This window comes from Protopterus annectens, chromosome 1.part0 (genome assembly GCF_019279795.1).
Source record: "Protopterus annectens isolate FY-2018-M chromosome 1.part0, PAN1.0, whole genome shotgun sequence".
In the NCBI taxonomy this organism is placed as follows: domain Eukaryota; kingdom Metazoa; phylum Chordata; order Ceratodontiformes; family Protopteridae; genus Protopterus; species Protopterus annectens.
In genome coordinates, this window is record NC_056725.1 from 1,188,619,241 (window position 1) to 1,188,691,329 (window position 72,089).

Below are 72,089 nucleotides of genomic sequence, written 5' to 3' on the forward strand. Positions count from 1 at the left end.
CGAAAAAGAGAAAAGGGGCAGGTGAAAAGGAAGAAATCAAAACTGAACGTGGAAGGATTGAAGAACATTACTGTAAGGAAAAAGAGAAACAGATGTTGACTACATGGCTCAAGCTGTGGATTTACAATGCCAGATAGATGAGAATTTAATATACAATGAAAACAGTGGAATTAATAAGACTAATAGTGATGAAGATCTATCCTTCGTAACAATTGATGGAGCAGAAATGACTGTATTAGAAGCTGAAGATTCTTCAGAGATGGTCAGCAAAGATATTCTTGTAACTGGATATTCAGTTATTAGGGGAATTGACACGTATATTTGCAGAGATGATAATGAACCTTGAGTAGTGTTATGCTTGCCAGGAGCAAAAATAGAAAATGTGAAGCAAGCCTTGGAACACCTTAATGTAAGGAAGTATGGATCTGTTTTTATTCATGTTGGTACAAATGATGTCACCAACAAAGATTCTCTGACTGTTAGTCTGGAACTGACACCCCTTCTAGATAGCATAGCTTGTACTGGTGTTAGGACATATTTTTCATAAATCACCTATCGAAAGAATAGTCAGGTCACTGTGAATGAAAGGATTTTTTTGGATAAACACCTACATGGAAAAAATGTTCTGTTTTAAAAAATGGAAATGTGTAGAGCATCCAAGCCTTCGTTTGGACACACGTGTTCAGACAGGATGGAAGAGAATTTTTGCAACAGATATTTTGCAATATTTGACAAACACTAGCTAGGATTTTTGCCAGGTCAAAAATGTAACAGTTCACAGATGGCAACATTTGATGCATCTCTGATGGCTGTTAATGCTAGGAGCATTAATAATAACGTTTTTTTATTATAAAATTTGCTACGTTCCCAAAAGATTGATGTTGTCATAGTTTGTGAAACATGGTTAAAGAACAATGACTGGAAACCATTTTTGTCAGGGTATAAATGTTTTTACTGTAACAGGCATTCTAAGAAAAAAATCAGGTGGAGCTGTTATGATAGCGATTAAAGATAGCTATAAGACTTGTGATTATTACATGTTCAATGATAACACCAATACTATAGACTGTGTAACTGTGACAATAAAGACAACCCTGAAACATATAACAATTGTTAGAGTGTACAGACCACCAAAGTCAAGTGCAGATGACCTAGAGGAATTCATACATTTCTTACATGAAACACTGGATGGAAGAATAATATTAGCTGGGGAATTAAATTTACCAGAAACAGACTGGAATAATATTGATTCAGCAATGTTAGTAAAGAAATTATTCACAGAGTATATTCAGGAACAACAAATGCTTCAGATTGTAAAAAAACCTACCAGGGTACGAAATATACTAGATATTGTTTGTGTTCCCAAAGAAATTACTGTAACTTCAAGTCAAGTTTTACCGCCATTGATGTGCAATGATCATGGGATCATAAAGGTTAATTTGTTGCTGGATAATTCTGCCAAACTGAAATCTAAGCCAGTGCACAGAAGGTTAATTACAGATTATAGGGAAGCAAAACAGTTACTATATAAAACTAACTGGAGTGAGGTGTTCAGTGAAAATACTGCAGATGGAATGTGGAAGGTTTTGAAAGAGAAATTGAGTGCAAAATGTCAAAAAAGTGTTTAACATCAAGATCTAGGCACGCAACATCAGGGGAGTATATTTCCATAAGAACAAGATACCTGATTAAGGTGAGAGACAAAAAAATGTAAGAAATGGGAGAGAGGTCGAACTACAACTTTGAAAACTGAAATAAATGAGTTGGACAAACAGATTAAGCATAGTGGTAGACAAGATCAAGAAATTTTTGAAGAAGATTTATATAAAGATATTGAGCATAATAGGAACCCTTTTTATAGATACATAAGATGTGGAAGGAGTAAAGATACACAAATTGATAAACTGTGTGCAGTTTCTAAACTTTATTCTCAGACAAAACAGATTATAGATATATTTACAAAATCTTATGCAAAACAGTTTGGCTCCACAAAAGGGGTGGTAAGTTGTCCTATTGACATCCAGGTAACCCCAGATAATGGAATCAAATTAAATTATATTGAAAATGAACTGTACAAACTGGATCCAAACAAAGTGAAGAGAGGAGACAGAATAAGTAACAATGACCTGAGAACACTTAAGCAAGAACTTACATTGCCATTACATTTATTATTCACTAGGTCTCCCATTCGATTCTCAGCTGCAGCGCCTTCTGTGTGGAATCTGCATGTCCCCCCTATGGTCGAGTGGCATTAGAAAGACATGCGTGAATGGGCGTGCCTTCGTTGATGGTTGGGCATCGAGCTGGCACCTCGGCACCATAAAAAATATACTGCCAATCATTAGCGGACAGGAGTTCCACTGTGGCGACCCCTAACCGGGAAAAGTCAAAAGAAGAACAGCAACATTCACTAGGTCATATAAATATGAGGAGATTCCTCAAGATTGGAGACATGCACTTATTAAACCTGTCTTCAAGGGAAAAGGGAGTAGGACAAATCTAGAATCATATAGACCCTTAAGTCTACTTTCATGTTGTGGAAAAATAATGGAGAAGGTAATACTGGATAAGTTATTGTCAGAACTGTATAGGTTGGGACTTGAAACCATATATCAACATGCATATGTTGAAAATAGGGGTAACACTGAAGTCTTACAACATTGAATGTTATAATATCGAACCCAGTAGAGCGAAACACCAGAAAACCGAACAGTCAGCATAGCGAATTTTTTCCCAGGGAAAAAATACGCTGTTCCGACAAACATACACACAACACAAGCGCACCAAAATAAATAATCCATGCACACTTCACAAAACCCTACACTAAACCATACATACACCACAAGCTATCCACTTACCTTAACCCAGCCCTAAGGTCCGTCACTATCTCACACTCACCTTACACGCCCCCTAACCCTAACTCACCTACCCCACCCTAACCCTCACGTCCACACAATCGCACACTTACCTGACCCACGCCCTAACCCTAACTCACCTAACCTGGGCCCAATTGCATACTCACCTTCATTCGCACACTTACGTTAACCCAGTCCGTAACCTTCGCTCCACAGTCGAGGAAATAGCGAAGCTGCAGAAATGGCCCACCGAATAATTTCCCTAGGAAAGTATTCTGTGTCCTGCAGCTTCGCTATTTCCAAGGTTCGCACTACTGGGTTCGATATTATAACATTCAAAGTTGTAAGACTTTGATGTTATAATATAGACCCGAAAATAGATCTATTACCACCTGTAACATGATTTCTATAACAATATAATAACAGTTATGAATGAAAAATTGTGCTGTGATGTGATTTATATAGATTTAACTTCAGCATTTGACAGGGTCATGCACAAAACACTGATCAATAAATTAGCACAACTAGATATTGATGTACTGTTGATAAGATGGATAGCTGCATGGCTTAGAATGTGACATGGCAAGTATCGCACACCAACTGGACAGGTGAAATCCTTGGTTACAGTCAAGGTGTCCCACAGGGCTCTGTACTAGGCCCTTACTTGTTTAGATTGTATCTTTCAGACCTTACTTTTTCATCTGAGGTGTTCTACAGTCTTTATGCTGACGACCTGAAATTGGGTAAACTGATTACAAGTCTTACAGATAAGGCATGTCTGCAAAATAATTTGACTAAATTGACCATTTGGGCACAGGAGAATAATATGTTGATAAATGCATCAAAAACTAAGCATATGAGATTTGGGAGGCATAAAGTGAAAGGTGAATATTTAATACAGCACACAGTGTTTGAAATTGTAGACTCATTCAAGGACCTGGGTATATGGGTAGATTCAGCTATGAGTTTTTCTAATCATATCAATCAATTGGCTAATGATAGTTATTGAACTATAGGTTGTATAAAAAGATTTATAAAGTCTAAGAACTCAGACATAATGAAGTTATTGTTTGTTAGTTACATTAGACCCAAACTTGAGTATGGAATAACAATATGGAAACCCTATAGGAAAACAAGCATGAATAAACTGGAAAGAGTACAGCAGAAATATACTAAGGGCATCCATGGATGTGAAAATCTAAGTTATTATGAAAGACTAAAATATCTGAACTTGTACAGTGTCTCTTACAGATATTTAAGAGGAGATCTTATTCAGGTATATAGGGCATTTAGGGACAGCTACCTCTGGGGATGTCTGGGGTTATCAAAAAGTACTAGAGAATCATCAGATAACCTAGGTAGAAGATTCTATAGGAATGAAAAGTGTACTAATTGGTTCTCTGACAGAGTAGCTGATGCTTGGAACAGACTACCAGATTACATTAAAGCAAGTACTAGTTTAGATATTTTTAAGAACAACCTGGACATTTATTATGAGAACACATGTTTTGGCATATTGGCAAGCTAGAAGGGCTTTAATGCCCATGCTTGAAACATTTGTATGTATGTATGTATGTATGTATGTATGTCCTGAAAAAATTTCCCTATCATGTGCCTTATCTGTGTCAAAACACATTGGTCAAAACCTCCAAGATCTCTTCATGATAATCTTCTGTTTGTTATTCCTGGTATTGTCTCCTCCAGGGTGCAGTAAGCATGATTGCTTGTGCAGATGCAGGTCCAGCTTCTTCATCATCATTGTCATCATTATCTGAGGACTCCACCAGTGGCCTGGCATGCTGTCATTGCCTACATCTTATTGGTGATCACCCACGGGTCCCATGCTCTGTCAACATAACTTGCAAAACACAACAGAAATTAAGATTGCATACCTAATGCTATCTGTCTGCATAACATACCCACTGTGACACAATGAACAGGCAGAAAAAAGTCCTAATTAAATATTAAAATATGTTATGACCGTAGTCCACTGTACCACTGTTTCAGTGAAAAGCAAATGTTTATTATGACACAGATTCCCATGAAGATCATACCTGACCTTAAAGTGAAACGGATGTGCTCATGTGAAAGGTAACATACATTAATTAACATCCCATCTGTGACACCTGTGCACTGGTCCAGCAATCAAGGAGCCTCAATTCTCACCACTAACACCAGTGAGGGACACCCACATTGGGAAGGATAACAAATGCACACAGAGTAAAGTACAATTTTCCTTAAGAGCACACAGATATCACAGTCAGTCTGGGGCTGGTTTCTCCCTTTCTCTCCAGATCCCCAATAAGATTCACCACTGGCACAGCTATAGGGTTCAGGTCTCAGCCTACTGGTCAAGCTAAAACCTCCAGCACCCTCTCTGTCCAACCAGTGCTTCATGTCCCTGCCCAAGTAGCTGACACACACACACTTTGGGATGAGTTATATGCAAACACACAAACACTCACACACTCCTGGGGAAGGCTGCAACAGGTTCTCCAGCTATGCTCCTTCTGCCCAGACTATACAGTAGTACCACTTGCCACCAAAGACTAATATCAGTTATTAATAAGGCCCTTATCAAAGGATGTCCAATTATTACTGTGCAATATTATTATCCAACTGGGAAGTGTGACTGAACAGCAAGACTATTGGAGTGGCTTTGTACAGTATCACTATATACATGCAAAGTACTCTAGAGCTTAAATTATCTCTACACAAAACAGCCACAGTTGAAAGGTTTAAAAATATTTAATAATAAATAAAAACACAAGACAATACTTCTTACTACACAGCGCTAGTCAAGAGTTCAGATATCACAGGAAAATGCTTAAAATACAGTAGAATAGTTCTGACATCAATACAGAAAAACAGCTAGACTACACCTCCTATTTCCTATCTATATCAAAAAGCAAACACAGTTCTAAAATAAAATTACATATAGGGCAAAGCAGTGCTGGTGATGTCAGTTCTGAAAACAAATGCAAAATACTCTGTGTCTCTCTGTCCTTAAATTGATAACACAGTACTACTGACTCATTTCAGATTACAGATTTTTTTCTCTGGTTCCCAGGCTAACAGAAACTCATAGTTTAGCAGCCCTTTTGATCTTGCACCTGGCCAGGAAGCTACAGCAATAAAAAAACATTATAAATACAAATTCTAGCAATTAACTCTGGTCTCAAAACAAAAGAAAGAATCTGCTGGTTCAGACACCATGGCGCTGAGCCCTGAGATCATGCTTGACTTTTCAGCTTTCTTACAGCAGAGTGCACTATTGTTATATTTTTGCAGTTCAACATCCAATACAGTCTTTTCACATTTAAGAGAACAAGCCTGTAGCTTATATTAATATTTACAAATGACAGAATTATCTACAAAATTCTGTCTGGCTAGGCTGGCAGCCTTCACATATCTTCACACCATCCAGTTGTGAGATCTGCAAATACAAATATAAGACTGAAGGTGTAGTACCATACATCACATTTCTTACTTAAAACACAATTCAGTTTGAAATAGTGCAAACTTTAGCAAGTAGCATAATTATACTCAATACAATTGCTGCAAGTGAATGACTCCTAATGCACACACCTTCCCTATGTGACTTTATCTATAATTATGGATGTGTCCAATAATGGAGCATGTTAGGGAGAATGTATCAATCACAAATGTAAGCTGTTTAATCAAGGCCATGCAATGGCATGTATGACACAGCTTACCAGTAAAAATCATGACATTACCTAAACATTTTCTTATTGGCCAGAATGAAGCATGGCAAGCATATGAAAAGCAGGCACATGTAACGTGTCCTGACATTTGAATGGAATCATGCCTGACATTGCCTCTTGCCACATTAACATAACTGAAAGTTTACAAAATAAAAGCCTGTAAATGTTAAGATAATCCCCTGGATTCACTAACTAGTCTAGTCCTGCACAGAAGTGGCCATTTAGGAGGAGGACGGCACTGCGCCATGCATATTAATGAAGACGCACTGCCTGAACATCTAATCCTACACTGAGCATGGTTGAATGCAGGGGGCATGTCTGAGACCAGAATTCTCAGAATAAACATGCCTCTGCAAAGAAGAACAGCAGAAAGTGTAAATAAATGAGTGAGACCGCTCATAGGTGTCTGCATATCCCCACCAACTGTCCCCCATGTGTACAACAGCAACAGGACATAAAAATAAAAAGAAGCCCCTGTATTTTTTTAAAACTCCAAATACAGCTAACCGTAGGTGTACGGGTATACCCATCACTTAGCTACGGTTAAAGCAGCGTAAAAGGTTGAAGAGGATAACAAGGAAGATATATGTAAATGAAGCAACACAGCAATAGTGTACTGGTCAGAGCATCCGCCTAACGAGCAAGCATTCCCAGTTTGAGTCCCACTTCAGCACATACAATTTTCCATGTAAAATCTGTATATGAACATTTTCTTACATTTTATTGCTGTATAACCTACTAAATAACATTTAAATGTGAACTGGAGTACTGCATTAAATGCACATGTGAAGTGTCAGTGTCATAATGAATAAGGCACTAGTAAGCAGGTTTAAGCACAAATAAGCAGTAGTAAGCATATATAAGCACTCGTAAGTGTGTTTAACTGCATTTGCACTGGGGTAAGCATTGCCTACACAGATCAAGCAAAGTAGAAGCTAACTGAGTGTAAGAAACTGTAACCAGAGGTTACCATTGCTAAGCTCCATGCAATTCAATCTGCCTAGTGGTATACTTATTTATGCACTGCCAACCCTAGGTAAGCAGGTGTGCCCGTAGCTTAGCCTTTTCAAAACCGGCCGATCACAGAAAAGTGCAGGTAATTGGCCGTATTTAAACCCCACAGGCAGGAATACTTCCCATAACTGGTTGCAGCTTCCTACTGCAGGCAGAATGGCTGGTGTGGGTGAAGGCACTCGATTTAAAGTGCAACGCTGGGGCATCCAGGAGTCAAAATTCATGGTATGGTTCCTGGTAAAACACCATGAGCAGAGACTACTGCTGAGCCAGTACCAGGGCTCACAGTATAAAATGGAGGCCTGGGACAATCTCGCCCGTGACCTCACCAGTGCCACAGGTATCCCCTGGACTGGTGAGCAGATCAGGCACCACCATGCTGACTTGAAGCGGCAGAGGGGGGATGTACTGGAACAGTGGCTCCAGGAGTCTCGGCAGATGCCTAATGCCCCATTACTAAGTACTCATTCTACTAAGTAGTTAATAATTGCCTAGCTTGTGTATACTATGGATAGGTATGGCTAAATATCACTGTATTTCTCTGACAGCTGCAGATGAGCGGGCTGAGAACCAACCAGCTAGGTTGCAAAGGCTGTGTCGCGATGCAGGTTAGTAATCACTCAGCATGTACTGTCATAACAAATAAATATAAGAGCCTTAGAAAGTGTCGTACCAGTAGAAATAAATGTGTAATATTATGTGAATAAAGGTATAACCCCTGGAGTTCTTCTGTTTACTCTTCTGTCATATGTTGTTGAACTGTTGTATGCTATAAATAGTACTGTTGTATTAAGCAGTGTTACTCACACTGTGGTATGCAGATAAAATGTGTATGAAATTCAGTATAACAATGTTGGAATGCCAAAAGGTCAAGCATATTGTACAAGTGAGGAAGACTTACACAGAAAACAGTAGAAAACTTTATATAAATTCCCTGATAGCACAGTGTACTGTGATGTTAACTGTAATTTTTTTTGTCACACACAGCAGGGGTTTGAATCCTGGGAGCGCTAGTAAATTGTATACATAATCATACCCCACAACTGTACGGATTTTGTTACAATGTTCAGATAGAAAGCTGTATGCATAATTACACCCAACAACTGTACAGAATTTGCTAGAAAGTTCAAATAGAAAATTGTACGAATATTCATACCCCACAACTGTTCCGATCTGTCCAGCATGTCCAGATAAATGGCCCACATCACCAGCCTGGTACCCCGTTCCCCTGAAAAATCAGTGTGATGATCCAAGAAATGTAGGCAGCTGTTAATGACATATAACTGATAGTCAGATGTGTACATACTCAGAGAATGTATATGAAAACAAACCTGTCATTCTAGCACCTCACCCAAAGTGTATGACAGCAATTCACAACATATGTTGCATTAACACCTGCATCTTGTCACACCTGTATGTAAGACACAGGTCACGTATATAATAATCTATAAACATACTAGTGTGCAATATAAGGCCATTGGGTAGTGTAATAATACGTGTAAGGGACAGATCACTGCAGTGACTAAGAATGTTGTAAAAACTACAAGTCTATATTAGTTGTTAGTTGAATTTCTCTCTCTCACCCCTACCATATGTGCAAAAATAACACAATGACACACCCCAATCAGTATGTCTACACTCCAGACTTATGTTGGGACATATGTTATAATGGTTTATAAATATTCACATTTATTTCTATGCATGTGCCATGTTAAAATACACCCATATTGGTGGCTTGTTGCCATCAATGAAACCGACATGCTGTTGTAATGGCCACTGTTGTTCCATATATGCATGTGTTCTGCTTGCTCTGCAACTCTGTTACATCTGGTGTTTTGGGTTAATGGGAATATCTATGCATGCTGTTATAACAAATCCTGAATGCTGTTGAATATTACTAACCCATATCTGTCATAAACCTGCTAAAACATAGCTAATACGGGAAGGCCGGTCCCAGTGGATCCACCTGTCCCACCTCAGCTGGCCATGGCAACGGGCACCAGCACGTCTGTGGCCCAGCCTTCTCCATTGGCCCTGCATCACCTTCTGGTGGAATCGCTGCAGGGGATGGAGCTTAACCCCCCCGGGAGTGGGCACGAAGAGGAACATGTCACCCATCATCAGGTCCGGGCTTTGGTGAGTAGGGAGGTTGATATGGAATTTCAAGACCGGCGATGCCAGCTTGAGAGCTGAGTGGCACAATTAGAGGGTGAGCCTGCCCCTCCTACACAGCCCCCAGCTCAGCCACCTTTGGGGCCGTGAAGGTGCAGTGGTGAGTGCCCATGGGTGGGGACCTCAGTCCCACTGTTTCCATTTGGGGGCTCATGGGCTTGCAACTTCCAAACACCCCTCCGCATCCAAGGTGTTTCCCCCTCACATGTGTCATATACCACCCCTGTAGGCTGCCTTGTCTGTCTTGTCTGTCATCCTACCCAACTTATCCTCCCCGAGCATACCTACTCTCCTTCCCCAACATCCCGTTCTCACCTTAAAAAAAAAAAGGCAATCTGTTTTCAAAAAAAAAATCACGCTGTTTTCAAAAAAAAAATCACGCCCCATACATAGCTGTCCATTTTGCACACATGGCCACTGGACACATGTAATCTGGTCTAATTGGCATCACAACATATTACTGTTGTCCTCACCCCTCTCCCAGGGGTTGGAGTGTTCAAATGTACCTCCAAATTCATTGCATATGCACAGCTGTTGCTGTAGAAGAAATGGGAAGCTATGGACCTTCCCTACACCCTTCCTACACAACCCTAGCTATCTTGCCTACTGTCTTTCCCTCTTTGTACCCCTTTATCACCACTTTCCTATCACCCCTTTTTCTTTTCTTTTAAAGAAATTAGCACGGGGGTGAGTGGGAGTAGGCACTTTTAAGCAACAGTAAGCGGGTTTCAGCTTGTTTGCACGGCGGTAAGCACTGCCTACACAGGTTAAGCAATATAGAAGCTAACTGACTGTAAGAAACTGTAACCAGCAGTTGGCAGTGCTTAGCTCTGTGCAAAGCCACTTACAACTGCTTTAAAGTGCCTTAATCACTCTGTATCCAACGGCCCATGTTCTGCCCAGCAACAAAATAAACTGCCTCTGCAAGGTTCAAACCCAGGACCCTGCGCTCCATACACAAAGTGATTTACCAATAAACCATAGCAGAGTTACATAATCCTCATGTTTTCACAAACATATCATTCAGCACAATCAGTCAACAATACAGGAAATGTTGTAATATCAAACCACGCAACCTGTTAATGCAAGAAGTCTGGACAAAGTGTGCCACAATGTGGGTACAAATAGGGATATATGTCAACTACTGTTCTAATACACTTAAAATGTTGCTAGTTGCACAGTTATATGTATCAGAACACATATGTTGAAGGAGATGAAGTCTGAAACAAAAGTGTCGGCACTAGTTACTGACTTCAATGCCGCAATCATCCATGTCAATTGCCAAGAGAATGAGGTATAAGCCAAAATATGAGCCGAACATGCATTGACATATGGACAGATATATATATCTGTAAATGTAGGCAGATAGACAGCTATAAGTAGATGATATATATATATATATATATGACTCACAAATAATCGTATAACATCAAATTGTATATAGATAGATAAATATGTTCACATGTATGTATATATATATATACATATATATATATATATATATATATATATATATATATATATATATATATATGTATATGAGATATATATGTATATATATGAGATATATATATGAGATATATATATGTATATATATGAGATATATATATAGTTACATACACATATACACAGACAAAAGCTATTAGTAGCCATACATATGTAGAAGTAGTGTGGAAGTACTGGGTGCAAAGTATATTCCTCAGCCACAAGCCCTGTAACTGGCACCTGTGAAATGTCTAGTGTGGCAACCATTCCCTCAAATGAGAATACTTACATTAAACATATACCCACCCACAGTTCAAAGGACATGACACAACACACAGGTATGCATACACAGAAAACCTTTATTTGTGTACTATACAATAATGTATGCCAGTACTGACACCACATAAACTTTGAAATATGTAATCAGTGATGAATGCAAGGCCCAAACATAACAGTAGATGCAAGCAATGTGGATATATACCATACTATGCTGTCCAGGCATTTTTAAGATTTCCCCGCTTGTATACACCGGTGGTGTAGAGTGTGGGAAAAACCAGAGGGGAAGGTGTTTGCTTTTATAGTAGTGTTCTGGGCTGGGCTGGTCTGCTACCTGTGTAATTGGCTGATTCTGATACATTTCACTTGCCAGTTAAGCTAGTTCTCCTTGATTACCTTCCTACTGCTGTTTTCCCTTCCCATTGCCTTCCTGTTTAAGGCCAGGGGCACACTGCGCAAACAGAGTGTTCAAATGTGCACAGAGCTGCTATTTCCTGGTTTACTTTTTTTTTATAACCTGGTGCGTGGCATGCACACATGCTTAGGCTTTGTGAAGAGTGCTAGGCAGGTTTAGACACCCCCCTAGCTTAGCTATGCTAAGCTAGGAGCAATAGAACCAAAAAACCACAACGCTGAAACACCAAAAATGAGTAAACCACTTTCTCCTGCAGAGGCAATAATTCCAATAGCGAAATGTAAAAAGTTATTTTTATTCCACACGATACAAGAAGTTAAACAAGAAGATGACAAGCACTTTCGCCTGGTTCATTCCAGGCTTTATCAAGTCAAACAACCATACTGGTTGTGAGAAGCTGTTTATATACTGTTGGTAATTAATCACATGATGTAATTAACACACTTGATTGTTTAAACCAACTGTTGGCTAAGCTGAGTGCATTGCAAAGTGAATGAAATTGCTAAACATTCATTACAACTGTCATAAACTGTAAATCTTAACCAACTGTAATTAATAATATAATAAAATAAAATACTAAAATACTATACACCACTTAAATGTTCAATAGTAAAAATAGAAATGTGCAGAGTAAATAATGAACTAAAAATAGTTGTGCAATGACCTTCAAGTAACATTACACAAACCAAGTAAACAATGAATACGTACATCTTAAAAACGAATAGCTCAACATTTAAAAACAGTGAATAGTGTAGGCAAACAGACCAATGGATAAATGGTTATGCAGGTAAAAACTAATGTGTAAAGCGATAAAGTAAACATTGTATAAACCCTATGTGTTGGTTTGTGTAATGTTACTTGAAGGTCATTGCACAACTATTTTTAGTTCATTATTTACTCTGCACATTTCTATTTTTACTATTGAACATTTAAGTGGTGTATAGTATTTTAGTATTTTATTTTATTATATTATTAATTACAGTTGGTTAAGATTTACAGTTTATGACAGTTGTAATGAATGTTTAGCAATTTCATTCACTTTGCAATGCACTCAGCTTAGCCAACAGTTGGTTTAAACAATCAAGTGTGTTAATTACATCATGTGATTAATTACCAACAGTATATAAACAGCTTCTCACAACCAGTATGGTTGTTTGACTTGATAAAGCCTGGAATGAACCAGGCGAAAGCGCTTGTCATCTTCTTGTTAAGCTAGGAGCAATCCCGAGCCACAGGGCTCCAATCCGCTTACAGTATGCCTGAAACTCCCCCATGATGTCACCTATATCTTAGTCTTGCACCCAGCTATTCATACTCTTACACTGTTGGGACCTGCCTCACATGCTAGGGAAAACTGGGATTCACTATCCTTCCCCTCATTTGCATAGGATTGCCTGCTAATGCATAGTTACATGTGTCACACTGAGCCTCCCCTCTTGGCAACCATTATTCACTGGCCAGGTTGTCTTCTGCCTGCCATTGACTTGCATGGTAGAATATTGATTTTTAGTTAGAATGCTTATTTTAGGTTTATTTTATTATCCCCCCCGATCCCATTTGAGCGCCGCTGCCCTATGCTTAAACAGCCAAGATTGGTGAAAAAAAAATAAAAGTTGTTTTTTTTATTTTTTTTTTATTGTTTGCAATGCCAGTGGCCTTATACTTGGCCATTGGCATGATTCCGCAATGATATGCAGCCTTTATTTGGAGCTGTCATAGCTCAGTTTCGGATTTTGCAGAAATGTACTCAGTTACTGACCGAATACATTTCTGAAGATAGCACTTGTCTTGCATGGACTATTGCAAGCTTCCTGGATTGCAAAATCACCTCATTTGCATGAATTTCTTCTGCAAATGAAGTGATTTGCATACCAGGGCTCAGTCCATGCATGATTAGTGCAGGAGCTCTCGTGCATGCCCCCTGCAGGCTGTTCCTGGAACGCATGGCAGACATATTGCCTGCTAGGGCTCCTGCACTAATCATGCACACTATGCAGGGCATCGAGAATCCGTAGGAACATTATTATTGGGTCCTGCACTGTTTAATAATGTTGTCTGCTGCACTAAACTGTCCAGATAGGTGTCTAACAGCATGTAATTATTTCCATTCTTTTTCCTGCATGTGTTCCCTGAGCAGTTATGTCTGTGTGTGAGTTGAAATTATAGTCTCTGCATGTAATGAGTCATATGAACAGCCACCAAGTGACATTGTTAAAATGACAACAGAGTAAGATGACAATATTGGGGAAACAGGCAAGCTATATGAAAAAAAAAACATCGGAGCAAGGCAGTATGGTAATTGTCTAACTCCACATCAATACAAGTAATACAACAGTAACAAAAAGTTATAATGTTCAACCATAAACACAGCCATAGCCTATGACACATGAACTATATGTATGATCTACCTACAATTAGTAGCAATCAGTAGCCTGCAAAATGCACACATCCTGAAAATGCCAGCTGATTATGAAATGTTGCAAAGAAATATCTGCCTGTACAAGTAATTACAAATACAGAATATAAATACATTGCAACAAAAACACCCAAAGTGTTGCAAGCAAATGCAATATCAATGTTAAACTGAAGGGCATACCATACAGTCTTCAATTGACAGTGCAAAAACTGACACAGCAGACATCCATTCATCCCACAAATAGGCAGGTAGTACACAACAGATCAATCACTGCAAAATACATATAATAAAACAAACAGTCAATGTACTACAAACTCACATACAAAACAGCTACCTCCCCCTTTGCGTGACAGATATACAAATCCAACTACCATTTAGGTTGTGGCCTACATTTCAAAAATTTCTTCAGAAAACATGGCTTGATGCTAAATGATATTTCAACAAATTTGTATTTCAATCAGACTTTTAAGCACAGGTATAGTGCAGTTATTGCACTTATCTTACTGATGCATGATGGGTATTTGGGCATTCAAAGCAATATATATGGTAATGTAAAAATACAGGCCTGTAACAAGGATCGGATGCATATTAGTTATCAAAATAGAAAAATTAAGCAGCATATTTCTCTCCCTCTGCTGCTGCTCAAGCCTGTGCATCCGCTCAATACATAGGGCATGATTTTGAGTCCTATTCTCATTGTCTGAAAAGAGAAAAGATCTACTATGAATAATGTAGTCCTCAAACAACAGGGATATGCGTTGCTCAGATAAGGTTCTAAAAAATTTACTTCTGAAGAACATCAGATATCTGTCATAGACATTTTGCAATATTGCACACAGGCTTTGATATCTTTGAACACAGTTTGGAGGATATGAGATTCAAATCTGCAACTCTGATGTACGTCCAAGTTCAAACTTTAATACCTATCAGCCTAACTAATCCAGCTTGACTCTGAGTGTTTACTGTGAATGCAGTGAAAATAATTGTGATTATGACATAACCTGGATGGGGGTGGGCTATTAATATGGATCATGCCTTAGGATTTCAAAAAGCAACATGTACATGTACTAAATGCTTAGCAATAATGAATTCATGTCAGTACTGTAGTCACAACTATTAACAGCAATGGAAAACCTTCATCCCTTAGATAGTGGGACAGTGGGACAGTGTCATGTATCACATTACTTCTGTAAACAGAGACATAAAAGGTGCTGTACATCAGGGGCACAGTAAGGTATATGGGAGGACTACATTTAAAGATATTCATTGGCAAAGTGCACATCAAAAATCAAATGCACACATTACTGTATCTTCCTGTTCTGCATTTCAGTTGTAACTCTAACCATTTAACTCCCTCAAAATATAAGAATGTGATCACTGCTGAAGTGAATTTTAATAATTAATGACAAAACAACACTTGACAGTACTTTTGAAAATAATATATTGAACAAAACATTGTCAAACATTTAACAGTCTGTAGTAAGTTTTATTAACCTTGCACTTAAAGAAATGCTGTTAACAGACCATTATGGATTAAGAAAATATTCATAGGAATTTGAGAAATAACTGAGTTATTGGTCACCAACAAAATAAATATTAATATCAATAAGCAGTTATGTACAGATGGATATTCGACTATGTGTGAAATAAACCAAGATAACAATTTAATGATATGTTTGTCCTAAATGGATGTGAACCTACAACATGACAAAGTATAGGTATACTAGTCTGGTCTATATTAGAAGAGTGAATGCTTAAAATAGCGAACACTCTTCTATGGAACTGAAAAACATGAAAGCTGACAATATCAAACGCACAGATCAGAAAATTTTTTCCCAGGGAAAAAAATTCACTGATCCAAAAAAAATAAATAAATAAAATGTACAAATAAAATAAAGTGGGGGGGGCTTTGCCCTCCACACCCCTGATGTTGGGGGCTTTGCCCCCACACCCCCCAACTTAAATATACCAACTCTGAGATCGCACCACAGTGGAGAAAACAGAAAAGTCCCGAGAACGGCCGAGCAATTTTTTTTCCCTGGGGAAAAAAATCGCTGTTCTGTGCCTTTGACATTGTTAGCCTTCATTGTTTTCAGTTCGACAGAAGAGTGTTCGCTATTTTAAGCATTCGCTTTTCTGATAGGAACCCTACTGGTAGTTCCTTATAGGCCAAGATAACAGACAGTACACATGTTATGTTAATAAACAGCTACTGCTTGTGTTTATATGTATTTCTGCAGATAATGGGACAGACATGGAAACTTGCAACACCTATTGGCCATTATAATCTAAAGAAATAACAGATATCAGCTCATTAAAACATATGTGTAATCAGTCAAACAGGCATTCCTCTTGGCTTAAACAAATGGGACTGCAGTAATAATGTGCACTTTATTGGGAGGAATGAAGCAAAGAAGTGATTTATGAGTTACTGTTCAGACATATACAGCTAGAGTAGGTGATACTGTTGTACTACAATGGATAACTACGAAGTGCGTAGTCATCAGCGGCCTAGGTACTATGGGCAGCAGTGATACACAACTATGGTGGATGTGTGAAATGATGGTGTTATATGTTGGAAAACAGATGTACATCTACAATGTTCAAAATTATGTATATTATAAATATTAGTAAATAAATTAATAGTATGGGGATAGAATATTTACTTATATGGAGAGTAGCCACCATGTCTTCTTAATTAACTAGATGAGGTAATTGTCAGAACAACTACTTAATTGTTATAAAAGCCATATGTTTGATATATTCAGGACACAACTATATCTCTAAATTCTATAGGAATGCTCAGCTATATGGATGATTGCGACAGTTAGTGTAGGGATCCACTGGCCATCACTAATCCTTGGTGACCCTCCGGCAAAGCTCCTCTGTGTCATTCTAATGCAGGTCATTATAGTAGTGGTGAACCTGCACTCCAGTCCAATAGATCCCCATACATCAGAACTCCCTCAAAATCTGGTTCCAAATGTTGATCATCACAAAGTTCCTTGGCCTGGCTGTCATCCAATGGTCCACTCCAGCTTAGATGATCAGAATCTGTGTGGTCTCCTCCTCAGTCCAATCAGGTGCCTGGGCACATCACAGCTTCCCGGAAGAAGCCAGCTCAATAATTCAATAGAAAATGTAGTATAAATGGAAAAATGTTCACTGATGTCCCACTCAATTCACAGGAAGCAATGGTCTGATCTGCGAATGTATCAAAATAAAGTGGAGCTTATGTCATGTTATCAGATCATTGGAAGATAATGAGCATGTACTACACATAATACCATTTATTGATACCTATTGGGTTCTTGCATGGAGCACCTTGCTGTTATGCTGACCTACTGGTTAATGCTCCAAACCTTGAGAAGTTATGCAGATGTGCGCAAATGGGATTCTAAAACCTAGAATTTTAATGAACCTCATTAAATATTTATCCTACAAATGGTACTTAAAGACAGCTGCACACTTGGTACTGGTACTTAAATATGACTGCACATTAAGAACTCTTACTTTCAGGGATACCCCAGTCATAGGTAGCTGATAAGGTAAATTGCCACCTATTACATCTGTTATTTCTCATTCTTAGATATACCTGTTTAGAGTTATTTTTACTGAAAATGTGTGCTTTAAGACAAATGCTTGTAACTTTTTGGAGTGCTGTTTGAATTACCGTTATGCATATAGGTGTTGCCATCTGCATTAAGGACATGCATTAATTTCCATTATGCATTTGTATAGACAGATTTACATAGTAAAAGTGAACAGTACATAAAAACAAATTTAAAGATTATCTGTATGTCTTATGGGTATCTCCATGTAATCTATGGTGTATGTATGGAAAACTAAGGAGTCTGACATTATCTGCATGAGCTATATTCTTTTGCTGTTATGGATATTTTTTCATTAATGACTCTTAACACGTCTTATAACTATTGGAGGAATATAAAATGGATCCATACTCTCTGTGGCCTGCTTACAGATATTGTGGTTTTCTGACATTTTCTGTAAGTTGTTCAATTAATAATTTGTGTAGTATTTTAATATGAAATGTATGCACACTCCTGTGGCATCATGTTGTCATTAGATCTCCATTCAACAGATATGTAGTGTAAGGGGTTTGAATCACACAAATAGTCTCTGCCTATAACACAAGTTATGTTGCTTTTACAACTTGTTACGTATGCAGGCATTGTTGATACTTTTTATGTCATATTAGTATATGTCACAGACAGTGTTCATAGACTTTTGCATTGCACAGGAATGCATACTGTTTATGGTGACATAAGCTGCCCACATAATCATTTGCATAACTGCAGGGCCCCACAGGAATATGATCATGTGCATATTCTTGTCTTTCAGATAAAAAACAGACCCAGGAGTGACAATTTCTATCCAGAGGAAAATGACACCATATGAGATGCTCTGCGATAACATAGACGTAGACTCCTTGGGCATGCAGGAAATACAGTATGGAGGAAGGAAGTGTGGGAAGACATCACTAACATGATTAATGCAGTTGCTTGTCTTTGGTACCGTCTTCATAGCCCTAAATCACCTCCTATGTTCTTCTTTTACAGTTAAACAAGCATTTTCTGGGTAGCTCCCTGCCAGTAAGAATGGACATTCCTGCTACTGCCTGTCCAACCCTTTTTCATTTTAAACCTAGTAATAGAGTATGTTCCCACACTTGTAAAGCTAAGCTTTCTACAGATTTTATTAATACAAACCTCCTGTTCATGTTATTAAATAGTGAGCACACTAGCGGACTTCCCAAGATTCGGCCCCCCCAATATATTCTTCTCCCTTGTCACATCTCTACATGTCAACAACAAAATAATATCTCCTGAACAGTTATAACAATAGATTTTACCACTCTTGGCAGCAGTGTTTCTATTAACACTTGCGGCTGCATTAACCTGCTGTTTACCGCTCCAACTGATAGTTTTTTTTCTTAATTTTGTGATTTCCATTCCTGGCTTAGCTCCACTTCTTTCACTCTTGTTATGCTTGGGCTCACTCCACTCCCCTACCCTATCCCATTCCCATCTAACCCCACTTCAATTACATTCATACTTTACCGTTTAAGCCACTCCCCCACTACTACTTCCTCCAACCACCTTCTCCAATTCATTAACCTACTAATCCCTCCCACCTCCTCACATAATTTGTCACTAACGTTCTACCTTACACATACTAATCATCTTTCCTGCTTACCCTATAATCTCCTAAGCTTCAGTCTAACTTATTTTATACCACCCCACATCCTTTTTGTACTTTACACACCTGACAACCTCCATTCTCCCTTTCACCCTTCTTGTCAAAATACTACATCTGTTTCTTTCTATAGCACTGTATACACTCCTATCAGTCTCCACATCCTATCATTACTCACTATCTGATCTGTACCTCAGCCCTACCCTTCCACACCTAGATTACCATACCCCAAGAACCCAGTCTTTCCCCTTATCACACTCTCTCTTCTCTCATCACTTTGCCTATCTCTACAAAACTAAAATTTCCCCTTCACATCCTATCTCCTCAAAATCTAAACTCAAACCTTAGTATCTCAACTCTCTTCTAACCAGTTCCACCTCCTTCTTATTTAACTTGCTTTTCTCTGGAGATATTCATCCCAATCCTGGCCCTAACACTCGCTCCACTCTTCCCTCCAGTCCTGTAACTCCATCCTCTCCTCAAATCCACCCCCAACTATATTCTACCTCTACTTCTAAAAACCTAACAGTTATTGCTCTTAATATCTTTAGTATCCTGAACAAAGTCTCTGAATTCCACTCCTGGCTATCACAATATACCCTGATATTGTCTCCATCTCCGAAGCCTGGCTAAAACCTCACATATCTAATAGTGAAATCTTACCCCCTGACTACAATATCTACTGTCAAGACAGACCTACAAAAAAAGGCGGAGGTGTAGCTATGGTATACTTTCAGCATCGCTCCCTCCATCCCCTTAATTTCATCCCTCCTAGTTTTTACCCTGCTGAACTACTCACAGTCAACTGTAACTTAAATAATCAGGAAAGAAAATACCATTGCTTCAATATGCATATCTCCTGGAATGAACATCCATACTCTCAAACTCTTCCTTGCTTGGATCTGTCAAACCATCTCCTATGAAACCATCATTCTAGATGATGTTAACATTGACTGGAACTTACTGTCTTCTTCCTCCTCCACCACAAGCATTAACTTATATACTTTCTCACAACTCATAAACTCCCCCAATCATCTTAACCAACAATCTAATGCCAGCTCTACTCTTGACTGGATCCTTACCTCCCACCCCAGTCTCTATCATAACCCCACTATTCTACCTGCTCACTTAGTGACCACCTCCCTACTTCCATCCAGTGCCACTCTTCCCATCCATCTAAATATCACACATATAGAGACTGCATTTTGATCCAGAGATACTTAACCAATTCTCTCTTCGATCAATTGGTCTTTCCCTTTTGACCACCCCCTTGAAGATGCTGTCCTAAAATTTAACAGCAACTCCTTGGTTCCCATCAGGTAAATAAGGGTAAAATCCAACTATGACCCCTGGATAACCAAAGACATTCTCTCCCTCATGCAGAAAAGAGACAGTGCTTGGAAATCCTGACATAAGCATAAAACTCCTGCCAATCACCAGCTCTATAGAGAACTTAGAAATGTAACTAAAAAACAAATCAACCTAAACAAAAAGACATTTTATCTTAATCAACAAAAAAAACCCATTCCATCCCCCAAAATTTCTGCACTACAATCAACAAGCTATTACAGACAGGAAACCCATCTCCCCCAACCCCTCCCCTAACTCCTCTCCAATCAAAACTGACACTCTGCTAAATTCCTTTTTCATTAACTCATTTTAGAACTTACTTAAATCTAATACTTACTCCATCCCTGATACCCCCCCCTTTTCCAATTTACTCTATCCTCCATTACACCAATCCCCACTTCCTATATCTGATCACTTCTCAATAAATTTAAACCCTGCTCCCCCTCTGCTGATAACCTACCACCTCTCTATCTCAAGACAGCAGCCTCCTCCATTGCCTCTCCAGTCTCCATAGTTATCGATCAGACAATTCAGGAAGGTCTTGTCCAAGACATTGTGTGTGAGTGAATGTATGAAAACAGAGGAGATTGTGTGCCTGAGAGAGAGAAAGCGATCTTGTGTGAGTGAATGCGTGCATGAAAGCAGAGGAGACCGTGTGTGTGTGAGAGAGATTGAGAGAGTGAAAGCAATATTGTGTGAGTGAATATGTGTATGAAAACAGAGGAGACTGTGTGTGTGAGAGAGATAGGGAGAGAGACAGAGAGAGAGAGAGGGAGATTGAGTGATCTTGTGTAAATGAATGCATGTATGAAAGCAGAGAAGACTGTGTGTAAGAGGTTGTGAGAGAGAGTGGTCTTCTGTGCATAGCTCTCAACTGTCCATATTTTTACAGAATGTCCAGATTATTGTTTCATATTTTTTGTCTGCTCCTTATAAAAGCAATATTTAAAATGTGTCCCTATTTTTGGGGATTTGTCTCCCCATTGCTTTTCACTTTGTCCAGATTTGTTGTGCTGAGAGGTTTGTGTGAGAGAATGTAGTATGAAATGAGAGGAAACTGTGTGTGTGTGTGTGTGTGTGTGTGTGTGTGTGTGTGTGTGTGTGTGTGTGTGTGTGTGTGTGTGTGTGTGTGTGTGTGTGTGTGTGTGTGAGTGTGTGAGTGTGTGTCTGTGTGTGTGTGTATGTATGTGTGTGTGAAAGCAGAAGAGACTGTGTATGAGAGAGAATGGGATCTCTACAAAATTGTTGTTTTATTTATTTATTTTTTTAGTACTATATTATTTTTTTTATATATTTTTGATGTAAAATGCTTCCTCCAACACTATTAACATACACTACAGAAAGTTTGAAACATTAGGTGGTGGAACTATTTTACATCAAAAATGTATATATAAAAAAATAATGTAGTACTTTAAAAAAAGTAACCCCCGGATTTGCTAATCTTCCATGCAGGACTAGTCTAGTCCTGCACAAAAGCGGCCGCTTAGGAGCAGGATGACAGCGCACCATGCATAATAATGAAGGCATGCTGCCTGAGCTCCCAGGCTTACACGGAGTGTGTACGAGTGCAGGGGGCATGTCTGAGAGCAGAGCTCTCAGAATAAACACACCCCTGCAATGTTGAACAGCAGAAAGTGGAAATAAATGAGCAAGACCACTCACAGGTGTCCACATATCCCAACCAACAGTCCCCCATGTGTACAACAGCAACAGGACATAAAAATCAAAAGAAGAAACCCCTGTATTGTCTTCTAAAACTCAGAGTACAGCTAACCATAGATGCGTGGGTGTGCCCATTACTCAGCAACAGTTAAAGCAGCCTAAAAGGCTGAAGAGGATAACAAGGGCGATATATGCAAATGAAGCATCTCTGCAATCGTGTAGTGTTCGCCTTCCGAGCAGGCATTCCCAATTTGAGTCCCACTGCAGCACAGTCTATTTTACAAGGCAAAGCACGGTATAAGCAATATTTGTATTGCAAAACCCACTAAATAACATATATTTATGAACTAGAGTACTGCAGGAAATGACCATGCGGAGACAGTATCACAGTGAAGAAGGCAGCAGTAAGCAGGTGTAAGCACAGATAAGCAGTAGAAAGCATATTTAAGCACCAGTAAGCGTGTGCAAGTGGGTTTGCGTGGGGGTAAATACTGCCGACACAGATTAAGCAAAGGAGAAGCTAAATGGGAGTAAGAAACTTTGACCGAAAGTTAGCAGTGCTTACCACCATGCAAACCCATGCAAACCCACTTACAACCACTTTAAAGTGCCTTTATCAGTCTGTATCCAATGGCCGGTGTTCTGGCCAGCAACAAAATAAACAGCCTCTGCAAGGCTCTAACCCAGGACCATGCATACCATACATAAAATGATTTACCACTAAGCCATACCATATATGCCTAAATTGTATGTTGTCAGAAACATAATCCCAGCCCAGTCATGCAACAGTACAGAGAATGTATACCTACATCTAGATGTATGTGTGTGTGTAAATATATTACTATCTAATCAGATAAAACATATCTATATATGTAGTTACATATATATCTATATATATATATACACACATATATATATATATATATACATATATATATATATATATATATATATATATATATATATATATATATATATATATATATATATATATATATATATATATATATATATATATATATATATATATATATGTATATATATTTTTATATATATATATATATATATATATATATATATATATATATATATATATACCGGAAATATATACATATATATACACAAATATATGAACATATATACATGCAAATGCCAACATCTACACATATATATGTCAATACCTACACGTCCACATATACACAGCAAGTTACATATATGTACACAGATATATATCTCCGTAGGTATATATGGACAGAGGTATAATAATGTAAGCAAATATATATATATCTATCTATATATATATATATATATATATATATATATATATATATATATATCTATATATATATATCTATATATATATCTATATACACATATAGGTATATATGGCCAGACATCTGTAGATAGCAATGGTAGATTAACAGAAACATATATGTCCACATGCACCGTTAATGGGCTTGAGAGGCCCCAAACAATATACGTCTCATACAGATTGGCATACCCCCCCAGCCAAACACGTCCACCCTGCAATACCCTACCAAGCTCATTTTATTGTAAGTGTGTCATTTACATAGGGATTTAATTTAGTCTCCTGTTATGTTTCACATGTTGATATCACATTCCCCTCTCTCCCACCCACTAGGCAGGCCGACCAGTACACGCCCATCCAACCCAGGCCATTCTCGACACATACATTCATTACCCACATTTCTGCCCCCCCCCCCCCCCACTGCTGCACACATGCAGCCACCATCCCTTCCCTGGTTACCGGCCTGTAGCTACCACACCATCACACATTGCCCACCCTCCATACCTCCCCCCAGGACCCATCCTGCATGTTGTCCCGACCCAAATATCCTAGGTCTGCCACACGCTGTAATCCAGACACATAGCCATGGGTACCTTTGCAGCTCTGTTTTTCGACAAAAGTTGAATACCCAATTTTTGGGACGAATGTTTCCCTGGTACCAACAATAGAATGCATGTGTGACTTTGTGTACACTAACGGTATTATTTGTAGGTATCGCAAAACATATGTGGCACACACAGTTGGCTGGTATGCACACGAAACATAGTATCCAGCAATACCAGTCTACATTATGGGACATGTAGCTAAATATGTAGATGTATGTGTGTGTATATATACCCATAACTAAGTAGATATATACCTCTCCCTCTCTGTAGTACATATGTATACATACATATATATATATATATATATATATATATATATATATATATATATATGTATATATATATATATATATATATATATATATATATATATATATATATATATATATTATATATGTGTGTGTGTGTGTGTGTGTGTGTGTGTGTGCGTGTGTATATACACAGATATATATCTATGATATGATACATCACATAAGAATGACATATGATCACAGGCCGTGCCAATGGGGGTGAGGGGCCCAATCAACGTACGTGTAACATGTACCATTACCCACCCCCCAGCCAGACAAGGGAAACATACAAGCAAACACACAAACAATGTAAACAATCCACTGCTCCCCAAATCACAGGTAGGATACAACCAGAGGGTAGAACACTGTGGACCCGCTACGTCTAATCTTGAAACAGAGGCAGGAGCTTCCCTTGCAGGACATCCCAAAAATTTTTTTGTGATTGGAGGCCCATCCATGCAATGACTTTTTAAGGCAGGGCATGTATGTACTTGGACTACAAGGGTGGAAAAGCCTGCTGACCCATGGGACAAGACAACGTATGAGATAGGTCCCAAGAAGTGGAGAGTGGGCAGTGTGTAGTGGTGTGGTTCGACCCAACCTGCACCCAGAGTAAGGATGAGTGCTGTAGAGGAGGTGCGGGTGGGAACTGTGGGTATGAAATTATAGGCCGAGGCATGTAGGTGTTGGCTGAAGCAGTTCTATTCCGACTGCCCCTGGGATGTAAGCAATAGTGTGCATTGAGCAGAGCTGCCACCTAAAAAACAGCCTCTCCCAGTATGAGTCCCAGTGCAGCACAGTCTATTTTACATGGCAACGTACAGTATAACCAGATGTGTTGTTGCAAATCCCACTAAATAACACCAAAGAACACATGGTCGCAACACCCCACTGTAGGCATGTAAGCCGATCTAATTGGCATCATAAGGTATTATTGTTGTCCTCACCCCCACCTACCTCCAAATGCAGTGTATATATACAGCTGTTGCTGTAGAAGAAATGGCCAGCTGTGGACCTTCCCATCAGGCTTCCTGCACATCCCTGGATATTTCCCCTACCATCTGTCCCTCTTTGTGTAGCATTAACACCACTTATCTATCAACCCCTTTTTCTATTAATGTTCACAGTTACAAGCAGGTGACTTTCCCAACTATATTGGCAGAAGTTGGAACCTTCTACCACATGTACTACCTCAGCTGTCTCACACGACATATGTAAATAACACATGAAGGAACACCTCAAGCACATTTGGATCAGCACATGCTCACCACCTGGCAAAATCCCCCCCCCCAACTTACACTCTATACCCCTATATTAACAAGTGAAACCGACAACTCCTGTCCTGCCTCACATACAAATACCAACATCCTTCAAACCTTCCCTATTGCTCCCCTACCAATCATTCCAAAAGCCTACTATGCAGTTACAATGTCCCCCCCTCTACCTACCTACCTACTCCATCAGTATTCTCTTCTACTCTACCATACAGGTATGGAATAACTAAACCTAACCCAAATACTTGAGTGTAACCTATCCAGAACTGTTACTCTGAAATATAACTTCACCTTAAACTGAACTTTGTCTTCAGTCATACCTAACATGTCAACCTGACCTAAGCATGTATAATAATGACATGTTAACATAAACTAAGCATGCAGAATGAGGTATGTAGATATGTTAAGTCTGTTACTCTCTATGAATGTGTATACCTCAGTATTACTTGTAATGTGTAGCTGGGTTTACTGTGGAGCTCCACTCCCCGGGCCACCGCTGACAATGGAGAAGCATCCAGTCGGATTGTCCCGGTCAACAAATGTGAACTAAATACATGAAGTAGCATGGGGGTGTGCGGGAACAAGCAGGTTTAAGCCTGATTGGGCGGCAGTAAGCAATGACCACACCATTTAAGCAATGTAGAGGCTAACTCAGTGTAAGATGCTGTAACTGGAGGTCAGCAATGCTGAGCCTCGCGCAAACCAGCGCATACCCACCTACACTTGCTCTACAGTGCCTTAGGCACTCTGTAGCCAACAGCTCTCGTCATGCTATTAACAAAATAATGTGCACTCCCAGATTGCAACCCTCTGACCCTGCACACTATAGTCTAGGTGAGTTACCACTAAGCCATGGCAGATACACATTCAGCTGTGGTTATCACAAACCTATCATCCAGCACAGTCATTCAACAGTATAGGAAATGTATGTAAGTATGTAGATTAATATCAGCAAACATGTGTACATTGCACAACCACAGTATTCCAAGCAATCTATGTGTATCAAAGAACAGTGCCTGTCCAATCATACTGTGAGAACAGTAGTCTCACATAATACTGAAGACAATAATGAGAAATGGTGCACGCCGTTGGGGTGTGTTGGAGTGCTTCATGCACAGAATGTGACACCTGGGGCGTTGGTTCCTTGGAACCAGGAGATGAGGCTGGCCTGTTGTGTGAGCAATCTGCTGCTTCTAAAACCCCTGGCAGGATGCTACCAGTGGGAGAAACAGTGTAGACCAGCTAAGTCTACTCTTGACACCACAACAGGTCCGTCCCTGGCGGGACGAAACAAAAATTGTGAGTCACATAGATGCTTCCACCAGTATCAAAGGAGGATCAAGGGAAGGCTCATACATATGTGGACTAAATGGATGAAGAGCCTGCAGAAGCTTGGGTCAAGACAGCATAATGGAGGAGTACCGAAACGTGCAAAGAGGGAAATGTGTGGAGGTGTGGTATGCCTGGGCTAGCAACTGGAGAATGGATGGATGCTGTGTACATGGAGCATGGGGGCCAGGGGAAGGAAACATGGGTATTACATTATGGTGGAAATATGCAAATGGAGCAAAACAGCAATAGTGTAATGGGTAGAGCATCCGACCTATGAGCAGGCATTCCTGGTTCAAGTCCCACTGTAGCACAGTCGATTTTACATGGCAAAGCACATTATAACCAATATTTTTGTTGCAAAACCCACTAAATAGCTTATATATATAAATTGGAGTACCGCAAGATATGCACATGTGATGTATCAGTGTCAGACGGAATAAGGCACTAGTAAGCAGGTGTAAGTAAAAATAAGCAATAGTAAGCATATGTACACACTAGTAAGTGGGCTTAAGGCCTTACAACTGCTTCAAAGTGCCTTAATCACTCTGTATCCAACAGGCTTTTGTCAGCCCAGCAACAAAATAAACAGCCATGCAGGTCACGACCCCAGGACCCTATACACCATAGTTCCAGTATCTATCCACCAAGCCATAAAAGAAGTACAGAAGAATGGGGTAGTAGTAATCATGTCCTCACCATAGTATAACCAAACTGAACCTGTGAAAGGCATCAGTATACAGTCATATGTGCCATAACTGACTATAGAACATACATATGTGAACTGTAGTACTGCAGTAAATCCAGATGTGAGGTGTTATTGTAATTAAGTGTAGAAGTTCCCAGGACCCCATACAATGTAGGTACACATGTGTCATGGATACATGACACATACATAACAAGTGATGAAGGGGAAATCAATGCCAAAAGGCAAATATCATGCAAAGCTAATAATATACACCGCTAAGCGTAGCACAGCACTGGCTTCCAGACTACTGGCAGGATACTACAAGTGGGAGAAACAGTGTCAACCTGCTAAGTCTACTCTTAAACAAATGCATGGCCATCCCTGGTGGGACAACCCCAAACTTCTGCTAAAAAGAGTCCTCGGGGTAACATACTATTCCTCAAAGGTAAGCAAAGACGGTAACGTATGTTTGTGGACTAAATGTGTGGGAAGCCTGAAGATCCATGGGTTGGGACAACATGCGCGAAGGGTCTCAAGAAGTGGAGAGTGGGCAATGTGTAGTGGTGTGGTTAGATTTGGCTGGAACCTGTAGGAAGGATGATTGATGTGGAGGGGGAACGGTGGGGGGATGGAATGATGGGTATGGCATTATGGACCGAGGCGTGCCGTGGTTGGATGAACCCATTCTAATGGGACCGGCCCGTGGATATCAGCGAGAAAGGGGGGGGGACACAGGGAAGGTAGCCGGACATACCATTTCCCATGGTAAACCATGTTATGGGTAATATGTATGTTGCATAACCCACAGAATAACATATATATATGAACTGGAGTACTGCTGCAATGAAATAACACATACATCTATATATATATATATATATATATATATATATATATATATATATATATATATATATATATATATATATATATATATATATATATATATATATATATATATATATATATATATATATATATATATATATATATACACATACACACATATATAAACAGGAGTACTGCAGGAAATGCACATGTGAAGTGTCAGTATCATAATCCATAAAGCAGTAGTTAGGTTAAGCAGCAAGAAGCTGTTGTAAGCTTAAGTCAGCACTAGTAAGTGAGTTTAAGTTTACAAGCTCAGCAAATCTGACGCAAACTATCTGTAGGCATATGTAACCGGAGGTTTTTGTTTGCGTGACAGTGAGCACTGTGTACACAAAGTAAGCAATTTCGAGGCTAACCTGGTGTAACTGGATGTTACCTGCAGTTAGCAATGCTTACCGTCACGCAAACATGCTCACAACTGCTTACAAGTGCCTTAATCACCCTGTATCTCACTGCCCTTGTTCAACCCTGCAAAATAATTGACAGCCACTGCATGGCCCAAACCCAGGACCCTGCATACCACAATCATAGTGAATTAACACTACACCATGTTGGATATACATATATCCCATCTATTCCCAAATATATCATGCAGCATCGTCAATCTGCATAAGGGGAATTATACTAATATCATAACACTCAATCTCTTATTGCAAACATTCTGGACAGTGTGACAAAAGTGGGGTACAAATTGGGATAAATGTGACATATTTTTCATATACATGTAAAACATTGCTAGTTAAACAGTGATCTGTTGTAATACACATAATCTGAACAACATGATGTCTGCAACTGTAATGTATCGGCATTCCTGACTGACCACATGCCTGACATCATCCACGTCAATTGGCCAGACGAATGTGGGACAGGCCAATATTGTGAGCCAATCATGCATGGACATATGGACAGGTATAGATCTGTAAATGTAGAGAGATATACAGGTACATATAAATGTATGACTCACACATACATCATATCACATCACTGGTATATAGGTAGATGGATAAATATGTCCAAATATATATATATATATATATATATATATATATATATATATATATATATATATATATATATATATATATATATATATATATACACATGCACACAGATAGATATGTGAATTGCTGCACCAAATAGGAATAACAACCGGAACCTCCAACATGAAATAACTGTCCTTATGCACAGTTAATGGGGGTGGGGGCTCAAATGAGGGGTACCTTGTGATGACTGCTATGTTCCCCCCACTACAGCCATAACAGATATGCTGTGCAATGCAATATCCAGCACATACAGTTCTTGACCCCAGGACCCTCTGCAACACAGCTACAACTGTCTAACAGTAAGCCACTACAACTGTATAAAGTCAGGGCAATATCTGAAACATATCATCCAGTCCAGTCATGCAACTGTAAAGAGAATGTATACCATCATCTAGATGTATCTGTGTGTAAATATATTAATATCTACACTGATAAAACATATCTATATATGTATATATATATATATATATATATATATATATATATATATGTGTGTGTATAGCTTTCTAACACTATATACATATATATTGCTATATATGCACATCTATACATGCTAATGCCTACACCAACACTTATATGTGTCTACACCTATAGGTCTACATATATACAGCAAGTTACATATGTGTATACAGATATACATCTATGTAGGTATATACAGACATAGTTATATATATGTCAGCAGATATATATATCTATATTGGTATATATGGTCATACATCTGTAGAGAGCAATGGCAGATAATCAAACACACATATGTCCACATGCACAGTTACTGGGGTTGAGAGGACCTACACACTATACGTCTTGTACAACTAGGCATCCCCCCCCATGGCCAAACACATCCACCCCTCAATACACTACCAAGTGTTGCAGATCCCTTTACCAGGACCTGACACAACATGGGCACAGGAAGTTAACAGTACAACATCCCACCTGTATAATATCAGGCTGGTATTGTTGACATATCATGCAGTACAGTCTGCCTCCCATAGGTAATGTAAAATGTGGTAGCCGTCAACATCCCCAGGATACAGATACACAGACACAGATATGCAGATAGATATATACATATGTGCATATGTGCATATGTACATATAAATAAATAAATAAATATATATATATATATATATATATATATATATATATATATATATATATATATATGGATATACATGTGACTACACATACACACGCAGATATATGTACAATAAAATACATATGTAGAAGGTGCACACAATACGGAACAGCCACTATGCCTACAGTTAACTCCTGAACAACTGGATACTGTATGGGCCACCCATACAAATGACAATCGTTGCTTGCAACATATACCCACAGAGAGGTCATAGGGAAAACACCACACACAGGTTTGCAGATATGGAATACCTTTCATTGTGTACTATTACAGTTCTACATGCCATGTCATATAGCTGTTCAGACACTGACATCCATATAAACAGAGGAATGCAACCGTGAAACAGGTATACTAATACAGTAGTCTGAAAAGGTTCACAACTGTCACTGTCCAGGCCAAGCCCTTAAAATTGTACAATACTGAGGACAGACTGGGCCACAGTATACCAAACAGACTGGGCCAAAATATACCAAACGATCAACAGTATGTAATGCAGGTGTATAGTTCAGCAGCTTCTATCTACACTCTGTACAACAGCAGTGGGTGGTAAAGATGTCATGTGACCAAATGGGTTGTAACTGTGACATAACAAGGCATAACTGACACCATCACATGCACACTGGCAAACAGAACAGTCTGTCTGGCAGGAGGCAGTAGGCTTGCAGTAACCGAATATATGTAAGTAATGTAAATATAGGTGAAGTATATGACACTTTACATGCAGGTGCCTTAATGCAGCTCACCCCTGATACCCCCACATATTTAACAGCCTAGGTCATTTATGGTGCTCCCTCCCAGACTCAATAATACAGGGCCATATACCACTGTTACATACACTGGCCTCGAGTGCATTAGAGCAAGCATGTATTGTGTAGGTGATGCCCACACATATATGGTCCTATTCCCACCATATGTGTGGGGGATGCAACAGAAGTGGACTGATGACAGCAATGGCGGTGTGAAATACTCACAGCCCTCTATGGAGCATCCCCCCACAGCATGTCATATGTGCAAAGCTTGATATGTAGGTCATGTACTGACAGCACACAACACACACACTGCCAGTGGAATATCTGACACAGGACCTGTGTGGTGGACAGACAACACATGATAGGCACACCTCTGGCCACCAAGAGGATAGGCCCACAGTTGAGAGCTGTGCAGACAGACTGCATTACAAGGTAAAGTAGTATGTACACACACATCCTGTAACACCAGTACTATACAAAGCATAACACAACTCTACTCACACTCTGTCTGTAGTTCCTGAACCTCCTACAAATATGTGGTTGCCCTGAGTGTGCCGTTTCTCTTGTAAGAGGTATTCCTACCTGCTGTCTGTAAAAATGATGTCCATACACGCATAGGACTGTACAAACATCCACAGAATGTCCAGGTTATGTCATCAAATATAACCCCTACTGTGCATAATATGTGAAGCGGTCTGATAACTCACTGGCTTGTTAGCAGATATGATGACACTAATTATGGTGTATGGCACATACACACCACATCATGCATGACATATGTAAACAGCTTGGCAGAGTTGTGGCTGGCAGCACATATACAGGGCCAATACTGTCATGTTGCTGTGATAACCTCATACATTTACTGTTGTAACAGGGTTTGTGGCAACATATGCCCTATGAGGAATAAGACGCCAGTAACTGTCACGGCTTTCACCAGCTACAGACTGCAATCCTCACACTACCGTCTGCAGTCCACAGATAGATGCTCCATTGGTAACACATGAAACCAAAGGCAAAACACACTACCCTGTCTGCAGATGACCCTGCAGATGGGGATTCCACATAAACATGGAACTGACATGGCAGGTATGGAGATATGTAGGAAAGACATATCCACACACACACTGTTAAACCAACAGTACACCGCATGCAGTATAGCAGCACTTACATTCTGTAGGCAGGTCAGGCACATCCCCCTCCTGTGTGTTGCCCTGTTTCCACAGTGTATGTTGTTAGAGGTAAATTCCCAATCCATCTCAGATGCTGGTTGCCAACCAACAGATCTAGTTACTGCTCACAGTGAATGACAAGGGCCAACACCAGCATGATGTTCCTAGATATCGGAGTGTGTTTCCATGCAATTGGCTATGGGAATGTTACCACAACTGTTCCACATGCAATCAGCTAGGGGAGGACTGCGATTTGTGCAGAGGCCATCAGCTGATCATGAGCATCACTTAAAATACACATGCTGCTGCCTAAGCAAAGCAGGTGTAGGTCTCCACATTCACCAGAGAGGGAGTGGAAGAGTCAGACAGAGGCAAAGACATGTCAGGGAGGGGTGGGAGAGTAAAACTGCAGCTTGTTTGTGTCACACACCTACCAGCACAGGGTATCAAACCCCTGACAACTATGTACTGCTATCACAGCTCGATGCAGTTATTGGATGCGCCACATGGGGTACCTGTTGTGGAGCCCTCAGAACATATCTGTGATGGTGAGTGACATCTGCAACAGGGATACGGTAGCTATATGGTAGGTGACGTACACGTGCCTGTCCACATGAACAGGTGCCAGCACCAACACAGCTACACTCTCACAGGGACACACACACACATCAACACACTTGGCAGGGCCAGGAGTAAAACTCATCAGTAGCGGGATTGCCACAACACATCATTGTGCAACTATCACATGCACCACACGGGTCATACGGAGGTTGTATGGGCAAAGGGTATGAGGAGGTGTCTGACATCAGACAGCATGCTTCAGTATGCCCATGGGGGTTATAGTGAGTTTAGATGTGAGCATATGCACCATACAACACACAAACAAGCACACAGGGTGCCAGTACTGACATGCATGGGTGCATGTCTGCACAGGTGTGTGGTGGTCGACTGTGGCAGCAGGCTATACAAGGGTAGGCAATGGGTATACCTTGGCATCAGGCCACATGACAATGGTCTGCATTGTGTTTCAGAGCTGTAGTTTCCGCACTTGCCGACACAGGTGGGTATTGTATCCCCCATCCAGTCACCCGGGTGACTATTGTGTGTGGCCAGTGCTGTGCATTTCTTGCCATGTGTGTGTTCCTTAGTCCATGACATGGACGGAGTCTGGGATGTGCACACCTCCCACATGCATGTACAGTGACATGTGGAACTGTACCTGGTGTGTCTGGCCCATGTTTTGAACACAGATTACCATTATATGTGCCAGTCTTGCCCACCTGTGGCGGGGACTGGTAATGGGCACCAGGTTTACTCTGCACCTACATTGATAGCATGCTAACATCATTCCCTGGTGTCAGTGGCATATGTCCATACAGGGCATGTTGTCAGTCATGGTATATCCATTGTGGGACACGTGATGGCACCACAGGTGGTGCAAGTGTCCATTGGGGAACATGGGGGAGGTGCGCTGTCAGCATGTACGTTCATATTGGACAGATGGACAGGGTGACATGCCCTCTGTAGCCCACTGCTATCACCCCATAGTTACTATCAGTGGTCAATATGCAGTGCACTACCCATATATTGGCTGTTGCCTAGGCATGTGTGTGTGTGTGTGTGTGTGTATGATACATGGGTTAAGAGTGTGCTCTGGGTTATACTGGGGTTACTAAATGTGATTGCCTGGCCTTGATGTCACATGTATGGGTATGGCTTTGCACTTCAGCCTCTCAGCTATTTCACATCTGTTATCCCTGTACGGTGGACATTGTGCTATATAGTAGGACCACCATGTAAGTAATATGCAAAACCCACTCCACAGGTGTCAGACGCTCACAACCACCTCTACACAGGATACAAGCTATGAACACACACATCTCTCATGTCTGGAAGTAGAACCCCTACCTAATTAGTTTATTACACCACAGCACTACGCAGTTATAGTATATGCCACATATATTACTGAAGTACTCCTAGACCAAAGGTGTATTTCACAATGAATGACATCAGCAGGATTGCCAAAGTAGGCCATTTGAAATGTACTGCGGGTGACTACTCTAAAATGCATTGCTCCCTATGCAGACAGTGAGACACACACAAAACATCCACAACCGACATGTGTGGGTATAGAACCCCTGACAGAGGTCTATACCACACTACAGCATGGAGCTGTTATAGGTAGCACCTAGAGAGCTTTTCCCCCAAAGCTGTATTTCACAATGAATGACATCAGCAGGATTGCCAAAGTGGGCCATTTGAAATGTATTGCATGTGACTAGCCTATAATGCATTGCACCATAAACAGACATTGACACACACAAAACATCTAGAACTGCAATGGGTGGTGATGGAACCCTACCACAGTTCTAAATTACAATCCAGCAGTACAGAGTTACAGAATGCGCTACAGAGATTACTGGGCTACAACTTTCCCAGAGGTGTATTTCTAGGTGGGTGACTTCAGCAATTCTGCCAAAGTCGAGTATAGGAATTAGGAGTGTGACTACCCTAAGAAGCATTGCTCTCTACACAGACATACACGCCCACTAACACAATTGACATATCTGGGGTTAGAACACCTTTCTAACTACTTTATCACACTACAGCAGTATGCAGTTACAGGACGCACTATGCAGATTACTGGTCTACACCCTTCCCAGAGGTGCATTTCTAGGTGGGTGATATCAGAATCCTTGCCAAAGTCGAGTATAGGAATTGTAAGGAGTGTGGCTACCCTAAAAAGCATTGCTGTCTGCCAAGACAGACATGTACACACACATAGTTTCCACGTCTGGGATTAGAACACATAACTAGCTACTTTATCACATTACAGCAGTACGCTGTTACAGGACACACTATGGAGATTACTGGGCTACACTTTTCCCAAGGGTGTATTTCAAAGTGGATGACCTCAGCAGGATTGTCATAGAAGGGCTATGGGGAGGGCAGTGTGTGTGCATTGGCCATAACCCATTCATCTAGATGTTAACCCACCACATGCGGGTACACGTAAGGTTATATTCCACAGGTACATGTATACAGCTGCTAGATGACTACTTCCTTGTACAGTCATGTTGCACAGCTAGCACTTACACCACATAGTCCATAATGCTGACAGATACTGGTGGCTAATGTCAACAGTGAGTGACATCTGAGCCCCATGTGATTGTAGCCATCTGGCTGTGTACTGGGTGGGACAAGCCTCATAATGGTTGGCTCCTTGTCACAGTCACTTTCTTCCACACATCTATGTATGCCTATGTTTGGCTTATTATAGTGTGTTGTCCTTGGATATATGCCTATATTCCTATCCACTGTGTGTGCAAAGCTTGAGTGGTGCATACTGAGGAGTGTCTGCACTAACATCTGCGACTGCCAGATATGTATGTTCCACTGTTGTTTGCAGACATGGGCTTCATTTGTTTAAGTATGTGAGCATGCCCAGTATGACCTTTCAGTATGTTGTTGACTGACATTGCCTTCATTTCTCTAAGTGTGTGAGCATGCCCAGTATGCCATTCTGTATAGAATGTGTGGATCAATTCCAGGTAGTTTGTACTCCAGTGCAGACCTTTATGTTGTACACCTACAGGTAGCAAGGTGTTTCTGCAGGGTATCCGTCGATCATTTGGCAATATGGGAACAAACAGTGCAGGGAATAGTGTGTACTGCAGGTGATTGTGTCTGTGCTGCTTCAGCTGCATGGTACTGCTGTTAAAAGAGATATTAAAACGTGTACTGTTATACACAGTGATGTTTTCTGTCTTCATTTACTGTCAGGTGGGCATTCTTGCTCACAGTGATGTCTTGGGGGACAAGGGTGACTGCAGCTGTGTCTGGTATTGTGGGCAGACACATACGTATTCATGGTAAGTTATGTCATTCTGGAGGGGAGGCTGCAGGCACTTGCTGCTGGGTCTGTGTATCCGGTTCAGCACCTTGGTACATTTCTGGCAGATGATCCCATACTTGTACACCCATTGACATGACAGTATGGGCTTATTTTGCTGTGGCAACGACTCACAGCTGTACAGATTCACACAGGTTAACCAGAGGCAGGGGTCATGGGTCAGGACATTACCCTATTGTGATGTACATGCAGGTGTATAGCCACCTATTTCTGTACTTGCAGCCAGGGTTAGTGTGTGCACACAGCTTGTTATCAAACCCTGCACATTATATGCTGCCCATGCTCTCACCCCCCCCCCGTTATTCTAACCTCTTCCAGACATTGTGCATACATTCTCTGATACTGTCCCTAAAGGTATCACCCCATCACAGGTGTGTGTTAGTGTTGGTTCACAGTTCATGCAGTGGAATATTGTGGACATGTTACTGTGGTTTGTTCACATGGCCTTGCATATGGCTTATGTGGAGTGTGTTATGTTGTTATTTGGGTGTCCATGACATAACATGCATTAGCAGTACATGTTAGACACAAGCCTTTGGCAGAGGCCTGTGGGGCATTAGGAGTTGCTGCAGGCCACATGTGGCACGCCGTTGCATTCTGTCAGGCCTACAGTCTCAGACCACCATACAGTGTATTCTCCTGGGGTGACAAGGTAGGTGTGATAGGTGTTCATGCAAATACCTTCTATCAGTCTTGATCAGGTAGTGTGAATGCTGGCAGGATGCTACGTACAGCTAGGGACACACCTGCATGGGACACCTGCAATGCATGCTGCATTCTTCCACTATTGCCATATATAGGTGGGGTCATACTGTACCCATTCCCCACAGCAGGGATATGACCAGAGAGGTACCTGTGGGTGGTGTTTGCATGAGCTGGGTGCATGTGTGCTATGGACACTACTTGCATCTAACACACAGATATGCATGGGGCATTCCAGTTATGCTGGCATGTGCAGGTACATCAGCTGTTTCCCAATACATCAGTCCTACCTCCTTTCTGATCTGCAAGTGTTCGGGCAGACATCACTGGTATCCCCTACTACAGGACCAGTTACTGTGATGCATACCTATGTGTACAAATCCAAGGGTGTCTCCATTTCACAGTGACACAATATGTACTGTATGTCTGGGGTACTTTCCCCTGTGTACTGCTCGTATATCTAGCCCAACAGCCATGCCATGTCAGTCTTTCAGATGGTGACACATATTACCACCATACACTTACAATGGCTTACTGCTAGCAAGAGTTATACTGGTGGGGATTGTCTTTGGCACTGCAGTTGTGAGGGCTTGTCCCTGTCATCAGCAGTAGTGGGCAATGGCCACCAGGTCTTACGTCAACATGCATACATACTGACCACTCTCACACAATATGAAACACACACCATACTAACACACACAGACCTGCATATTGTGCAAATGCTGCAACCTATCCTGATACCTTGGCCACCTCTGGGCATCTCTGCTCTACTTGTATTATACCTACTCATACATGTTACTACATTTCTACACAGGATTGGGGTGCACACCTGACTGTTACTACATTTATACACTGGATTGGGGGAAGTGGCACACCTGACTGTTTCTACATGTCTACATATGAGTGGGGGGGGCACACCTGACTGTTACTACATTTCTACACTAGATTGGGGGTGGGGGCACACCTGACTGTTTCTACATGTCTACATGGGAGTGGGGGGCACACATAACTGTTATTACATTGCTATGTAGGATGGTGGGGCACAAGTGACAATTGTACACATTTGCTATGACTGCACTGGTATGTCATGTACTCCATTTCATTTTGTATTGCTAACTATCATGCTGACTAGAGGCACACCAGTGTATTACAGATCATGGCTTTGGTTACCCTATATATTGTCTGGCATCCTACCCTTCAGACCTAACATCCCACTGCCTGCCCTGCAGGTGGGATTAACCATAGCCATTATTCTGGCACCATGGCACAGGCCCTGTTTGGGTTTGTCTACACCTGTCCTGTTAGCTGTGACTGTTGTTGGGTATGTGAACCATCCTGACTGGCATGTGTGGGTCATATGGACACACATTTCGCTCAGCACATTTCCAGCAGTGGTTTTTGTCACCTTGTGTAGTACTGGCTACTATGGTGACTCCAGTATGTGTTACACATGTCAGGGTGCCACTATGGGCGTCTACTGTCTGGTGCAGTAACATTTAGTCACCCAGTTCCCTTGCATGCTCACATCCATACCATAGCTACAGGTGACAACACATTCTACTCCATTTGGTAATTGGTAGGTTGATTGACGTACCTTGTGGGTGTGCCAGACTTGCAGATGGTGCTGGAGGGCTGCCTATGTCGGATGCACATAGTACACTCCCTATACATGGTTGAGCAGAGGTGGTGTCATGTTTGGCATCCCTTTTACTGTATGTGCGAGTCGGAGAGAGGTGTCATTGCCTGGACCCTACTGTGCCAGTGCATGTGCTATGCATTGCCTCTTTGCCAAGGCCAGGGCATACTAGGCATGCGTCATTCTGCCTACTGGGACAGGTTCAGGTTCTTCCTCCTCTGGGTCACTCTGTGCCTGTACAGGTCTTGGTATTGGTGGGGGGCTGTGTGGCCCTATCCCATGCTGTTCCTGCTGCAGCTGTTTCCACAGGATCATATTGTGTAGCATAGCACATACCATAACAATTTGGGTACATGTAGCTGGTGAATACTGCAAGGCTCCACCGGATGTGTCCAGACACCAGAACCGTGACCTGAGTATCCCAAACACATGCTCTATTATATGTCTGGCCTGTGCGTGTGCCTTATTATGGCATTGTTGTTCAGGTGTGTGTGCATTTCTGATGGGTGGCATCAGCTATGGCTCCAGTGTGTACCCAGCATTCCCCACTAGGTGACCGTAGGGGATGTCCCCACTGGAAAATCTCTGGTACAGCTGTGTCAGATGCCATATGTGGGAATTGTCATAGCTTCTAGGGCAGCCAGCACACGCATTCATTATTATGCCCTGGGCATCACATGCAACCTGGCAGTTGATGGAGGGGGTGCCCCTGCGATTGATGTAGGCCCTACCCTGCTCACCAGGTGGTGCTTTGATGTGTATGTGCATGCAGTCTATAGCACCCACTACACCAGGGTATTCTGCTATTTGGTGGAAGAGACTCATATTGCTGGTCAACACCTCACAGGTGTTGAGGAAATATACATGCTCATTGGCATGTGCTAACATGGCATCCAAGAACTGGTGGAATACTCTGGATGCTGATGCCTGCGAGATCCACATGATATCCCCAGTTGTGCTTTGGGAGGTACCTGTGGCTAGTATACCAAGACCTACACATACCTTGGTATCCACTGGGATGGGTTCCCCTTGGTCAGTTTGGTGTGTCAAGTGTGGCCGGCACAGCTGTAGGAGGTCTCTGTCCACCTATAGCTCCACTATCTCCAGCTCATGTAGCCCCTGGTAGGTTACCCTGGGTCTATACACTCTTCTCCGTCTCCCCACTGTGGGTTGTTCAGCAGCATGCACATGCTCACCACCCTCAGCCTCTTGCACATGTTGCTCTATGTTGCCTGCTGCAGCCCTTCTCATTTTGTAGGTTTGTTTGTTAAAATTTCCCTGCTTGTATACACTGGTGGTGTAGAGTGTGGGAAAAAACAGTGGGGAAGGTGTTTGCTTTGTTTATAGTAGTGTTCTGGGCTGGGCTGGGCTGTTGCCTGTGTAACTGGCTGCTTCTGATACATTTCACCTGCCAGATAAGCTAGTTCTTGATTACCTTCCTACTGCTGTGTTCCCCTCCCATTGCCCTTGTGTTTGGGCCCAGGGCCACGCTGCGCAAACATAGTACTCAAATGTGCACACTGCTGCTGTTTCCTGGTTTAACTTATTTTTTCTTCCTGTAAAACCCGGTGTGCGGCACACACAGCCGCTTGAACTTTGTAAAGAGTGCTAGACAGGTTTAGACACACCCCCTAGCTTAGCTGTGCTAAGCTAGGAACTTGCCCGAGCCACAGGGCTCCAATCTGCTTACAGTATGCCTGACACACCCACCCATGATGTCACCTACCTCCTAGTCTTGCACTCAGCTATTCATACTCTTACACTGTTGGGACCTGCCTCACATGCTGGGGAAAACTGGGATTCACTATCCTTATCCTCATTTGCATAGGATTGCCTGCTAATGCATAGTAACATGTGTCACACTGTGCCTCCCCCCTTAGCAACCACTATTCACTGGCCAGGTTGTCTTTTGCCTGCCATTGACTTGCATGGCAGAATACTGATTTTAGTTAGACTGCTTGTTTTAGGTTTATTTTCTTATTTTCCCACCGATCCCATTAATGCACCACTGCCCTATGCTTAAACAACTGTGATCAGTGGAACTACAATAAAAGTTGTATTTTTTACTTTTTGTATTGTTTGCAATGCCAGTGGCCTTATACTTGGCCATTAGCATGCTTCCTCCATGATATGCAGCCTTTATGTGGAGCTGTCATGTTTCCATTTTGGATTTTGCAGACCCGCACTCGGTTACTAACCGAGTACATTTCTGCAGGTTACGCTAGTCCTGCACGGCCTGATTCCAGCTTCCTGGATAGTGGATTTACCTCATTTGCATGTTTTTTACCTGCAAATGAGGTAATTTGTATACGGGGGCTGGGAACATGCAGGACTAGTACAAGAGCACTCGTGCACATCAAACGAGCGTGTACATGGATCACTTGGCTGCCATATTGCCAATATTACCTTTTACAGTAATCATGTACACCGTGCAAGCTTTTGAGAATTTGAGGGTAAGTAAAACACAACAATTTTACAGACAGCTCATTCTCTAAGCATAACAATGCCCTCCAGGGTGTGCGTTAATGTGTAATTAATGCCCTTTCAGGGGTGCAGAGGCCTTTTGCCTGTGGTGTTGGGCATCAAAACAACCCTGGGCAAGTATTAATTATACATTAACACAAGCCCTGTCTGGCATTATTGCTTACTTGAATGGTTCATGCTGGCAATGTTGTGATTAATAATGCTGACTTTTTTCCTACAATACATGAGGTTCATCCATCTTCTATCACACCATCTTCCCACAAGTACTTGCCAGGTGTGTGTTATGTTTGCATTCATCACATATGTTATGTATGTGGCTATGTATCCTAATTTCCAACACCTTTTATTTAGATTCCATAATCCATATGCAAACAAGACCTAATGGTAAGTCAGTATTGTCTGTAACATTGCAGTGAGATCTATTTGTCATATGTCATTGATGATATCCAGGTAAGCATGTTGTCCTGAGCTGTATCATCCATCTTTTCTTTAAAACATCAACTATCTGCATCCTCCATTAACACATCCACTGATCAATATGGGATCTGATGTGTCTCAGTATGGTAACATGGCTCATGTCACACAGGACAGTGACATGGTGATACAGTCCAGCCAAGTTGGTGATAGTCATGTGGCTGTGGTTGCAGTCTCAGATGTGGAGGGAAGCTTGTCCAGCTATTCTGAAAGTATGGGTACATTGGATGGTGGACACTGTGAGGTCTGTGAACAACAGACCCAACATAAGACTGCTGCTGATGTTGACAGTTCCCCACAACACATTGATATTGGTTTTCGCAGTAGAAGTAGGAATTCAACTTATGTGCATGGGTAGGTGTCAGAGGATGTCCTCCTACAAGCAAATGAACATTCTCAGCAATGTCATGGATCTGACATCCATGTACTTGCCTGTGCCACAGCTCATGTTGCACACCAGCTGGGACTCGCCTGTGCCATATATCATATTGCACACCAGCTGGGTGTGCTGCATGAAAGACAGAAGTGCAGACACAATGAGATAATGTCATCATAGGCTGCTCAGAATGAAAGTATGTTATCTGTGGCACTGCCAGTAGAATCCCTGGCCTGTACAGAACTACAGCAGATCCATAGCACAAGGAGGTTTCTGCATGCCCTGACTGTGTTTAGCTAATTGCAACATGGAAGTGGCAGAACCCCTTTCAGCAGAGCCAACCTTGCCCATGGAGCATCAATGTATGTGGTCCAAGGTGCACATGCTTCCACTGCTGGTCCATCTGCTGTGGATCCAGCAGTCATGACCAGACAGTCCAGTCACCATTATGCTTCTTCACTTTTACATGCTGGTGTCATCCTGTCAGTTTCCACTGTGGGGCACCCTGCTCCAAGTGTTTCCATAAAAGGTAGGGACATACTAGACTGTGGTATGAGCTGACAGCATTGGTGCCATTGACTGTGTTACAGTAACACAGTTAATCTACTCTGTTCGGTAATGTCAGACTAACCCTGTGTCAAAGATGATTGCTGTGCAGAACACTGACAATGTCATCTGTGTTTGTTGACAAGTCTAATGCACGTGAGTCTGACAGTTTTAATAAACATAGCTGACTCCAGTTATAATATTATTTAAGCCTACTTTACAGTGATATATTTGACTAGTGATATTAACAGTTCAGAATTATGCCCTGAATTGTTTACCTGTTTGCAGCTTTTTATAGTGGAGAGGTAGGAATGTGTTGTTCATAGGTTCATAGCTATGTAGTAGGCTAATGGCCGTGGACTTTTGCAAGCCTAGCCCATAGAAGTGCCCTGACATCTTGCCACCTGACGTTAGTTCCCATTGCCTCTATCAAGTAAAGCCACTGGAGTGATCCCCAGGGTGACCTTTATATTTCCGATCCACTCATCAATATTTCTCTTTGAGAGGGCCAGTGAGGTGCTCTGCTTCACATGCATGGGAAGTTAATTCCAGAGCATGGGCAGACTCTGGGTTATGAAACTGTCCCTCCAGCATGTTCTGTTGATTATGGTAATGCGGTTGATGTCTCTGGACATGTGGTGTGGAGGGATTGGGATTTCTTTAGATGTAGCATTTCTAACAGAGCTGAGTCAGACATGGCTTTGTAAGTCAAGCAGAGGTTGTCTCTTAGTAGACGATATGAGACAGAGAATACCTGAAGTTTTTTGAGTCTGTTGATGTAGGACATGTGTTTAAGGCCTAGGATCCACTTTGTGAGTTACTTTTGTGGCCTTTCCAGCTGTTGCATGTGTCTAGTGAGTTACATGCCAAATGGGGCATTATACTCGATGATTGGCCTAATGAAGGAAGAGTAGGGAGAGTTGATGACCTCTTTCTTCATGAATGCAAAACCCTTGGTAATGAGATGTGCCACATAGAAGGACTTTCTGACCACAATGGCAATGTGGTGGTTGAAGGAGAGGTTGCTGTCAACCTATGTCCCCAGATCTCTTATAACACCTTTAGTGTTCAGTGGGCTCCCATCAGTGTGGTAATTGTGGGAACTGATTTTTTTCCAAAAAGGATGACAATTCATTTTTTGGCATTAAGCTTAAGTCCATGGTTTCAACACCAGTCATTGATCTCATTGAGGCCTTTCTGTAGGATGTCTACATCACTTGGGGAGTTAATAATGGCTCCCAGCTTGCAGTCATCTGCGAACTTGGTCAGACCGAGTCCCTCCATGTTGGCCTTGACTTCAGAGAAGTAGATGCTAAACAGGAGAGGACCAATCCCTGTTGGGCTCACTCGTGACTGGTCAGCAGTCTCACTTGGTGTCTGCTTCTTTCACACTGTGGGTTCTGTCTGTGAGACATTTTACAACCCACCTAGTGATATAGGGGTTGATGCCTAGTTTGGTGAGTTTATCAGTAATTCCAGAGTGGGGAATGGTATCAAAGGCCTTGACCAGATCGAGGTAGGCTGTATGAACTGTCTTGCTCTCATCCACAGCTCTGATGACTAACTCAAAGAAGTCAGCCGGGTTGAGCAGGCATGATTGACCTTTCACAAAACCAAATTGTGTAGGATCTAGAGTTTGGAGATTCCCTATATCCTTGTTAATTAGGTCCATGATGATACTTTCTATAGCCTTACATATCAGACTAGTCAGGCTAATGGGGCAATAATTCCCAAGGTCTGTAGTTGCTCTCCCTTTATGGAGAGGGATGACTGTATCAGTGCACCATTTAGTAGGGACAAAGCCTGAGATGAGGCTGTGATTGAACAGGGCACACAGATGTGGTGCCAGTTCACTTTGTGGCTTATGTAGAACACATCCAGGGATATTGTCAGGTCCCATGGAAGTTGTATTCTTGGCTGCAGTAATGCTGGGTGCGTGGCATTCCTCCAGTATTGTATGTCTCTTATTGTGCGCCATACATTAATACAACAATGTGTGCCTGTATGCATACCTGTGTTGGTTGTGTAATGAGTTTATGATCCTTGATGTGATTGATTGTATATGTTCATACTGTTATATGTTATGATTATGTTGTTATGTCTGGTGCTCAGTGTGTACATCCAGAGAGTAACTGCCATTAGATACAATCTGTGCTACTGTTGTGGGGCAACACTTGAACATCACTGTTTAATATGTGTACTCATGTACATTTGGATTGTCATGACTCAAAGCTGTGATCAAACACTGCTATGTTGCATGCTCCTGCACTTGTGGTCACACCCTACTTGGCCTGTCTGTGTCTTTTGTCCCTATGTCCTCTGTCTCCCCCTCTGATGCCTGCCAGATGTCATCTTTATACATCTAGGGTTCTTGGTGTAGTTCACCAACACCTGCAGCTGGAAGACTGCCATGTTCTCTGGTTAGCATGTTGTGCAGCATGGTGCACACTATTATCATCTGTACTGCCTTCTCAGGTGTATATTGTAGTGCACCACTGGATATGTCCAGACATCTAAACCTACCTTTAAGAAAACTGAACACATGCTTCATTATAGGCCTCCACTGCAGAGCTGGATGGTTCACGATACGGGGTCATTAGCCATGGTTCAAGTGGATCAACACAGTCACCTGTTGTGGGGAATAGACACACATTTTGTCAGCATGGATATTGTTGTGAGGGATATCTTGTGTTACATCCTAGCTGTGTTCCTGTACATACCCAGTAGTAGTCCCTCAGGCATTTCACTTTGCTGGAATGCAGCCCTCAGTCCACTTTACTTCCATATTGCAGCATCATGGACACTTCCAGGGTGTGTTATTGTGATGCCCACCTCTGCTACCAATATGTGATGGCCACCAATATGTGACTTCCCCACACTGGGCCAGTAATCAAGGAGTCTGAATCCTCACCACTGCCATTGGAGAGGGATTTGCACTTGGAATACAAATGGATACACTTGGTATTTCCCGATGCAGGACGTCTCTGCATTAAATACTATTTTCCTTAAGACCACACAGGGAATACATTCAGGCCAGGGTCTGGATGTCTCTATATCTGTCTCCCTCCAGGTCCCCAATAAGACTCCCCACTGGTACAGTTGTAGCATTAGGCCCTCAGCAGAGTATCCAAGCCAAGTCCTCCAGCACCCTCTCTGTAAACCCAGTGCTTTGTATCTCTTCTTCCCAAGTAGCTGAAACACACACTGAGAGATTTAATTTGTGCACATACACAGACACACACACACACACACACACACACACACACACACACACACACACACACACACACACACACACACACACACACCTGGGAAAGACTGCCACAAGCTTACTATCTACACCCTCTTTTGCCTAAACAATAAGGTAGTTATGACCACCACCAGACACTCCCCAATCAGCAACTCTAAGGACCTTAACAAAAGGTGCCAATTATACTGTGTAATATTAATACTAATACAAATGGTAATAGTTCACTAAGATGGGTAGGCCTTCTGGAGTGGCCCACACAGTGTCACCAAATAAATGTAAGTACTCTCAAAGGTTAGATACTTTCTACAACCAGCTACAATAGAAGTTTTAAATATATTTAATAACAAATAATAAAAGAACATGAAAATATTTAATATATATTTACAGTAAACCACAGAGTTCAAATCAAAGAAAATATTGAAATTAACATTGATGGACAGACTCCTACAAATAAAGAAAAACACTCTGTGAACTAAGCTTCACTATATCCCTGACTGAGTCTAGAAGAATTTATTGTTCCTTAATTAAGTTACTTAGTGCCAGAAGGCAAGATGGTGTGGGTAAGGGTCTTTCTAGTCAGTCTTCACAAAACAATATACTCAATATTCTGAGATTTCTCTTTTGAATATCTAACATATAATTTCCAAGAGGGCTGGCAGAATGACATCAACTGGTCACATGACTCTAGTTTCTCACAGTATTCCCCTTTGAAGCAGAGACAGGAATTTAGCACAGATGCCGCAATACACATCCAAATGTTTATGGCAGTGCCTGGGGCCTCCCCTCCTTTCACTGTGCTAATGAACAAAGGCTCATTCCCAGACCCAGTGTCTCCAGTCCTATCCAGTACTGTGGGGTGATGGTTTAATGGTTTAACAGCTTATTTACATTTTCCTTATTTTTCTTAACATTAACCTTTGGTGTCCCAGTGTCCCTTATCAAAAACATATACATATAATTCAGTTACAGTAATACATGTACATTTCTTTTCATTTCAGCAGGGTGTACTGTTGATACATTTTAGCACAAAGAAAGCTTACAAATACATCTTCAGCACAAGCATCTGTACAAAATCAATTTGATATACAGATGATATACAGTTCTAATGCATTCATAACACAAGAATCTTGTATAAATCAGTTTTATATTCAAAAGACATATCATTCTTTACAAAACTCCAGCTGGCTAAGCTGGCACATGCTCATATCATCAAAGTGGTTTTGAGGTTTATTATGCTACCATCTACTGAATACATACACAGGCAGTTCAGGGATGACCAGCCACTTCTGTTTTTGTATTGGTCTGCTTCTGGATGTACTAATGTCTTGACTGGGATGTGTGTGCAATCTCTTCCACCAAGTACATGGTGGAGAGTTGTAGTGCTGTAAAACTGGTACACTACAGTTATCCACTCCATGAGGGTGGATGGAAATTGGATGTAGTTAGCCACATTGTTGCACATTCCTGGCAGCAAGGTGCAACAATGTAGTCATCCACATTGCTCTAGGGATTTTGATGGATATGACTGGCAGTTGTCTGTGACTCACCCCCAGTATCCCCATGTGTCTCTGGAATATCCTACATGCAAGTACACCCAGGCTCAAGTATACTTTTATTTCAAGGGGGTGGGGTTTCCCTCAGGCTATGCATACACATGTGTGGGACACACATGTTGCAGACAGCCTGCACCAGGTGTATGTCTATCCAGTACCTGTCAGTTATTTGCTGTTTTAACAAATGGTTTAGTTGCAGCCTTGCTCTGACTCTAGCTGGCTACCTTTTATGGTGCACAGCCACATCCTCATTTATAGCTTGTATCACTGCAGCCTGTTCCAGAGCATTAATTACAGGTTCTATTTTTTCTTTTCTTTTTTTTTTTTTCACTATTCTTGCAGAATATGGCAACATCCATAGAAGTAGCTTTCATTTCTTGTGGGCCACATAGCATATGCTGAGGATTTCGTAAACAGATCAACATTGCTGTTTGTCACATTTAAGCTGTGTTAGTTACATGCTATGTGTTTTGAAATCAGACAGCCATGCACAGAATTCATAATTATCCTGAATTGAATAGCCAAGTACTCGGACTCCAGCATGTTTTCTGAAATCACGTCCGCATCTGGTGTATTGAAGCATTGCTTTGGCATGCTGTGCTGTCCACAAATAGCTTTTGGAATCCAGCTTCTGTTTTTTATGGGAATAATACAAAGGAGAATGGAGGGAAAGGTGAGAGATATTATGGAAGAAAGTATATATGGTATAAAAGGGAATGTAAATTCTGTATTAATGTGAAAATAGTGTATATGTCAAATGTTGATAAGATTCCAGTAAAATATGAAAAGGAAATTGTGCAACTGGTGTTTATTTCATATACCCCAGTGAAAAGAGATGCATTGTATACGAGTGAAGATAAAGGGGAGTGGGGTTACTAAATCCATTTGTTTATTTTGCTTATTTAAACTTGTATAGAGTATTAAAATTGGTAAAGGAAGAGAATGATAATTTAATAGTGAAAATATTTAACAATAAGAACAAATAATTCTGGCAGATGATGAGAATAAGAAAAAGAAAAAAATCCATAAATGAAGAAGTTAAAAATTATTAAGAAAAATGCTAACATGAAAAATAAAAATTGATGATATAGAGACAGATAGAAGGATGTGGTATAATAATGTAGTGAAACAATATTATCATGTAAATTCATTGGGAAATTTACCAGAAGAAGTGATAAAAGCCATTAAATTAATGAAAAAGTGGGGCCAGACTCCAAAAGTTGTTTGTGGACAGTGCAGCACACTGAAGGAAGCTGCAGACACAATTTCAGAAGATATTCTGTATGCTGTCCAAGTACTTAACTATTCAATGTGAAATCCTTGTCATATGCCTTACTGCAATGCAAGGAATGAAAGCTATTACCATGGAATATGATGGAATCCATAATAATACAGACCAAAAAAATGCAACCTGCAGTGAATGAACTGCAACAGGCTGTGACACTGCAAACTATGTGGCTGTATGTACTAGAAGGCAGCCATCTAGAGTGACAGCAGGGTTACAGCTAAGCTAACTGCCAGATCAGAAAATCATTGACAGGTACCACCTAGATAGATCAGCTAGTGCAGGCTGTGTGCAGCATGTGTACAACTCTATCCCTCTTGAAGAAAAAGCGTGTTTCAGCCTGGGTGTATTGCTATCTCAGGCATTCCAAAAACACATGGGGGTGCTGTAGGAGTGTTACAGACATTTGCTAGTCATATCCTTTCAAATTATCTGGCAGCAATGTGCAACAAGGTGGGTGAGTATATTCACTTTCCAGCTAGCCCTATGAAGCAGATAATTATTATACACTAGATCTATAACATTGCAAACTTCTCACATGTACTTGGTGCACTAGACTGCACCAACCTCCCTACCAAGATCCCAGTTCATTTAGACGCAGACAGATACATCAACAGAAAGGGGTGGCCATCCCTGAACAGTCAGTTCATGTGTGCAGCAGATGACAGCATAGCAAACATTATGGCAGAATACCATGGAAGTGTCCATGAAGCTGGCATATTGAGGACAAGTGGCATGAGGGCTGCATTCCAGCAAGGTGAAATACCTGAGGGACTACTACTAGGTAAATACAGAAGCACAGCTAGGATGTGAGCTAAGGGCATTCATCTCAACATTATCAATGGCGACAACAGTTCCTATTAGAACACCGAACACTTGAAATGTTGAATGTCATATGGTTGACACCATATGATCGACATTTCAAGAGTTCGAAGGTTAAATGAAATGGTGCCGTAAGGTGCAGAATGGGAGAATTTCCCTTTTCTGCACTGAAGTCTGGTCTTGAAGTTGGTATATTTAAGAAGAGGGGGTGTGGGGGGTGCCCTCCTGCTTGCACTGTTAAGGTAAGTTTTTCTATTTTTTTTTTTTTTTTTTGTACATTTGATCTTTCAAACTTCGACCATATGTTGTCAAACATATGGGATTCAAAGTTTTAAAAGTTCAAATATATAATGTAAACCCTATATATATATATGTGTGTATATATATATATATATATATATATATATATATATATATATATATATATATATATATGGGTCTACTTTTCTTTGTCAAAATTTCATTATTATGAAAAAGAAAAGTAGACCAGTTACGCAAAAGTGCACTTAACAAAAGTACACTTCCGTGAATATCAGTTCAACGAACCGCTAAGAAACACTACGGTGCCAAAGCACACTACAGTGGGAATTTACCTGTTTCCCCACATGGGGGGGTGCTGCAAAACACATTTTTTTTTGTGTTTTTTATCGGTTCGTTGAACCGATATTTGTTAAAGTGCACTGTCATTTAAGTGCACTTTCACGTAAGTGTTCCTCTACTTTTCTTTTTCGAAATAATGACATTTTGACAAAGAAAAGTAGATCCATGTATATGTATATATATATATATATATATATATATATATATATATATATATATATATATATACACAACCAGAAGCCACTGACAATTTTATTAAATTCTAGCATCTCAACATAAGCCTTCATAGACTATAGACAGATAGATTAGATATAGGTGTATATGTATATATGTGCGTGTTTACTCCCCATAACATGTGAATGTGGTTATCCACTCAAGCTGTGGCTAATGACCACATACAGAGAACCATCAAACCCTGCAGAGGAGGTTGACAATAGAGTGCATGCAACCACATGAAATATCATTAAGCATATGTTTGATGTACTGAAAGCTAGGTTCAGATGTCTGGACACATTCGTGGGTGCATTGCAATATATATATTAAAAGGCATCAGAGATGATAACTGTGTGCATCATGGTACACAATATGCTAACAGCAGCTCATGGTTGTCTTCTAGTTACAGGTGTGGATGAGCTACTCCAAGAACCCTAGATATCTGAAGATGACATCCCACAGCTATCACAGGAGTAGCAGGAGGACACAGGGGGCAGAAGACACAAGCATGGGTGATGTAGGTTGAGACCACAAGTCCAGGCCCAGGCAACACAGCAGTATCTGACAAACAACTTTGAGTCATGACAAACCACACGTATGGAAGTACACAGATTAATCCTTGATGTTCCAGTGTTGAAGAAGTGGCTAGGTCCATGAAAGCACTAATCTAATAGTTTTTATGTTAATTTTTATCAGCCATGTTAGCTAGATTTTTTCTTTGTTTATGGAATTTTGTCAATTTTCTAAATTTGTAAGATCAATATTTAAAAATTGTCCCTATTCTTGGGCCCACTTTTATTCATGGCTTTGTCCAGATTTTTTGCTCTAAGAGGTTGAGAGGTATGGTATGCATACAGACTCATATTGGTGTATGTGTGTATGGCAGGCAACAAGGGACACAAATCTATGAAGCACAATGTTCTCTGTCCACTACCAAAAAATGCAAAAAGGAAAACAACTCAAAACATAATGTAGAATCATTGGCAATATCACAAGAAACATATAGCAATGTAAAGCAGGGATAAACTAATGTACTAAATGGAGTCACCTATGGTTAGTAAAATTGTTGGACACCCATGGCATCAGACTTCACAACAAACACAGACAGATGACATTGTCAGTGGTCTGCACAGCAATCATCATTGCCACAGGGTGAGGCTTACACTACCAGCCAGAGTGGATCAACTGCCAGTGTTGGTCTAACACAGTCTAGGGTGTCCACACTGATGGCTCACACCATGATCCAGTCTGCCCCTGCCATGTATGGAAACACTTGACACAGATTGCTCCACAGAAAAGACTGATGGAGTAATCCCAGCATGTAGAGACACACTGGCATAAAGACCCTGAGTGTGAGTTGACTGTCTGGTTGTGGCTGCTGGGCCCACTTCAGATGGGTCAGAAGAAGAAGTGTGTGCAATGTTGCAATGTAGACATTGATGCCTGATGTCTAAGGTTTGGTCTGTTGGGAGGGGGGGCTACCTCTCCCATGTGGCAATCGGCTTAAACACAGTCAGGGCACACAGAGCCCTTCTTGTACTACAGCACTGCTGTAGTACTGTCAGAGCCAGGGATTTAACAGACTATGCCAAAGATAACATGCTTTCATTCTGTACAGCCAATGATGCCATGACCTCACCATATCTACACTCGTGTCCTTCATGCACACACCCAGCTGGTGTACGAAAAAATCAGTGGCATTGGCAAGTGCACAGTTGCCAGATCCATAACATCACTGGGAACATTCATTTGTCTGTATGAGTAGGTAGAAACCCTCTGACATGTGCCCATGCACACCAGCTGCATGCTTATATCTACTCCAATGGGTAGTATCAATGTATTGTGGGAAACTGTCAACACCACCCACAGATTCATCATGATCCTGTTGTCCACAGGCCTCATTCTGTCCACCATCTGATGTCCCCTCATTGTCAGAATGGCTGGATAAGTTTTCCTCCACAACTGAGGCTACAGCCACATACACATGAATGTCACCATTCAGGCCAGACTGTATTACCATGTCAGTATTCTGTATACCATGGACCATGCTACCAAACTGAGATACATCAGATCCCACACTAGGATTGGTGGACAGGCTAATGGAGGATAAAGGCAGTTAATGTGCTAAAAGAAGTGACAGAGGACACAGGTCAGGAGAACATGCTTATATCACATGCTGTATATCATTAATGGCAAATTATACATTTATCTCAATAGAATGTTTCAGATAATCATGACTTACCATGAGGTCTTGTATGTGTATGGGCTTCAGAATCTATATAACAGGGAGCTGACACTTATGTTAGATATCCAACATACATGATATATGCAAGGAAAATAAACATGATATACAGCTGACAAGTCCTCCTGGGAAGACGGGGCTGCAGGAGAGGGATGAATGCAACTATTGTAGGGAAACAAAGTCATAAATACAGCATTCTTAATCACATCCTTGTCAGTATGGACCATTCCAACAGTGTTAAAACATACTGTAGGCAATGCATACACATACCAGTTGTTTGTGGATGAGATGCTGATGTAGGCTGTCCTATGAATGGTAGAGGGACACACTAGTAATGAAGGACAACAATAGGAATAACAGCAATATCATGTATGAAAGAGAGGTAATAATATACAAGTGACACCCTCCCAATGTGGTGAGTTTATGTGTAATAATGTGGATGCTGCATTGGTAAAGACAAAGTCAGAACAGTCATGTATGCAGGCAATGGAATAGTTGCATGATATATACAACACAGTAACATGGTCTGCTGACATGTGACATATGGTGCACCTGTTGGCCAGATGTCTCTGTGTAGAAAAAAGTCACATTAATTTCATGCAACACATGTCTGCTACATATTGCTGCAACCTATGAACTTGTCGTGGTACCATACCTAGTTTGTCTGTAGGTATGCCTGCATGGCTTGTGCTCCCAGAAGATGTACATGTAGTTTACAATGTGAGGGAGAGATCAATATGACAGTAAACAGCACTGGCATGACATAAGGCTGAGGCAATAACAGGTAATGGTCACAGTAACCATATATGGAGACACTCACCTGTTATTTCCTGCTGCTGTGCAGCAGTAGAAGGACCTGGGAAAATTAATATAGATAACATTATACCTGTTGGTTGCACTGTTATATCTGTACTGCAGTTGTATGGCTACATGTCATTATACTTACATTGATCATCATCACCCTGTGTGGACCCTTGTGCACAATGCAATTCTGCTAATGCAACACAAAAATAACAATACATTAATATGTGTATAATAGTAATATGTACTGATTTACTCTATATGCATCAATGTTATGCAAAGTAACATATACATGTGTGGCCTGGAACACCTACATCTATCTCACCCTGAGATATGCAGCACTCCTCAGTCACCATATGCAGTGATGCAAGAAACTGTGTGATCTTATCAGGGGGTGTCAATTGTGGGCCACCACTGGTGGCATCCCTCAATCTCTCATACCAGTGTACTCTGTTGGATGCATGGAGGATCATGTCAGAGCAGCACTGGTGAAAGTCCTCATTGGATCTATTGTGATCTCACACAGCATTGATCATGTTGGTGAGGTCAGTCCAGACTGCATTCCTGGATACTGTATTTCCTGCCCATCCAAGGTGTCTCCATCAATGTTATTACAGAGCATCTATTATAATCTCACTCATCTGTGGGGGGAAGTTATTGCCCCTAGGTCTGTTTGCCATCTGAAAGACAGTTATATGCACATGGTTAGATTCATGTGGCAGTCCACATATGGTGATAATTATGTGGATAGCTTATGCTGCTGTAAACACTATTCAGTCATGTGCAATGCAAAGTTCTATGAAATACTCCGTATGCCATATAGTAATATGATATATAAAAACATAAAACAAGGCCTGAATACATAATAGTTGGAACCAAAACATAAGTTGTGATATCTGTAGAAGTTGTCTGGGATTTGAACCTGTTATTGTGAATAGTTGAGTAATGGAGGTTTAAACACAAGAGCATTGTGCCCAAAGGAGACACATAGTCAGCGTGTGTTTCATATTAACATACTACACATGACGTGTACAACAGAAGTGTGTAATGGCTATAGCTGTAATGTAATTGCAGCCCAAATAGACAACCAGTGTAAAACAATCTGTCATATGAGGTGTTATAAGTGATCAGCTTATATCAATACAATCATTATTGAGCAGCAAATGCCATCCACATTAACAAAGAGTATCAGTAAATTATCAATTGCACAACTTATGGAAAGCATCAGAAAGCCTTAGAATCCATAAGCAGGCCAGAGACAGTATGGATCCTTTTTGTATTGAGTCATTAGTTCTAATACTTGTTTTACGAATCTTTAATAAATAAATATTTATTGCAGCAATATAAATACACACTACATAGCAACATGCAGATAATGTTGGAATCTATAATTTTCAGTTCATACATCACAGAGTATATGGAATCACCTATAAGATATACAGAAAATCCATAAATCTATATTTATGTACTGTCTGTTGTGCTATTTACATCTATACATCTGCATATGGGAAAGTACTGCATGTTATTGCTGCAGATGTCACCACATGTATGCACACAGATAAATCCCACAGCCCTCCAATAAGTCACAGACATTTTTCATAATGCACACATTTTCCATATATGCATCAATCTAAACAAGTACATATTTTGTAAGGAGTAATGTTAATGGAGGTCTGTAAGGAGCTAAATATTTTGTAAAACAGCAATCCTAGCAGGTGCCAAATTACCATTGCAGCTACCTCTGAGTTAGGTATAATTGAAAGTAAGACCAGCTATGTGCATATATCTTTTAGGTCCCATTTGCACCATACATAATTAATGAGGCTCATTAAAATTCAAGGTTTTGGAATCTCCCCCAGGATTCAATAACGTTTTTGTAGGCTCCTTGTAGACCCTAGATGGAATGTACCCTTGTACACGGCCATGGTTCCTCCTCACCAGCACACCATGCATATTAATCATGGTGCTCTACCAGTCAAGATCACAGTAACACAGATATTGAATTTATGCAAGCAGCAGTGTAGAGGCTGTCCTGTACTTGTGGTCTGTCCAGGAAAATCCTGGACAGATGGTAAGCACAGGGCAATAATCATTGTAATGTACTCTGCTATTGTATAAATAGTTTTTTTTTTTTAATATGGCTGTTTGCGTGGTGCAGCATGGTGCTTAGTGATGCTGAGCTGCACTTATACATGCATAGCAGACACCTGCATATATCTAAAAATAGAAACTGGATTAAATCAATTGTACAAGTCTTTTTTTTTTCTTTTAATGCATGTTTGCATGGTGTGACACGGTGCTTAGTAACACTAACATGCACCTTAGTAGTATCTGTGAAGATATAGCAGCTTTCTCTGGTATCCAAGTGGCTAGGTAGGTTGAGTCACAACCAGCACTGTAGGAGGTCCTGGGTTCAAGTCCTGGCTAGCCATACCTTTTACATTTATTGCTATGAAAATGTGTGACGTGACTGAAATGGCAGTTAGTTCAAAATAAAAAAAATTGTTACATTTAGAAAAGCTGAGTGATGGTAATCACCACTTAAACATGGTCAATGGCCTACAATGTTTGTGTGTTGCTAAGCTTCACTGAAACATGGGTTGTGCAAGTTTGTGCAATGCTCAGCTCTGCTGAACTGGTTTGCATGATGCTAAGTCATCTGGCATTTTTTTAAAAGTTACACTATGACGTGTAAGGGCAGAATGCAGCTGTCAGTCAGTATGCCTGGTGGTGTTGGAGAGGGAGTGCACTTTTGGATGCAGAGGTGGGGTGTGCAGGAGTCCAGAGTATTTGTTGGACACCTGGTGAAAGACTACAAATCCTGGCTGCTGCAGGGCAATTACCAGAGCTCAGAATGTAAGTCTGAGGCCTGGCATCATTTGGCTAGGGATCTTACCAGTGCTACTGGCATCCCCTGCACTGATGAGTAGTGTCATCACCACTATGACAACCTGAAGTGAAGGAAGAGGGGAACCTTGGACACCTAGCTCCAAGAGATTAGGGCTAGGCATACCCCACAGATATGTAAGTATGTTTACCAGTACTATATAAATACACAATCTGCATCTGTGCAAAACTGGTATGCATAATGGTTTGCTCCTCTTTCAACAGCTGCAGACAAGAGAGCTCACAACGTCCAGTCCCATGCAGTGTGCCAGGATGAGGAGTTAGTGTGGTAGGTAGGGAAACATCAAAGTATTAACCTAATGCATAACATACTGTCAAAATAAATTATTTACAGAGTTTGTAGTAGTAACAGCCAGGTATGACATACTTGGGACATCTAACATGTTATTAATCTGTCACGGTCTACCTGAAATGATAAAGCAAGTTAAATCAAGTAAACATGCATTACTGTGTAGTATAGCTTTCAAACATCAGTTGATGTTGGGGACTACCTAGATTAACAGTCACTGTTCTGCTCTGCTCATTGTTTGAAATATGCTGTAGGTTACACTCAAGTAATGATGGTATATGGGTTATTTCTTAGAAGTCTGACACAGCTATCCATGCTGTACATGCCAGACTTGAAGCAACAGTAATCAATAAATTGTAAACAGTGATGGTGTTGTCATATGTACTGTTTTCAAACAAATAAGTGTGCACTATTCTTCTAGTCACTGCATGTGTGTTCTAATCTGAGTCCAGTCAACTGTAAAAAGGAAATGAATAAAGAGTGCAGAAAAAAATGTCTGATAAATGTAGTGCAATACCCACAGTAAGCTGCAAGCCTGAGTTATGGCAATTTTTTTTGTCAAATAATGTTGTATATTCCTCCCACTCCAGGAACAAGGTATATGGGTAAGTTAGCTGAATGTCTGGCCATATATCTATGTGTATAAATGCCTCTTTTTAAGGTACATTATCAATAAAGTTTAAAGAAGGGTTGTGCTTTGATAACTAATCTGTTCAAATAAGTGTGCAGTATGGCTGCATTCACTGCACGTGTGTTCTAATCTGACACCTGTCAACTGTAAAAAAAATGGATAGAGATTGCAGAAAAAAAATGTCTGATAAATGTAATGCAATACCCACAGTAAGGTTCAAGCCTGTGTTATGGCCATTTTTAGTCAAATAATGCTGTATATTCCTCCCATTCCGGGAACAAGCTATATGAGTAAGGTAGTTCATGTTTTGGGCAGATATCCATGTGTATAAGTGCCAGATTTTAAGGAACAATATCAATAAAGTGTAAAGCAGGATTGTGCCTTGATAAATAATCCTGTCCAATAAGTGTGAAGTAGTCCTGTATGCACTTGCATGTCTTTTATAATTTGACAGCAGTCAGCTGTTAAATTAAGCACATATTTTCCTTGGAGTCACAGCTTGTGGGTTCTAATCCCATGGCAGCCAACTAAGAAATCATCGGCTGTCTAGTCTACTTAATGTACACAAACATACCTCTCATCTGTCATGATTTTTTGGAATGTAATAACTAATGCCTCATATGTCTAGTCTTTGATTAGCAGATAAATGACATTACCTAGAATGCAATCTATAGGCAAATCCATTTACAGAACACCTTGGTAGTAATGTATGAGCCCAGTATGTAAAACAGTCCCCTGTAGTTGTGTACCTGCATATGTTAATGCTTGGCCCATACTGTCCCATGTTAACATGCTGAGAGATATGCACGTGCAATATCATCTATACAAGAATTGGAGTCAATGTACTCAGAAATGACATGGCACACCTGTAGAAGTATATAATATTAATCTGTGTAGTAATATCACCTGCAAGGTCACTAATGGCATGTTTTTCTCTCTCTCCCCACCCCTCATCTTCTTTAATTTATTAATGTCATTTATTATTATGATTTGATATTAATATATTATTTTAAACTATCTGTTATGTTGGCCTTATGGGTTTTTTCATACTGGTTTACTGTTAACATACTTACTGTTATGTTATTTATTGTTGTGTTCCTCATAATATAACAATATGCATTTTGATTAAGCAATATTATCTTCAATTAGGTTAATACTAACATTTGTTTGGTTATTACTTATCTTACCTTATGTTTATATTTAATTTACTACAGCACAACAAGGTAAGCCAGTTCCAGGTGATCCATCTACCTTGGCTGTCCGGCCGTGGCACTGGGGCCCAGCATATCTGGGCCTCAGCCTGGTGGTGCTCCCTCTGCTGCCCCTGCACTACCTGCTGCATTGAGTAGTTCTTCCCCACAGGCTGGGGCTGTCCCCCGGGAGTGGTAGTGGAAGGCTGATTTTATCATTCATCAAGAACTGCCGGGTGTGGCATGCAGGGTGCTCCACTAAGCTGTAAGGTGCACGCCTGTGCTGGATGGAGACCATGCTTGGCATCCTGATGGGGCAACCTGGGCCCGAACACCAGCCTCCACCACTGCCACCACAAAGGCAGTGAAGGAGCAGTGCTGACAGTCCCATGGGTGAGGACTTGACTAACACTGTTATTGTGTGTATGCTCATGGGACTGGGATTCCAGAACACCCTCCCCAGCCAAGGTGTTTACCCCCCCCCCTTGTGTCACTCACCAACTCTGTCTGCTGTCTTTTCTGTCTGCAAAAGCTTCCTCACCTTCCCAACTTACCTTCCCAACATGTACCTATGTCCCTTCCCCAACATTCCACTTTCACCTTAAAAAAAAAAAAAAGAAAAAGGGCACGTTTAAAAAAAAGAAATTGTCCCATACATACCCATACATAGCTCTCCATTTCTCACACATGTCCACTGGACACACTTAATTTGGTCCTATTGACTTGGCAATGCAGTTATGTTGTCATCACCCCTGTCTGGGGGTGACAGTAGTAAATTCAGCTAAAAAATCTTCAAAAGTGCACAGTTATTGCTGTTGAAGACATGGATAGCTATGGTTCTTTCCTACACCCATTCTGCACATCCCAACCTGCCTGTCATTATGTTTTTCCTCCTGCTTTCATCCCTTTTCACCACTGTCCTGTCTCTCCATTTTTCTTTTCTTTAAAGATTTTCTGCATGAAGTGGCGAGGTGCGCCAGATCACTTAGCAATGCTAAATAGCTCTATATTGATATATGCTTTTGGAATAATATTAATCACAGTCAAAAAGTACACATGCACCCTATTTTGGGCTCTTAACCATCGCACCTGCAGGGTAGTGGATCATTCCACCAAGCCACACAGTCACTAATGAATGCAGGTGTTTTTAGCAAAACATACTAATGCTGAAGTTCCTCTCATTAAGCATGTTTCAATGGTGCTGCACTTCATGCCACACTGAGCAAATCAGCTAAGAGATTACTAGACAAATAGTACTGTATTGGCACTCTAGTACACAAATACATCACTATGAAGGCACACGCATAAGCTTAGATGTAAATAAGGTATCTGATAGCAAGTAACCCTCCATTTATGTCTACAGCATGTCAGAACACACTTGATAAAACATTAATGGAAAATAAGATTTTAACTGGGACTTTGGTATGCAAATACAGCACTCTAAAACCATACACATACTAATAAATGTAAGTGTGGCATTTAACAGCAAACTATAGAATGATAACTACAACATGTAAATTCACCTGCTGCTGCAGTGACTCTTTAGCTCAGTCTGTAAAATGCATTGGAACCTTAACTTTTTGGTGCACATGGTCTTGGGTTCAAGTGCAGCTGCGTCTACCAATGAATATACAGGTATGTGGCCATCAATATTATAATGTGTGGATATGTATGTCTGTCTCACCACCTATTTATCCACCCAAAGCAGCACCGTTGGAATTTCTGCATCTATATGATAGAGGGCAAAGGCTTACAAAAAGGACCACTCTCACCTACTCCTAGTACAACACTATAAAGTGCAGATAAGCATGGGCCTATGAGATGAGCAGTCACCTGAATGTAATGGAGTAGCCTGAATTTCCAGAGGATGTTGAAGTGTGTGCTGAAATTGAGGCCCAGTAATTTCACACTGCAGCCAGCAATATTTTGCTGATGACATCACAGACAACCACAGCTGCACAAGTAACATGAAATATATGGAGGTTGAACTAGATGCAAGTGTCACCAGCACACACTCAACAGGGGCCTATCATGACATAACATGTGACTTAACAGTTGTCCAACTGTGTGACATCATGGTTAATGTACACCTACCTGTTTTCTAGGACACACCAAGCAGTTTACCTTGCATTGTCTTACAGATACTGTTGGCTGACAGACTTACCTGACACACATACCTTACTTCCTAGTGGGGTGGGTTCTTTCAATCTGACTCTGCCTATACAACAAGGCTGCCACAGGTTCTACACTTACTCTCAAAGCTTGTTCTCCTGCAAAGTGTTCACCCTTTCTGCCTATACCTATTTCCTGCCGCATAATCTTCAGCTTCAGACTGTAGCACACACATTTGTATGTAAATAGTAGCTGCTGCAGACATGCTCTCTGCTATGACGTAGTATCTGCACCGCACTATTTTCCAACTCAACATATGAGAAAGGGGTTGCAATTTACATTGAGGCCTTATATCTTTTTCAGTGGTTGCATAAGATTGGCTAATTATACTGCAAATCAGCTGTGTTGGCTACAATTAGCATTTCAGAGACACAGACTGGTTCAGAGGCAATCAGTTGCTAATAGAGAACCATGTTAAAAAGGCAAACAGCTAGCTAGGGGAAACATTGTGGATGAAAGTTACTTTGCATGGTCAACTCATTGGCACATTTATATATCTGTACTGTTCAACAGAGAAGTATTGTACTCCATCAGGTATGTAACCAGTTTGTTTCCAACATGATGCATATGTGTCCATATACTTAGGGAGAATGGTGATTACAGCAGTAAGCCTTGCTTGGAACTGTACTGTTGAAATGTTATTGATCTGCAGATGTGTTACACCTACAGAGGAACTAGAGTATGGTACGTAGAATGCTCTTTGTTAATTAGGTACACCAATTTCCTGCTGATAGTGGTGGTAATACTACACTGCTATGTGTGTAGCACTGCTGGTTTTCAATATTATAAGAGGGGTTTACACACATGGGCCACAACTTAATGGACTGCTGTGCTTGTTGTGTGATCATACAACAATATCTATCATGGCACAAGCAGGAATAGATGAGGACTGCTATTATCCTACTCATATCCACACCCTTACTATGTTTGCATGGTGTTGAATATGTGATATCAGAACTTATCAGAGATTTATGATGCATGGCTAGGATTAAAAAGGCCCTTGTGGTCATTAGCCTAGTAAACACTTATGAACCTATATGTACACAAGCAGTGACTACTGGTAGCCATCTGTTATTGTTGTATCTCTACATGCTCTAATCCCAAGTATGTGATCCTGACATATGTTCCCATTTTGTTGTCCTTTAGGAAATATATATTCCTGAGGCTGGGCTCCTTTTACAGAGGCAGAAAATGACACTATCCTGGATGCCCTGCGTGAACATCACCAATTCCTGCTGTCCAGGGGGAGGACAAGCACATAAGAGAGGGTAGCATGGTGGGCTGACTTGATTCACAGTGTCAATGCAACTGGTCATCAGAGCAGGACATATGAGCAGATGTGACACTGTGCCACTGATATGATAAATGCCACCCACAGAAGGGCAGCAGATGTGGCCAGGGATTGTGTTGTCACTGGTGGATGGACTGCAGTGGAACAACCACTGTCAGCCACTGAGGAATTCCTGGCAATCAAAGGCAGACAGAACAGTACCCAGGTATCCATCACATGGTATGTTATGGATGTGGGTGCCACCATTTTTACACAAGAGGAGTGTCCAGGTATGCTTATTTGGATAACCATTGGAATACTGTAGCATTCAGTCTGCAGGGCATAGGTTTATGTGGGTGGCAGGTATTTTTATGGGGGGAGGAGGTTTGTTGCAGTATGAATCTCATGCTCAGATTGTGACCAACATAACAATTAACATAGTATGTACTGTAAATGTGAGATATTTGGATGTAGTAGTCTGTCATAGTGCAACATGGTTTGCTGTTTACATTACCTCTCCCTCGCATTTTCACAGGACCATCAGAAATCAGACATGGCCATGATCCTGCTCCTGGTAAGCATAACATTGTTGTGTTACAGATGTAGACTTAGTGCATTGTATTCATTAAAGTGTCATCTCAGGCCTGCCAGCTGGATTGATGTACTGTCTATATGATTGCCACCCTCACAGATTTTTACCAATGCAACACGGTTTACGGTCATACCTATGCCTTGTAGTTTTGACCACACTGATAGATTTGCAGTATTTGCAGGACAGTACAGATTGTCTTATGTGTCAGCTGTGCAGAGTTTTGACAAATGTCAACAGTGTATATCACTGTTGCTCATGAGATTCTTGATTAAGGAGCTTTTTCTTTACAAGCAACTACAGAAGTTTTTTTTTTAAATAATGTCCTCAGGTCCTGGTATATGAGGTTGGGGGTTAAACAAGTCTGTAATACTGACAGCATTGTACACAGATTAACAGATATTACAAGATAGTACTGTAGGCAATAGTAGTGCATGTATTAATGTACCCCTTTTCCCTTTTTATCACAGGTGACCAGAGTGGATGGTCTCTGTCCCCTTCACAATCAGAGGACAATGTCTCTTCAGACTCTGATGATGATGTTTCTCAAAGTGAGGCACAGGTGGGTATTGCTGGGGCTGAATTTGTCACAGAGGTTGACATCACTCTTCTGCCCTCATTATCACCTTACACAGTCAGTATGCCTATGCATACCCAGTCCATTGAGGCTACAGATATTGGACAGTTAGAGGATGGGGACAGTGAACAGAAAAGTGTGTGTACTATGGCTGGAGTCAATGTTGATACTAGCCATAGCCAAACAGATGGTGACTTTCCACACAGGCAGATTGATAGGGGTACCTGCTGTCCTTCCACCACCTGTTGCAGGTGTCTCATTACATGCCACTCAGTGTATGTTTAGCACCATTATGGAGGCACAGGCACATTCTGAAAGGACCTCCAGATAATGTCAGGATTATGACTGCAGCACATTTTGACATCTAAGACTGCCACCACTGAGTTGCAGATACCCTGGATTGGTTGACTGATGCAGTGGAAAGACAGTGGTATGAGAGAGATCACAGAATATCTGTCTTGGAATGGTCACTGTCTGTGATGGAATATCTGGTTAGAGTTATGGATCAGACTCATGGTCATAGGTCACCAGCTACATCTGCTGAGAGTCCACTTGGTCGTGGTCACTGACGGTCCTGTGGTGGCAGTGCATCCAGCACCCCAGAGGCAATTTTGCTGTCCATACCAGGACATGGAAGGCCATGAACTCATGGTCCTGGGTGTTCCTATGGAAGACACAGTCCCAGCAGACAGCAGTCATGCTCAGATAGTAGTGCCACATCTGACATTGGGCATGGAGGTGCAACTCCTGGCAGAAACAGTTCCCATGTTCGGGGCAGAGATGGTGAACTGCCAGGTCCACCATGCACAGTTCAAAGCTGTTCAACATACAGTCATGTAGGACTAGCACTGAGCTTGACTGTGTTCATACAGTCACTCACACACCACTGTCACAATCAGGTCAACTGCAGACAAACATGACACATTCCATAGTCCATCTTGCCTACTTCTCTTTCTGACTCACACACACACACTTGCCAACCTATTGGGTCAGCCTAGACTTCCTGCACCACCACACAACACTGTGCAAGTGATGATACCTGTGACACATCCCTGGCATCCTTGTCATCGATCCAGGGAAATGAAGCTATGTGTCTGATGCACAGGGTGACTTGCTAAATTGCTATGTAATTCTTTAATCCACTGTTGTCTTTCACATGCTACTTGTACTGGTCACTGAGAGATATTGTCTTCTGCCAGCTGAAATAAGTAAACCACATTTTGTTGTGTAGCTTAAGTTGGAATGTGGTGTAATGGCTGTATGTTTACACAATGAATGGTGTCTCATAGAACTGTTTATGTTTCACATTCAGAATGGTTTGAGGCACACCTATGGGTACACTGCTACAATAAACCTGTAAACATCAGAGCACAGGAAGGAATGCCAGCACAGAAGCAAAATGTCTACACAAAAGTAAAGCAGTGTAGATGCATGGCTCCATAGCTTCATATGTGTTTCACAGGCTAACAAGGTCAATGGCTTCATGCAGTCTACTCTTGCATCCATAATCTCTGACAAAGTGTGGTTCCTCTGATAAGTGTAAGCAGGGTTCTGGGAGCCAACACATCTACAAGATGTGGTGTAGGAGATGCACTATCTACAATTCCCCTGTGTCCATTACAGACATTTGTCCTAAACCAATTATGATTGCCTTGTTCTGCATCCCATTGTGTAACTTGCACTTGATGTGTGTTACAGCAGAAGTACACATCACATGATAGGGGAGCCTGTTACATGTAGTGTGTAGTGTCACAGTTACATACCTGTCTCCCCAGCATGTCCTATTTATACCACAGTCAAGGCGCAGCCGTGTAGAACATGTACATCTCATTCTAATCCTTTCTTGGATGTGCAGGTGATACACAGTGGGATTTAACTCTTCCCTGTATGGCAGCCATATACCTCCCCTCCAAAGCATATAAGAGACAGAATACACAATTATGGCCTTGACACAGTCTGCAATGGACATGTTATGTATACTGTGTATTGGGTTACTGTGGGACGTCTCTGGCTGTTACAGGTGTCAGATATGCCTGTGTACTTACATACCAAAGATGACATTGCACTCAAAGATAAGTGTGATGAGTGTCACTTACAGTGTAACAATGACATTCTGGGATTTACATGCCATACCTTTCTCTATAGTGTGTGCAACAGTGCATGAAGCCCCACATCTGGCTGACCAGTGAAAGTCAAAGACGAGATCACTGTCTGTGCCCATAAGTCCCAGCCTAATAGGTCAACTGTTGGAGGTGTGTAGACGATATGATATTGTCTAGGGGGTGAATGACTGCCAAAAAGTATAGTATTGTGCATTTCCTGGCATGTAGTATTTGTCAATGGCTCTGATAACAACTGAATGTGTATGTCAGCCCATCCTGGGTAACTGTTGGTTCTGTGTCAGAAACATTGACAGTTTCTTATTTGCAATCTTCTTCAAATGTAGTCAGTCTGAAGCCACTGACAGTAGCAGTGACTGCAGAGAAAGGAATGGCTGGGAGGGGTAGTGGCAGAAATTATGTGTGTGGGTAGTCCCCTGGTGACTGGTCTCATAGTAGCACTGACCTACACAATCCTATCTTCCAAGATAATGACACTCAGACACTTGGCTATCCAACGGGTGACATACAAGTTTGTAGATAACCTGTAGAGAGTGCCCACAATGCCTGATGGCCTAATCTTGTAAAATGCCTTCTCAGGCCATGGTAGGTGGGGTGAGTTATTTTCCACTCATCCATCGCATACTGTAACAATCAATTAGGTCCAATGCTTTGGGTAGGCATGATCTGACCTTGAACAAAACAAACTGGGTTTAGGACAGTGTCTGCAGGTGTACTACATTATTACTGATCATTTCCATGATAAGTCTTTTCATGGCTGTAAATGTAACACTACTGAGACATCTGGGACACCGCTTGTCATCGCATGCTACTTTCCCTGTGTGCAACTACGTACTGACTTTAATTCCATCATGGATTTCAAGAAGGTAGTCTGCTAACATGTCTGCATCTGTAGAGAGCATAGGCAGGCAGTGGGGGGGGGTCATATGTACACCCTGAGAAAGGTAAGGAAGTTATCTGCAGCTGAACACCACTCAAACAGTGTGCACTGTGATGACACAATAATCTTGTGAGGAATGCTGACAAGAGGGGTGTACCCTAAATTGTTGGTGCCTGGCTACTACAACAGCTGATCTCAGCACAACCATTCCCTCTTGGGATACCATGCTCCTACGCTTTGTCTCTCACCAAAAAATGAGGAACAGGCCATAGCCTGTTCATCAACATAGTTGTTCCCCATCATGCAAGGCTCTGTAGCCTTGACATACCCTTTTCCAGGTAGATGCCTTGAGTAGCAATCAGAGCAATCATTACAGTGTGGCATGTATTATGCCTAGTATTTCAGGGTTCATAGGATTTGAGTAGGGTAATGACTGGATGGTGAGTCATGGCACAGCTTCAGTGTCACAATATGATATGTAATGTCCAATGACATAAATGTGCAAGGTTGCTCGAGCAAGCACCACAATGGCAGTGATCCCTGTTAGATCAAAATTTCACAGCAATTCATGCAGCCTGACATTCAGCAGCTTCATGGTGCATGTCTGCATGCCATGGAGTTGAGTCATACTGCATAGGAGTGGCCACCTTTGGCCAAAGTGTGTGTACTCACACATGATCTATGTATATCATACTGTACATTTATGTAACTGGAACACATGTCTGTGCTCCTAGATCATGTCACACAACATCCAGTGTGCTGTCTGGTTGCTTGACAGGCATTGTAGATTAGCAAGGCCAGAGTAATGACCGCAGAGTTTAACAAGTTCTCTGTGCAGGCACAGACATCTACATCTTCTCTACGAGGTGTGCCTACAGACAATGTGTTTGAGGCTGTCAACCCCAAGGGTGTAGCAGCATGACCCTATCTTTGCTGGAGTTGTACATTGTCACATTTGTAGCTATGCTATTGCAACCATGCCTAACCACAGGAGTATGATTAATCCAAGGGCCACATTGCTGGCAAAGCATTGTACCTACTCAACCATGTTATGGCGCACTGTCAGGTGCTATGTTACCTTAGGAAAAGCACATAAAGGTGACAACATATTACATTGCAGCATCTGTCAGGCCATTTCCTAATGAATGCCTGCTGTGACATACACATAAGCAAGACTCTATTGCTAATGGTGGTATCAGTGACCGCTGTGGAGATGTGGACAGTGTCCAAGACCATATACTGCTATGCCATATGCCACACAAATAAAATGTGTGACAGATGTGACTATATAACAAACCTTGATTCCATGCTGCCTCACACACCAGTCAGTACATATGGCAATGACCAATATGACAACATGCACACCCTACCATGTTCTCCACTCACACCCACATTACACACAACTGCATGGCCAGAGCTCCTTACCAGACACATACACAAAGGATAGACACCTCAGAAACCCACTTGCAAGCTCAGTACATATACACATACCTCTGAGGAATGTAGTACACATAATAGCACATGCACCACTGTTTCATTGGTCAAACACCTGAGGCAAAGCACAAACTCAACTCTTTTATTCGTGGATGATTACATCATGTGAAGCATTGATGTCCCTGTCACCAGGCTACACATGGGAAAGCTCACAGTTAGCCATCTTTGAGGTGCCAGGATATGCCATAACACACATGCACGCAGGGCTGTCAACATCAAGTTTCATTATGACAATGTAATAGTCCCTGTTGGTTTGTACAACATGGGACATACCACAATGGACTGTATGCAGACACATGACTGAGCTTACAGAGTCTGATCACAGTGGGTATGCTCCTAGTCTTCAGCTGCATTACACCTTCACCTAAGATGATAGGCAGAAAAAACACCAATGGCACCACCACAAAAAAAGTCAACTGTCCACAGTTAAAAAACATCTTTAATATCCAATAGACACGATAAAACCAATAAAAGTCCCCTTTAAAGTACAAACGATATCTAATGAAGGAAGAATCCGAAAGCGCTTATCGTTTGTACTTTTAAGGGGACTTTTATTGGTTTTATTGTGTCTATTGGATATTAAAGAAGTTTTTTAACTGTGGACAGTTGACGTTTTTTCGTGGTGGTGCCATTGGTGTTTTTTCTGCCTTTGTATCTTTGTTTCACCGGTGCACCTTTAGCAGTTACAGGTATTTGTGTTAACTTCACCTAGGATGATGGCTCAATACACATGGAATAATGACAGAAATCAATAATTGGATTATTGTGTGGTGTCATTTTAAGGGGATCCAATAAATGTCAGCCTGGGATGACTTGCTCAATATACCTTGATGCTTTGCCACAGATGATGTTCATCTGTCACCCCTGGGAGTTTGTGTGGTGGATATGGCTGGTGACATCACCATAGTGCACCTTATAGGTGGTGTCTAATGGGAAAGCCTTTCATAGAGAAAACGCAATCCTCAAACAACATCACAGTTATGCTGGTACATGCTAAGAATGCCACCATTCAACTCCACTCACAGATAGGTGCCCCCACCTTGGTAGATGCAGACTTTTGCATAGTCACACATACCTGGTTTACAGCTGTAGACAACACTACAGTCATTCCAGGCTACACATCCTTCCACGTGTTTAGAACCCATACTAAAAGTGTGCCAGTTAATGCATGTGGTGTATCCATAGTCATTAAAGACAGATACACATCTAGGTTGGTTAAACAGTGTGATTCCCTGGAGACAGTGGAGGTGCTATTCAGTGCTGGTAGGCCACCTAATTAAACTATTGCCAGCTGCAGGGCAACTCCATCACTCATGATGCCTGGTGTGCTTACTGGAATCTACCTGTTTCTATCAAGCTACATCACAACACCATGGTGTGGGGTGACTTTCAGTAAATACCAAATGTCTTGGTTACTCATGCTCAAACTCACTTGGACAAAGGTTATTACACATCCTAAACTACAATGCTCTGAACCAGTGGAGTGACATCCCCACAAAGGGAGCCAATGTACTGCATCAGATGCTTACCAGTATGGGTGACCACTGTAGTACCTGCACTGTGAGGTCTGCCATGGGATGATCTAACCACAACTCGATCTTCTTACATGTAAGACTAACACCTTAACCCCCCTTTCAGCAAACACAGGTGTAAACTTCAACAAAGCAAAATATAACCTCCTATGGGATGGTGTAAATGGCATGACTACACCACCACCCTTAGATGGGACAGGCAAGTATGGTGACCTCTACAACAATGCTTTATGCAACCACCTATACAACTGCATAGACTCAGTTGTAGCTGACAGCAGGACAAGAAGCACCTCATGGCACAGCAAACAGGGAACAGTCATACAGTCTCCCGGTTATGTCACTCTCCTACAAGAGGGTCTTCATGAACATATTCCTGTTCACATACTCATGATCATCACCCCATGCAAATCTGTATGCAGCATCATTTCCATCAGTAACAGCAATGTTTCTAGTAAGCAGCACATCATTAGCAACACCTGATGTATCCACAGCAACCAGTAGATCAAACCAGGAACAAGTCAAGAAACCAGTGAACAATCTTCCAAGGAGCCAAACAACTTGATTGGTTAAGTGCTTTCATTTGCTAAATGACACCATAAATTTTCAGTTTTAATAAAGAACTGATAGAACAAGAGTCATTTAACCCTGGATAAATGTTATTGTGTATAAAATACATTTTATGTTATATTACATTTTATGTTATTTTATTGGCTTTGTTTTACATGTGACACACTCTGAGGGGTATTTATAGGAGTGATTATAAATGGTTCATTGTTCTGATGAAGTTCTGTTGAACAAAAGCACTTAACCAATAAAGTGTTTTGGATCCTTGGAAAATTGTTCACTGGTTTCTTGACTTGTTCCTGGTATGTTCTATTGGTTGCTGTGGATGATGTCTGTCAATACCACCGGTGAACGTCTTACTTCTGGAGGAAATATGAACAGGTCACAAAATGCTGGGGACTTTTCTCCACTTTTGCTACAAGTGAGTCAACAGTTAACTACACTTGCTCAGAATATAGATGTAACCAATTCAGCTACAAACGTCTCTATCTCAAATATGTTGGGTTTACTCCTCACCCAGCTTTCCAATGGAGAAGATACAAGAACAAACGTGCCTCATAGCTTTAATGTTGAAGAATATAACTGGAAAGCTAATTGATTCACCTTCAATATGGATAATGGCACTGATACTGTTACCCACAGATTGAATTTTACAATAACTGAACAGCTGAGAATTTTTGAAAAAACCTTTCAAGAATACAAACGACTTCAGTTAGATAACAGCTACCTGTTCAAGAACATTGTGTTATCACAAGTTCCTAAAGGGTTGCATCTGTGGTGATCCCCCAATGGTGTGGTAGGTAATAGTGAATTTTTTGCTGAACTCCATACTTTTATTTGATACAGCAGGCTGTGATTTAATGCATTTAATGATTAAGTAAAATACTAAATGCTTAGAGCAGCTTGATGGGGAGCTGAAAAAACTCAATCAAAGAATTAATTCTGATCTACAATTTGAACAGTATATTTCCAACTTTGAAAATATTTTTGTGTCAATGAACAACTATTGTTCCAAAAACTTGGAACTTAAAACTAATAAACTAAAAAGAGACTTAGAAGTGTATGCACAGAGGAAGGCATACCCACAGCCACCAGGTCTCCATGATAATGAATTATTGAGAACCAATCGAAATTTGAATTATGGTTGTGATGCAAGAGAGGTTACTACCAATGTTATAAATGGAGCTTCCCCTTTAGAGGGGGTGGAGTTGAGGAGATTGGGGTGCATACATAACAAACGGAATTGGAAGCCATCTTGGAAACAGCAGAATTCACGTGAATTACATCTGCAGCAGGGTGCATGGGTGACACAAATGAACAGTTACTACAGAAAGTAACTGATGGATTTAATTATTTTCAATCTGATGACAGTTTGTTTATGGACACAGTTCCTTCATTATTTGAGGAGCAGCCATTTGAACAAGGTGTATTAACAACACAGGAAACATTGGATTCCTTGTTTGGTGACAATACTTCTCTGGCAACTATAATTGAAAATGAAGCTGGTGATTTTAAGGTATATAACTATTCTAGCAAAAGTTTGAGTACTGGTCATACTAACATATTATCTAAAGGTTGGATGTTTGTGCCTGCTAGACACCTGGTTTAGTGAACACTTTGTGTGATTTAAAAGTGTATACTCGTAAACTGAACTTCAAAATATTATTCAGCAATGAGAACATAGCATTGAATAATGTGTTGCACTGCTCCAGTATTTTCAATCCCCCTTAAATAATTGTATTCAAACATTTGAAAGGGACTGTGAGTATGAAATTCGTCATATATTAAAATGAAAAAGTAAACTGAAATACTGTAATGTATCTAGTGAGGAAAAAAGGTTGTTGGAAGATTTAATTGATGACCCAAACATCAGGGTAATGAAACCCGATACAGGGGGAGGGGCAGTAA